Source organism: Cyprinodon tularosa, unplaced genomic scaffold (assembly GCF_016077235.1).
Source record: "Cyprinodon tularosa strain WSP-4 unplaced genomic scaffold, ASM1607723v1 ctg1192, whole genome shotgun sequence".
Lineage (NCBI taxonomy): Eukaryota > Metazoa > Chordata > Actinopteri > Cyprinodontiformes > Cyprinodontidae > Cyprinodon > Cyprinodon tularosa.
The window spans coordinates 52217-124305 of NW_024037995.1; the positions used below are offsets into that span (position 1 = coordinate 52217).

Genomic DNA, 72089 nt, shown 5'->3' on the forward strand with positions numbered 1-72089 from the left:
TGCTGGGTTATTGCATTGCGTGTCAGTTACAGCATGCATGCTGCAGCGTTTATTAGCAGTTAGCTGTATTGCAGTGTTTATTAGCAGTTAGCAGTGCTGCAGCGTTTATTAGCAGTTAGCTGTGTTGCAGTGTTTATTAGCAGTTAGCAGTGCTGCAGCATTTATTAGCAGTTAGCAGTGCTGCAGCGTTTATTAGCAGTTAGCTGTATTGCAGCGTTTATTAGCAGTTAGCTGTATTGCAGTGTTTATGTCTTTATAAATGTGAAACAGTGTGAGGTTTGGTTTTCCTAGAAAAGCTAGAGGATTCATATCTATGTCGTCTCTTCTGGTCTGATGGTTCTAATCATGTCTGCTGGTATCAGTTTATTGCCTTGTTTAAAAACCCACAGAACTTACTGGAAACAAATGTGGTTTTCTAAAATCTCAAACCTGCCCTCAGAGGAGTGAAACTGAGCTTCAACCAAGGACACAGTTACCCCCGCCCTCCACCGCCCGGGTAGTCCATGTTTTCATCGGTTTGGAGCGCACTTCCTCAGACCTACCGCCTTTCTGTTTCTACGGGAAACAATCTCATTCTCAATCCTTTGTAGACAATCTGGAGATTGTCCTTCAGACAGAAAGACTCAAAGCTTTAATGAATATTGGAGAAACAAGGATTGGATATTTCAAACTGTGATTGCATATTATCCCAAACATGACAAAAAAATTGAAAATGACAAGAAGGAGCATGAACACAGCATTTCCATAAACTCTGCAATGAAATTAGAGTCAAAGTCAATACATAAAGTATTTTTCCAAATTTGTAATCTTCATACCGGCTGAACATTGTCTGATTTGAGGTTGTAAATATTTTTCTCCGTCAGTTTCCATCAGCACTGAGGAGCCATTTCAAGATGCGGCTGACTGACAGACATTCTGTCTTCATTTCAGAGATAGATTTTCAGCTTTATTTTAAGTTACATGAAAAAAAATGGATGAGGGCTATATTTTTGGCAGATTTATTTGGAGCGATTTGCAACAGAAAAATATATGCCTCAGCCTCGAAAATGGTCTCCACTGGGAGCCAAACATCTGACAGAAGTAGTCCCCCAGCAGTAATTTACAGCTGGTGTAGAATAACTTTGAGTGTTCTTGACCAGGTAAAGTCCTGCCTGCCAAAGACAACCCGTGTTTGATGAGTGTACCAGGCCCGGTAATAGAGTTCAGGGAGAAACACGAGGCAGAGCAAACCCTCAGAATACACCATAATGTCTCGCACAGGTACGGAACAGAAACTGCACCCAGACAGACAAAGGGAGCTTAATGCTACCAACAATTGTTTAAACACATGCAGGGAGCCGGGTCCATCAGCCTGCATGTTACTGGAGAGCAGCCCCCCTGGGTGGGTGTTCAAAGAGAGAAAGAAGAGATGAAAATTAGAGAGAAGGAGAAACCAGAGAGGTTTCCCCATGTGCACCCATTTCCCTGACCCTCCAGCTCCCCCTCTGCCCAAAGGCAGCGAGCGATGGCAGGAATGAGGGCGAGCAGCCAGAAACAGCCCACTAAGCCCACTTCATCTCCATAGAAGAGCCCGGTCCACAGGGAGGCTGGACCATCTGACAGCCTCTGCTCCCCATCAGGAGAAACAAACAGGAAGCTAATGAGGACAGCTTCATTAAACAGAAGAATTATGCTCCGCTCAATGTTTCAACAACAGCGCATAAAAACACCAGTATTTTCAACTAAAGACAGAAAAAACTTTGTCATCCATCCTGTTCTTTGGACCTTTAGAGTCTCATTCTATTCAGTTTATTTCTATAGCTCCAATTCACATCATGTCATCTCAGGTCACTTTCCATCCTTAAATATGAACAAAAACCAGCAGGACATTGCTTCCCAGCAGCGTCGCTCTTTCATTTAGCAGCGCTTTGGGCAGAGAGGGAAGGATGTGACAGCAGCTGGTGGAAGAGCTTCAGGGCCGCTGCTCCTCCGTCTGCAGACTGAAGAAACTACAATTAGAAATGTTTCCAAATTACAAACGTTAACAGATAGAAATGTGACTGCATCACTATTAAAAACATATTCCAGTGAACCGCGGAGCCAAAACCTGCAGCGTTGGAGGATCATTTCTGAGAAAAACAGCATGTGAGCGCAGGTGCTCCGTGATGCATGTGTTTCCATACGTGTTGTCAGGAGAGCAGAACGGCGCCCTGCCAGTAAACAGAAACCTCCCCTGCTTGTTTTCTGCTCAGCCATGACTCCATCCGTGTTTCATTACGACCATCGTGCACATTCACACACACGTGCACGCACACTCAGGTCCTCTCCACTCCAGAGACACGTTTGAATTTCCTGCATATCAGTTTTTACTGTGAAGCAAAGATGAGCAGAAGAGCAGTAAAGCTGAGCGAGGAGAAGGAAGAAGGCGACAGGAAGCAGGCCTTCATGTGGAGAGAACCAGAGAGACGACAGGAAGCAGGCCTTCATGTGGAGCGGAACCAGAGAGACGACAGGAAGCAGGCCTTCATGTGGAGAGAACCAGAGAGACGACAGGAAGCAGGCCTTCATGTGGAGAGAACCAGAGAGACGACAGGAAGCAGGCCTTCATGTGGAGCGGAACCAGAGAGACGACAGGAAGCAGGCCTTCATGTGGAGCAGAACCAGAGAGACGACAGGAAGCAGAACCAGAGAGACGACAGGAAGCAGGCCTTCATGTGGAGCGGAACCAGAGAGACGACAGGAAGCAGGCCTTCATGTGGAGCAGAACCAGAGAGACGACAGGAAGCAGGCCTTCATGTGGAGCAGAACCAGAGAGACGACAGGAAGCAGGCCTTCATGTGGAGCAGAACCAGAGAGACGACAGGAAGCAGGCCTTCATGTGGAGCAGAACCAGAGAGACGACAGGAAGCAGGCCTTCATGTGGAGCGGAACCAGAGAGACGACAGGAAGCAGGCCTTCATGTGGAGCGGAACCAGAGAGACGACAGGAAGCAGGCCTTCATGTGGAGCAGAACCAGAGAGACGACAGGAAGCAGGCCTTCATGTGGAGCGGAACCAGAGAGACGACAGGAAGCAGGCCTTCATGTGGAGAGAACCAGAGAGACGACAGGAAGCAGGCCTTCATGTGGAGCGGAACCAGAGAGACGACAGGAAGCAGGCCTTCATGTGGAGCAGAACCAGAGAGACGACAGGAAGCAGAACCAGAGAGACGACAGGAAGCAGGCCTTCATGTGGAGCAGAACCAGAGAGACGACAGGAAGCAGGCCTTCATGTGGAGCAGAACCAGAGAGACGACAGGAAGCAGGCCTTCATGTGGAGAGAACCAGAGAGACGACAGGAAGCAGGCCTTCATGTGGAGCAGAACCAGAGAGACGACAGGAAGCAGGCCTTCATGTGGAGCAGAACCAGAGAGACGACAGGAAGCAGGCCTTCATGTGGAGCGGAACCAGAGAGACGACAGGAAGCAGGCCTTCATGTGGAGCGGAACCAGAGAGACGACAGGAAGCAGGCCTTCATGTGGAGCAGAACCAGAGAGACGACAGGAAGCAGAACCAGAGAGACGACAGGAAGCAGGCCTTCATGTGGAGCAGAACCAGAGAGACGACAGGAAGCAGGCCTTCATGTGGAGCAGAACCAGAGAGACGACAGGAAGCAGGCCTTCATGTGGAGCAGAACCAGAGAGACGACAGGAAGCAGGCCTTCATGTGGAGCAGAACCAGAGAGACGACAGGAAGCAGGCCTTCATGTGGAGCAGAAACCAGAGAGACGACAGGAAGCAGGCCTTCATGTGGAGAGAACCAGAGAGACGACAGGAAGCAGGCCTTCATGTGGAGCAGAACCAGAGAGACGACAGGAAGCAGGCCTTCATGTGGAGCGGAACCAGAGAGACGACAGGAAGCAGGCCTTCATGTGGAGCAGAACCAGAGAGACGACAGGAAGCAGAACCAGAGAGACGACAGGAAGCAGGCCTTCATGTGGAGCGGAACCAGAGAGACGACAGGAAGCAGGCCTTCATGTGGAGCAGAACCAGAGAGACGACAGGAAGCAGGCCTTCATGTGGAGCAGAACCAGAGAGACGACAGGAAGCAGGCCTTCATGTGGAGCAGAACCAGAGAGACGACAGGAAGCAGAACCAGAGAGACGACAGGAAGCAGGCCTTCATGTGGAGCGGAACCAGAGAGACGACAGGAAGCAGGCCTTCATGTGGAGCAGAACCAGAGAGACGACAGGAAGCAGGCCTTCATGTGGAGCAGAACCAGAGAGACGACAGGAAGCAGAACCAGAGAGACGACAGGAAGCAGGCCTTCATGTGGAGCGGAACCAGAGAGACGACAGGAAGCAGAACAAGAGAGACGACAGGAAGCAGGCCTTCATGTGGAGCAGAACCAGAGAGACGACAGGAAGCAGAACAAGAGAGACGACAGGAAGCAGGCCTTCATGTGGAGCAGAACCAGAGAGACAACAGGAAGCAGGCCTTCATGTGGAGCAGAACCAGAGAGACGACAGGAAGCAGGCCTTCATGTGGAGCAGAACCAGAGAGACGACAGGAAGCAGAACCAGAGAGACGACAGGAAGCAGGCCTTCATGTGGAGCGGAACCAGAGAGACGACAGGAAGCAGGCCTTCATGTGGAGCAGAACCAGAGAGACGACAGGAAGCAGAACCAGAGAGACGACAGGAAGCAGGCCTTCATGTGGAGCGGAACCAGAGAGACGACAGGAAGCAGGCCTTCATGTGGAGAGAACCAGAGAGACGACAGGAAGCAGGCCTTCATGTGGAGCGGAACCAGAGAGACGACAGGAAGCAGGCCTTCATGTGGAGCAGAACCAGAGAGACGACAGGAAGCAGGCCTTCATGTGGAGCAGAACCAGAGAGACGACAGGAAGCAGGCCTTCATGTGGAGCAGAACCAGAGAGACGACAGGAAGCAGGCCTTCATGTGGAGCGGAACCAGAGAGACGACAGGAAGCAGGCCTTCATGTGGAGCGGAACCAGAGAGACGACAGGAAGCAGGCCTTCATGTGGAGCAGAACCAGAGAGACGACAGGAAGCAGGCCTTCATGTGGAGCAGAACCAGAGAGACGACAGGAAGCAGGCCTTCATGTGGAGAGAACCAGAGAGACGACAGGAAGCAGGCCTTCATGTGGAGCAGAACCAGAGAGACGACAGGAAGCAGGCCTTCATGTGGAGCAGAACCAGAGAGACGACAGGAAGCAGAACCAGAGAGACGACAGGAAGCAGGCCTTCATGTGGAGCAGAACCAGAGAGACGACAGGAAGCAGGCCTTCATGTGGAGCAGAACCAGAGAGACGACAGGAAGCAGAACCAGAGAGACGACAGGAAGCAGGCCTTCATGTGGAGCGGAACCAGAGAGACGACAGGAAGCAGGCCTTCATGTGGAGCAGAACCAGAGAGACGACAGGAAGCAGGCCTTCATGTGGAGAGAACCAGAGAGACGACAGGAAGCAGGCCTTCATGTGGAGAGAACCAGAGAGACGACAGGAAGCAGGCCTTCATGTGGAGAGAACCAGAGAGACGACAGGAAGCAGGCCTTCATGTGGAGCAGAACCAGAGAGACGACAGGAAGCAGAACCAGAGAGACGACAGGAAGCAGGCCTTCATGTGGAGCGGAACCAGAGAGACGACAGGAAGCAGGCCTTCATGTGGAGCAGAACCAGAGAGACGACAGGAAGCAGGCCTTCATGTGGAGAGAACCAGAGAGACGACAGGAAGCAGGCCTTCATGTGGAGAGAACCAGAGAGACGACAGGAAGCAGGCCTTCATGTGGAGCAGAACCAGAGAGACGACAGGAAGCAGGCCTTCATGTGGAGAGAACCAGAGAGACGACAGGAAGCAGGCCTTCATGTGGAGCAGAACCAGAGAGACGACAGGAAGCAGGCCTTCATGTGGAGCAGAACCAGAGAGACGACAGGAAGCAGAACCAGAGAGACGACAGGAAGCAGGCCTTCATGTGGAGCAGAACCAGAGAGACGACAGGAAGCAGGCCTTCATGTGGAGCAGAACCAGAGAGACGACAGGAAGCAGGCCTTCATGTGGAGCAGAACCAGAGAGACGACAGGAAGCAGGCCTTCATGTGGAGCAGAACCAGAGAGACGACAGGAAGCAGGCCTTCATGTGGAGCAGAACCAGAGAGACGACAGGAAGCAGGCCTTCATGTGGAGCGGAACCAGAGAGACGACAGGAAGCAGGCCTTCATGTGGAGCAGAACCAGAGAGACGACAGGAAGCAGGCCTTCATGTGGAGCAGAACCAGAGAGACGACAGGAAGCAGGCCTTCATGTGGAGCAGAACCAGAGAGACGACAGGAAGCAGGCCTTCATGTGGAGAGAACCAGAGAGACGACAGGAAGCAGGCCTTCATGTGGAGCAGAACCAGAGAGACGACAGGAAGCAGGCCTTCATGTGGAGAGAACCAGAGAGACGACAGGAAGCAGGCCTTCATGTGGAGCAGAACCAGAGAGACGACAGGAAGCAGGCCTTCATGTGGAGAGAACCAGAGAGACGACAGGAAGCAGGCCTTCATGTGGAGCAGAACCAGAGAGACGACAGGAAGCAGGCCTTCATGTGGAGCAGAACCAGAGAGACGACAGGAAGCAGGCCTTCATGTGGAGCGGAACCAGAGAGACGACAGGAAGCAGGCCTTCATGTGGAGCGGAACCAGAGAGACGACAGGAAGCAGGCCTTCATGTGGAGCAGAACCAGAGAGACGACAGGAAGCAGGCCTTCATGTGGAGCAGAACCAGAGAGACGACAGGAAGCAGGCCTTCATGTGGAGCGGAACCAGAGAGACGACAGGAAGCAGGCCTTCATGTGGAGCAGAACCAGAGAGACGACAGGAAGCAGGCCTTCATGTGGAGCAGAACCAGAGAGACGACAGGAAGCAGGCCTTCATGTGGAGAGAACCAGAGAGACGACAGGAAGCAGGCCTTCATGTGGAGCAGAACCAGAGAGACGACAGGAAGCAGGCCTTCATGTGGAGCAGAACCAGAGAGACGACAGGAAGCAGGCCTTCATGTGGAGCAGAACCAGAGAGACGACAGGAAGCAGGCCTTCATGTGGAGCGGAACCAGAGAGACGACAGGAAGCAGAACCAGAGAGACGACAGGAAGCAGGCCTTCATGTGGAGCGGAACCAGAGAGACGACAGGAAGCAGGCCTTCATGTGGAGCAGAACCAGAGAGACGACAGGAAGCAGGCCTTCATGTGGAGCAGAACCAGAGAGACGACAGGAAGCAGGCCTTCATGTGGAGCAGAACCAGAGAGACGACAGGAAGCAGGCCTTCATGTGGAGCAGAACCAGAGAGACGACAGGAAGCAGGCCTTCATGTGGAGCAGAACCAGAGAGACGACAGGAAGCAGGCCTTCATGTAGAGAGAACACAATGCATACCGAGTGCAGGAGGCGCATTGATGCTTTCATTGCACGTTAGCCAGCGTGGTCAAAACCGGCTCTACAGACTGTTCAATTCTATTCAGTTTATTTCTATGGCGCAATTGACATCATAACAATATTCCATTTTAGTAAAGAAAAAAGAAGAAGATGCAGCATCCTCAGCTCTTTAAGAACCTGCAGCGAACGAGCAGACATGGCACCAAATTAGCGGAAGGTTGGAGAACTTAGCATTCGCTAAAAAGGTAAAACAGAGGAAAACTTTTATGGTCCAAAACTACAGAAGCCCAGAGTGGCCATACTCTACTTTTTTTTCTTTGCCTTCTGGTGATAACGACAGAACTTTCTCGTAATCAGGAGAAAACAGTGATTGATTTCTTGAGATAACGAGCTGATGAAGTAATGAATGAGGCTGGCCATCAGCCCTGGATTCCCAGTCCATCCATGCCTGCGGGGCCCCTAGTGGTTCAGTCGTGGTACCGCGTGTGTGCAAATAATCAGTTTTTTTGTTTCCTTTTTCTTTTCCCTCATTGTCAGGTGGTGGATGATTGGATTGCATGGAATAAACTAATCTGACTGTTTTCTAATGAAAGTCTTTAATCTGGACTCATTTTGGGGGTTAATGCATCTTCTAGCTGTTCCAGGCGTAACACCGGCGCTGTTCAGAAACACCTGGAGGCAAAGGGCTGATTGCTGATGGAGCAGAAGTGGAAGCAAATCATCAAACCAACGTCGCCTCGTTACCTAAAAGTTAAACAGGATTATTTACAGGATTACACACAGGCTGCCATGACTTACAAATCCTCTCCAGCTGCTGTGGGATTGAAGGAAGGAATCAGTTTAACACTAATCAATCAAACTGTCCTCCAAAGCTAAATAAGGACTTTAAGTCTGGATTTACTGACTCTATGGCTGCATTGCCTTAAAGGAATAGTACACCCAAAACATGATTAGCCTTCATTTTCTACTCACCTCCATGCTGAACAACACTCTGGAGTACTTTTTTGATATCTCAAATGCATCTGGAGATCTGGGAGGCTTCTTGCTGTCTGCTGACATTCAAATAATGGAGGTCCATGGCGCCCGAGACAGAAAGGTCCATAAAAGTCCACAAAAACGTGTCAATATTCCTCCATACTGCTCGTCCAATGTATTCCAAGTGTCCTGAGTGGGTAGCATCCAGAATTTACTCGAAACGAAGTCATTTAGAATGTTTTTAGAGCATAAACAGTAGTGTATAGGATTTCCTAATAGCGCCCCCATGCGCGCTCACGATTCTACGGAAGCCGGCAGACCAAACCGGAAGAAAGTGCGCATTCAGCGTCTGGTCTGCCGATAATGCAAGCGTAGAAGAAGAAATGTGCTGTTTACCTGTGCAAAGAAAGAAACAACGAAAGAAAAATGTCTGAGGACTTCAGTGTTGAGGAAGAGCATGAGTTCTTTGCCGAGCTGAATGCGCTGGTTTGGTCTGCCGGCTTCCGTAGAATCGTGAGCGCGCATGGGGGCGCTATTAGGAAATCCTATACACTACTGTTTAGGCTCTAAAAACATTCTAAATGACTTTGTTTCCAGTAAATTATGGACGCTACCCACTCAGGACACTTGGAATACATTGGACGAGCAGTATGGAGGAATATTGACACGTTTTTTGTGGACTTTTATGGACCTTTCTGTCTCGGGCGCCATGGACCTCCATTATTTGAATGTCAGCAGACAGCAAGAAGCCTCCCAGATCTCCAGATGCATTTGAGATATCAAAAAAGTACTCCAGAGTGTTGTTCAGCATGGAGGTGAGTAGAAAATGAAGGCTAATCATGTTTTGGGTGTACTATTCCTTTAAAATATCATTATCGTAGAAGATTTAATTATACATGTAGCTGCAAAGATAAACCATGTTGAAAGGACTTTCTACAACGGACGATTCTTTGAATTTTGTCCGAACTCATGATAGGAATCATCTGGACCTTCATCCCTCTCCTGGTTTCCTTTCAAATATGAATGAAGTTTGTCAGACAAGTATTTCTGATCACCTGTTTGGTTTTAGATTATTTCTCTGACCTAAGAGGTTAATATATGTAGAAGGTCTGAAGGTTCTCTTAGGATTGCCTGAACTAGTGCTGTTCACTGATTTTTTACCGCCTGATGTCGATGGTCTTACTGCTCCGTTTATGGCCTTGTGCATGAATCCTGAACTCCACAGCTCCTCTTAAAACCATGAAGAAGACGAACTCAGAGCCTCGTTTGAGGCAGCTGCCTTCAGGCCAGCCTGCAGGCGGACGGAGAGGCGCTGGAAAAATGGCTGATTGATGATCAGAATAATGGGAACTCAGTTTTTGCTTCGGACTGAAATGTATTAACCCTTCGAGTACTCCTGCCCTCTAGCTTCTGTTGATCCTCTTCATGTTTTTTTTTTAACTCTTTGCTGATTCATTTCAGCCCTTAGGGGCCCAGTCGGTTCCTTCAGGGACTGACTCAGTTCCTTGACTCAGCTGTTATTTAAAGATGTCTGCCACATTAGTCCATATATTCTAACCTCAATGGCTGTTTCTCTTCAGAATGGACATCCTGGCTGCCTTCTTCAAAAGCTGAACTTAGATCCCAGTGATCTATTTCTTTTACCCAAAGTCTTGGAGAAGATTGTTTTCATTTACCTTCAGTCTTATAAAACAACATATCTGAGAAGTTCCAGTCTGGTTTTAAAGGTGGGCGTCGCAGAGAAGCGACTTTGCTTAGAGTATTCAATGATATACGTCTAAAAGCTCCAAAACAGTTAAAATCAATCCATAGACTCTCCATTGCAGCTCTGTATCTTAGGTTGGTTTCTGTTCATCTGGATCAGCGCTGCTCTGTGGCAGCAGCCCTAAATGATGGAGTCCCTCAGGATGGTGGGCCTCATCAGAGACGACGACGACCTGGACTACAGAGAGGAGGTGGAGCAGCTGGTGGTGCAGAGATAACAGCCTGATCCTGAAGGTGGAGAAGACCAAGGAGATCATGGTGGACTTCAGGAAGAAGCGGCCTAACCACGCTCCACTGCTCATCAACAGCTCAGCTGTAGAGGTGGTCAGCAGCACCACATCTACCAGAACAGATATTTTCCTGTTAGATCTTCCTGGCTGTCAGTCATCTGGGATCAGATGATATCTCAACCATCTGGGGCCCTGACCCCTGCTGCAGCCCTGACCCCCGATAGAAAGTCCTGACCCCTGCTGCAGCCCTGACCCCTGCTGGGGCCCTGACCTCCGATGGGGCCTTGACACCCAATAGAAAGCCCTGACCCCTGCTGGGGCCCTGACCCCTGCTGCAGCCCTGACCCCCGATAGAAAGTCCTGACCCCTGCTGCAGCCCTGACCCCTGCTGGGGCCCTGACCTCCGATGGGGCCTTGACACCCAATAGAAAGCCCTGACCCCTGCTGGGGCCCTGACCCCTGCTGCAGCCCTGACCCCGGATAGAAAGCCCTGACCCCGCATAGAAAGCCCTGACCCCTGATAGGAAGCCCTGACCCCTGATAGGAAGCCCTGACCCCTGCTGCGGCCCTGACCCCCGATAGAAAGCCCTGATCCCTGCTGCGGCCCTGACCCCTGATAGGAAGCCCTGACCCCTGCTGGGGCCCTGACCCCTGATAGGAAGCCCTGACCCCTGCTGCGACCCTGACACCCAATAGAAAGCCCTGACCCCTGCTGGGGCCCTGACCCACGATAGGAAGCCCTGAACGCTGCTGCGGCCCTGACACCCAATAGAAAGCCCTGACCCCTGATAGAAAGCCCTGACCCCTGCTGCGGCCCTGACACCCAATAGAAAGCCCTGACCCCTGCTGGGGCCCTGACCCACGATAGGAAGCCCTGACCCCTGCTGCGGCCCTGACACCCAATAGAAAGCCCTGACCCCTGCTGGGGCCCTGACCCACGATAGGAAGCCCTGAACGCTGCTGCGGCCCTGACCCACGATAGGAAGCCCTGACCCCTGATAGAAAGCCCTGACCCCTGCTGCGGCCCTGACACCCAATAGAAAGCCCTGACCCCTGCTGGGGCCCTGACCCACGATAGGAAGCCCTGAACGCTGCTGCGGCCCTGACCCCCGATAGAAAGCCCTGATCCCTGCTGCAGCCCTGACCCCCGATAGGAAGCCCTGACCCCTGCTGCAGCCCTGACCCCTGATAGAAAGCCCTGACCCCTGCTGCGGCCCTGACCCTCGATAGGAAGCCCTGATCCCTGCTGCGGCCCTGACCCCCGATAGGAAGCCCTGACTGCTGCTGCGGCCCTGACCCCCGATAGGAAGCCCTGACCCCTGCTGCAGCCCTGACCCCTGATAGGAAGCCCTGACCCCTGCTGGGGCCCTGACCCCCGATAGAAAGCCCTGACCCCTGCTGGGGCCCTGACCCCCGATAGGAAGCCCTGATCCCTGCTGCGGCCCTGACCCCCGATAGGAAGCCCTGATCCCTGCTGCGGCCCTGACCCCCGATAGGAAGCCCTGACCGCTGCTGCGGCCCTGACCCCCGATAGAAAGCCCTGACCCCGGATAGAAAGCCCTGACCCCTGATAGGAAGCCCTGACCCCTGCTGCGACCCTGACACCCAATAGAAAGCCCTGACCGCTGCTGCGGCCCTGACCCCCAATAGAAAGCCCTGACCCCTTCTGGGGCCCTGACCCCTGCTGGGGCCCTGACCCCTGCTGCGGCCCTGACTCCCGATAGAAAGCGCTGACCCCTGCTGCGGCCCTAACACCCAATAGAAAGCCCTGACCCCTGCTGGGGCCCTGACCCCTGCTGGGGCCCTGACCCCTGCTGCGGCCCTGACCCCCGATAGAAAGCCCTGACCCCTGCTGCAGCCCTGACCCCTGCTGGGGCCCTGACCTCCGATGGGGCCTTGACACCCAATAGAAAGCCCTGACCCCTGCTGCAGCCCTGACACCCAATAGAAAGCCCTGACCCCTGCTGCGGCCCTGACACCCAATAGAAAGCCCTGACGCCTGCAGCAGCCCTGACCCCCGATAGAAAGCCCTGACCCCAGATAGGAAGCCCGGACCCCTGCTGCGGCCCTGACACCCAATAGAAAGCCCTGACCCCTGCTGGGGCCCTGACCCACGATATGAAGCCCTGATCCCTGCTGCGGCCCTGACCCCCGATAGAAAGCCCTGACCGCTGCTGCGGCCCTGACCCCCAATAGAAAGCCCTGACCCCTGCTGGGGCCCTGACCCACGATAGGAAGCCCTGACCGCTGCTGCGGCCCTGACCCCCAATAGAAAGCCCTGACCCCTGCTGCAGCCCTGACCCCCGATAGGAAGCCCTGACCCCTGCTGCAGCCCTGACCCCCGATAGAAAGCCCTGACGCCTGCAGCAGCCCTGACCCCCGATAGAAAGCCCTGACCCCTGCTGCGGCCCTGACACCCAATAGAAAGCCCTGACGCCTGCAGCAGCCCTGACACCCGATAGAAAGCCCTGACTCCTGCTGCGGCCCTGACCCCCAATAGGAAGCCCTGATCCCTGCTGCGGCCCTGACACCCAATAGAAAGCCCTGACGCCTGCAGCAGCCCTGACCCCCGATAGAAAGCCCTGACCCCTGCTGCAGCCCTGACACCCAATAGAAAGCCCTGACCCCTGCTGCGGCCCTGACACCCAATAGAAAGCCCTGACGCCTGCAGCAGCCCTGACCCCAGATAGGAAGCCCGGACCCCTGCTGCGGCCCTGACACCCAATAGAAAGCCCTGACCCCTGCTGGGGCCCTGACCCACGATATGAAGCCCTGATCCCTGCTGCGGCCCTGACCCCCGATAGAAAGCCCTGACCCCTGCTGGGGCCCTGACCCACGATAGGAAGCCCTGACCGCTGCTGCGGCCCTGACCCCCAATAGAAAGCCCTGACCCCTGCTGGGGCCCTGACCCACGATAGGAAGCCCTGACCGCTGCTGCGGCCCTGACCCCCAATAGAAAGCCCTGACCCCTGCTGGGGCCCTGACCCACGATAGGAAGCCCTGACCGCTGCTGCGGCCCTGACCCCCAATAGAAAGCCCTGACCCCTGCTGCAGCCCTGACCCCCGATAGGAAGCCCTGACCCCTGCTGCAGCCCTGACCCCCGATAGAAAGCCCTGACCCCTGCTGCGGCCCTGACACCCGATAGAAAGCCCTGACTCCTGCTGCGGCCCTGACCCCCAATAGGAAGCCCTGATCCCTGCTGCGGCCCTGACCCCCGATAGGAAGCCCTGACCGCTGCTGCGGCCCTGATCCCCGATAGAAAGCCCTGAACCCTGCTGGGGCCCTGACCCCAGATAGGAAACCCTGACCCCTGATGGGGCCCTGACCCCCGATAGCAAGCCCTGACCCCCGATAGAAAGCCCTGACCCCTGCTGCGGCCCTGACCCCAGATAGGAAACCCTGACCCCTGATGGGGCCCTGACCCCCGATAGCAAGCCCTGACCCCCGATAGAAAGCCCTGACCCCTGCTGCGGCCCTGAACCCAGATAGGAAACCCTGACCCCTGATGGGGCCCTGACAGGATAATCAACTCATGCTAGCACTTCTCGTCTGAGGATCCATTGAAATGTTTCACTAATGAACTGAAGCATGCAGCATCAGCGCCATGATGCAACACGCTGATGATGAAGCTGTTCAAACTCACCTTGGCTGTGAAGGTTCTGATCCTGCGTCGGGTTTAATGCTCAGATCTCTGCATTAGAGCTGGACGTCTGAAGTTTACAGGTGCTGGTCATAAAATTAGAATATCATGAAAAAGTAGATTGATTTCAGTAATTCCATTTAAAAAGTGAAACTTGTATATTATATTCATACATTACATACAAACTCATATATTTCAGATGTTTATTTTGTTTAATTTTGATGATTACAAATGACAACAAATGAAAATCTCAAATTCAGCATATCGGAAAATTAGAATATTGTGAAAAGGTTCAAAATTGATGGCCCCTGGTGCCACACTCTAATCAGCTAATTAACTCAAACCACCTGCAAAAGCCTTTAAATGGTCTTTCAGTCTAGTTCTATAGGCTACACAATCATGGGGAAGACTGCTGACTTGACAGTTGTCCAAAAGACGACCATCGACACCTTGCACAAGGAGGGCAAGACACAAAAGGTCATCGCTAAAGAGGCTGGCTGTTCACAGAGCTCAGTGTCCAAGCACATTAATAGAGAGGCGAAGGGAAGGAAAAGATGTGGTCGAAAAAAGTGTACAAGCAAGAGAGATAACCGCACCCTGGAGAGGATTGTGAAACAAAACCCCTTCAAAAATGTGGGGGAGATTCACAAAGAGTGGACTGCAGCTGGAGTGAGTGCTTCAAGAACCACCACACACAGACGTATGAAAGACATGGGTTTCTGCTGTCGCATTCCTTGTGTCAAGCCACTCTTGAACCACAGACAGCGTCAGAAGCGTCTTGCCTGGGCTAAAGAGAAACAGGACTGGACTGCTGGTGAGTGGTCCAAAGTCATGTTCTCTGATGAAAGTAAATTTTGCATTTCCTTTGGAAATCAAGGTCCCAGAGTCTGGAGGAAAAGAAGAGAGGCACTTCATCCACGTTGCTTGAAGTCCAGTGTAAAGTTTCCACAGTCAGTGATGGTTTGGGGTGCCATGTCATCTGCTGGTGTTGGTCCATTGTGTTTTCTGAGGTCCAGGGTCAACGCAGCCACATACCAGGAAGTTTTAGAGCACTTCATGCTTCCTGCAGCTGACCAACTTTTTGGAGATGCAGATTTCATTTTCCAACAGGACTTGGCACCTGCACACAGTGCCAAAGCTACCAGTACCTGGTTGAAGGACCATGGTATCCCTGTTCTTAATTGGCCAGCAAACTCTCCTGACCTTAACCCCATAGAAAATCTATGGGGTATTGTGAAGAAGAAGATGCAATACACCAGACCCAACAATTCAGAAGAGCTAAAAGCCACTATTAGAGCAACCTGGGCTATCATAACACCTGAGCAGTGCCACAGACTGATCGACTCCATGCCACGCCGCATTGCTGCAGTAATACAGGCCAAAGGAGGCCCAACTAAATACTGAGTGCTGTACATGCTCATACTTTTCATGTTCATACTTTTCAGTTGGCCAACATTTCTATAAATCCTTTGTTTTTATTGGTCTTCAGTAATATTCTAATTTTCTGATATGATGAATTTGAGATTTTCATTTGTTGTCATTTGTAATCATCAAAATTAAACAAAATAAACATCTGAAATATATGAGTTTGTATGTAATGTATGAATATAATATACAAGTTTCACTTTTTAAATGGAATTACTGAAATCACTCTACTTTTTCATGATATTCTAATTTTATGACCAGCACCTGTACTGCTGTGGTTTCAACTTAATCCTTTTTGATGCTTTGCTGTTTTTCATGGATTTCATTTCATTAAAGCTGTAATTATCTCCACATTTTAAATGGAGCAAAACATCTGCTCTGTCATATGATGCTCTCAGGTTTCAAAGATGACGGCGGCGCCTGCTGGGGGGGGGGGAGCTCCCACCACCACTGACCACATGGCTGTCCAACTGTTGGAAGGCGATGCGGACTGAGCGCAGCTGATAATACCCCGCTGATGTCATGTGCCGTTCCTGGGCGCCGGGTTCATACTGGTTGATTAGGCGGCGTGTGGCTCAGCCTCTGATCAGCTGGCTCCGGTTACGGCGGCCCCTCAAAACAGGAACGACCTGTGACTTCTCATCTATTTCCCACACACAGACAGAAACACGTCTGGCACCCCAGGAGCTGGTCGTCCATCTTCTCAGGGAGACTTTATGAAGCACTTAGAGGTGGCAGCCTCTTCAGACCTGCTGTGATTTGTAGACTTTTCCTCCGTGCTGCAGAGCCAGAGCTGCCCTGGCACGTCAGCGCAGGGTTTGGATCGGGACTGGAAGGTGTTCGCAGGGGGAGGAGGGCATCTGGCAGAGCCGGGGATATAGATTATATCACTTTAGTAATGTGAAAATGTCTGGCCAATGAAAAAGAACAGCCCACGTATTGGAGGCGCAGAGAAACACTCTGCTGTCAACCTTCCTAAAGTATTTACAACCGATTTCACCTTCAAACATTTCAAAAGGAGGATCTGATCAGAGAACAAAACTAAACTTTAAGGCAAACAAAACCAAACTCAATCATGCTGATGGTGAAGCACGGTGGAGGCGACTTCATGCTGTGCAAAGCTTTTCTTCAGAAGACACGGCCAAGCTGCTCAGACCTAAACAGACCAGAGGTTCAGGTTTGAGCAGAGCAGCAGGAGGGGAGCTGGGATCACAGGAGGGCTTCAGGTCTGCAGCTGAAGGTTCTGCTCTCCGTCTCACCTGGCGGAGCTGCTGGGAACCTTCAGGTGATGCAGAGGGAGGTGCTTCTACAGAGAACGCCGTCAGTTCCTTAAAGCCTCCTACTTTCCCTTTCCTGCAGCTGTTCCCATTCTCCCCCGCTGGGAACGCAGAAACAGGAAAAACATCTAGGTATCTGGTTTCTATCTGTGGTTTTTATTTTCTCCCCTGAAGCACAGATGTTCCAGCATAGAGTCTCAAACAACACAACAAACGTTTAATGTTCACATCTCAGCAGGATGAACCCAGAGCGCAGCTTTAGGTGGAGGCAGCAGGTCCAGGATCCCTGATGCTGGTGAAGCTGAGGACGTCCTTCAGCAGGTCCGAGTATTTGATGTTCTTCAGAGCAGATCCATCAGCTTCTGGCCTGAGGTTCAGCTCAAACTGGAGGAAACAAGAAAAACGACTGAAACAAACGACTGAAACAAACGACTGAAACAAACGACTGAAACAGCAGGATGTTTGTTCTGAGGAGCTTCATAGGGTCGCCCATCACACTCACTAGAACTATAGAAAGTAGATCAGACAGCTGATCCAGACGCTGCTGCCTGCGTCCTCACTAGAACTATAGAAAGTAGATCAGACAGCTGATCCAGACGCTGCTGCCTGCGTCCTCACTAGAACTATAGAAAGTAGATCAGACAGCTGATCCAGACGCTGCTGCCTGCGTCCTCACTAGAACTATAGAAAGTAGATCAGACAGCTGATCCAGACGCTGCTGCCTGCGTCCTCACTAGAACTATAGAAAGTAGATCAGACAGCTGATCCAGTTCTGGTTAGAACTCCTGATTGATCTACTTCCTGCTTTATTTTCCTTCTATTTAATTCATTAGTGAACTTTGGATCCTCTTTAGACTGAACTCTCCTTAAGAAATAATCATTTTAGGCTCCTTTGTGTTTGGATTTGATTATTTAGAGAGAAAGTTTATTTTCGATTGATTGATTGATTGATTGATTGATTGATTGATTGATTGATTGATTGATTGATTGATTGATTGATTGATTGATTGATTGATTGATTGACTTCATAGATTTTTAGCTCAGAGCCGCTATGATCTGCATGGCGGCTCTGGTTTGATGGTCGGCTGCTTGGAGCATCTAAAGCTTCCTCACAGGACTGCTCTGTTTTTAGCTCCATGGAGAGGAAAACCATCCCCACAGCATGAGGCTGCCACCACCATGCTTCATCATGAGATAGGCTGTTTACTATGACAGGAGACTGGAGACATGAAGGACAGAGGAGGACAGAGGGGAAAAGACTGGAGACATGGAGGACAGACTCCTGGTTCCTTCCAGACATGCAGGTCTTCCTTTGTTGTCCTTTTAAATTGTTTCTGCTAACATGTGATTCCTTCCTCTCCTCCTTCCTCCCCTTCCTCTCCTTCCTTCCTTCCTCTCTTCCTCTCCTTCCTTCCTTCCTCTCATCCTCCCTTCCTCTCCTCCTTCCTTCCTTCCTCTCCTTCCTTCCTTCCTCTCATCCTCCCTTCCTCTCCTCCTTCCTTCCTCTCCTTCCTCCTCTCCTGCTCTCTCCTCGTTCTCCTCCTCACTCAGTCGTCTCCTTGGTCTTTTGGCTCCTGATGCTGTGACTCATTCCAGGCTCGGATGAAGCTGATTGATTTCCATTTAGCTTTGTGAGGAGCTGCCTTAGACTCCTGGAGGAGTTTTACTCCTCATCTTTACCTTCAGCGTGTCCTCGGGCCTCACTGGAGGCGCTGGGTGCTTCAGCCAGTCGATCCCAGCAATCAAGGCGTGGTAGTCGATCCCGTCTCCATCTGTGAACCTGCAGAGAGCAGGAGTGCGAATATTAGGAGGAAGGTTCCAGCTTTCCAGCAGATCCAGGTGAAGTTTTCCCATAATTAGGAAACTGGCTGAGACTGGTTTCCTCTGGGCCAAAAACTCCGGGCAGAGGAACAGAGTTTAGATTTCAAAGCGTGAGGAGAAGCGGCTCTTACTTGATGAGGAGGCCTTCCCTCAGGCTCTCTGGGAGGGGAAGATGGACGGCCTTACAGATGGTCCTCACCTCCTTGGCGGACAGACGGCCTCCTCTACGTGAAAACAGACTCATCTGATCAGATCTGCAGAGATCCAGTAAGAATCTGGCATAATACAGGATGATTTGATGGAAGAACGCAGACTTCCTGTTTAGGAGAAGGCAGACAGGAAACGGGCAGAAAGAGAAAGGTCTGATGGTGCGCCCCGTAGATGGGAGTGTCCACCTGGCAGCGGCGTGAGGAATATTCTGGGAATGTCAGAACCTCTCATCCGGCCATGAGATGGAATCTGCTGGACCAGAACTACGGTCCAAGAGAACAAAGGCCACATCTGGAGCTGCGTGAACGTTTATATTGGTTCTGCATAAACACAGCGCATACAGAACGAAATAGAGCAACTTTCACACAGTAAAGGAACATTTCCATTCCTTCAAGTTCAGCAGCGATCAAATGTAAACAGAGAGGGAGAAAAAACCTGGAGGGAAAAAATCATTGATCTGGAAGTTTAGATCATTAATATCTGTGGTGCAGATCTGCTGTATGTTGGTTTGATGTCATCAGTGTGATGCAGAGTCACATGATCTACATTCATCAGTGTGATGCAGAGTCACATGATCAACATTCATCAGTGTGATGCAGAGTCACATGATCTACATTCATCAGTGTGATGCAGAGTCACATGATCAACATTCATCAGTGTGATGCAGAGTCACATGATCAACATTCATCAGTGTGATGCAGAGTCACATGATCTACATTCATCAGTGTGATGCAGAGTCACATGATCAACATTCATCAGTGTGATGCAGAGTCACATGATCAACATTCATCAGTGTGATGCAGAGTCACATGATCAACATTCATCAGTGTGATGCAGAGTCACATGATCAACATTCATCAGTGTGATGCAGAGTCACATGATCAACATTCATCAGTGTGATGCAGAGTCACATGATCTACATTCATCAGTGTGATGCAGAGTCACATGATCAACATTCATCAGTGTGATGCAGAGTCACATGATCACATTCATCAGTGTGATGCAGAGTCACATGATCAACATTCATCAGTGTGATGCAGAGTCACATGATCAACATTCATCAGTGTGATGCAGAGTCACATGATCTACATTCATCAGTGTGATGCAGAGTCACATGATCAACATTCATCAGTGTGATGCAGAGTCACATGATCAACATTCATCAGTGTGATGCAGAGTCACATGATCACATTCATCAGTGTGATGCAGAGTCACATGATCAGCGTTCATCAGTGTGATGCAGAGTCACATGATCTACATTCATCAGTGTGATGCAGAGTCAAATGATCAACATTCATCAGTGTGATGCAGAGTCACATGATCAACATTCATCAGTGTGATGCAGTCACATGATCAGCGTTCATCAGTGTGATGCAGAGTCACATGATCAGCGTTCATCAGTGTGATGCAGAGTCACATGATCAGCGTTCATCAGTGTGATGCAGAGTCACATGATCAGCATTCATCAGTGTGATGCAGAGTCACATGATCAACATTCATCATTGTGATGCAGTCACATGATCAGCGTTCATCAGTGTGATGCAGAGTCACATGATCAACATTCATCAGTGTGATGCAGAGTCACATGATCAACATGCATCAGTGTGATGCAGTCACATGATCAGCGTTCATCAGTGTGATGCAGAGTCACATGATCAACATTCATCAGTGTGATGCAGTCACATGATCAGCGTTCATCAGTGTGATGCAGTCACATGATCAGCATTCATCAGTGTGATGCAGAGTCACATGATCAACATTCATCAGTGTGATGCAGTCACATGATCAGCGTTCATCAGTGTGATGCAGAGTCACATGATCAACATTCATCAGTGTGATGCAGAGTCACATGATCAACATGCATCAGTGTGATGCAGTCACATGATCAGCGTTCATCAGTGTGATGCAGAGTCACATGATCAGCGTTCATCAGTGTGATGCAGTCACATGATCTACATTCATCAGTGTGATGCAGAGTCACATGATCAACATTCATCAGTGTGATGCAGAGTCACATGATCAGCGTTCATCAGTGTGATGCAGAGTCACATGATCAGCGTTCATCAGTGTGATGCAGAGTCACATGATCAGCGTTCATCAGTGTGATGCAGAGTCACATGATCAACATTCATCAGTGTGATGCAGAGTCACATGATCAACATTCATCAGTGTGATGCAGTCACATGATCAGCGTTCATCAGTGTGATGCAGAGTCACATGATCAACATTCATCAGTGTGATGCAGAGTCACATGATCAACATGCATCAGTGTGATGCAGTCACATGATCAGCGTTCATCAGTGTGATGCAGAGTCACATGATCAGCGTTCATCAGTGTGATGCAGTCACATGGTCTACATTCATCAGTGTGATGCAGAGTCACATGATCTACATTCATCAGCGTGATGCAGAGTCACATGATCAACATTCATCAGTGTGATACAGTCACATGATCAGCGTTCATCAGTGTGATGCAGAGTCACATGATCAACATTCATCAGTGTGATGCAGAGTCACATGATCTACATTCATTAGTGTGATGCAGAGTCACATGATCTACATTCATCAGTGTGATGCAGAGTCACATGATCTACATTCATCAGTGTGATGCAGAGTCACATGATCAACATTCATCAGTGTGATGCAGAGTCACATGATCAGCGTTCATCAGTGTGATGCAGAGTCACATGATCTACATTCATTAGTGTGATGCAGAGTCACATGATCTACATTCATCAGTGTGATGCAGAGTCACATGATCTACATTCATCAGTGTGATGCAGAGTCACATGATCAACATTCATCAGTGTGATGCAGAGTCACATGATCAGCGTTCATCAGTGTGATGCAGAGTCACATGATCTACATTCATCAGTGTGATGCAGAGTCACATGATCTACATTCATCAGTGTGATGCAGAGTCACATGATCAACATTCATCAGTGTGATGCAGAGTCACATGATCAACATTCATCAGTGTGATGCAGAGTCACATGATCTACATTCATCAGTGTGATGCAGAGTCACATGAACAACATTCATCAGTGTGATGCAGAGTCACATGATCTACATTCATCAGTGTGATGCAGAGTCACATGATCAACATTCATCAGTGTGATGCAGAGTCACATGATCAACATTCATCAGTGTGATGCAGAGTCACATGATCAACATTCATCAGTGTGATGCAGAGTCACATGATCAACATTCATCAGTGTGATGCAGAGTCACATGATCACATTCATCAGTGTGATGCAGAGTCACATGATCAACATTCATCAGTGTGATGCAGAGTCACATGATCACATTCATCAGTGTGATGCAGAGTCACATGATCAACATTCATCAGTGTGATGCAGAGTCACATGATCACATTCATCAGTGTGATGCAGAGTCACATGATCAACATTCATCAGTGTGATGCAGAGTCACATGATCAACATTCATCAGTGTGATGCAGAGTCACATGATCAACATTCATCAGTGTGATGCAGAGTCACATGATCAACATTCATCAGTGTGATGCAGAGTCACATGATCACATTCATCAGTGTGATGCAGAGTCACATGATCAACATTCATCAGTGTGATGCAGAGTCACATGATCTACATTCATCAGTGTGATGCAGAGTCACATGATCAACATTCATCAGTGTGATGCAGAGTCACATGATCAACATTCATCAGTGTGATGCAGAGTCACATGATCAACATTCATCAGTGTGATGCAGAGTCACATGATCAACATTCATCAGTGTGATGCAGAGTCACATGATCAACATTCATCAGTGTGATGCAGAGTCACATGATCAACATTCATCAGTGTGATGCAGAGTCACATGATCACATTCATCAGTGTGATGCAGAGTCACATGATCAACATTCATCAGTGTGATGCAGAGTCACATGATCAACATTCATCAGTGTGATGCAGAGTCACATGATCAACATTCATCAGTGTGATGCAGAGTCACATGATCAACATTCATCAGTGTGATGCAGAGTCACATGATCACATTCATCAGTGTGATGCAGAGTCACATGATCAACATTCATCAGTGTGATGCAGAGTCACATGATCAACATTCATCAGTGTGATGCAGAGTCACATGATCTACATTCATCAGTGTGATGCAGAGTCACATGATCAACATTCATCAGTGTGATGCAGAGTCACATGATCTACATTCATCAGTGTGATGCAGAGTCACATGATCAGCGTTCATCAGTGTGATGCAGAGTCACATGATCTACATTCATCAGTGTGATGCAGAGTCAAATGATCAACATTCATCAGTGTGATGCAGAGTCACATGATCAACATTCATCAGTGTGATGCAGTCACATGATCAGCGTTCATCAGTGTGATACAGAGTCACATGATCAGCGTTCATCAGTGTGATGCAGAGTCACATGATCAGCGTTCATCAGTGTGATGCAGAGTCACATGATCAGCGTTCATCAGTGTGATGCAGAGTCACATGATCAGCGTTCATCAGTGTGATGCAGAGTCACATGATCAGCGTTCATCAGTGTGATGCAGAGTCACATGATCAACATTCATCAGTGTGATGCAGAGTCACATGATCAACATTCATCAGTGTGATGCAGTCACATGATCAGCGTTCATCAGTGTGATGCAGAGTCACATGATCAACATTCATCAGTGTGATGCAGAGTCACATGATCAACATGCATCAGTGTGATGCAGTCACATGATCAGCGTTCATCAGTGTGATGCAGAGTCACATGATCAGCGTTCATCAGTGTGATGCAGTCACATGATCTACATTCATCAGTGTGATGCAGAGTCACATGATCAGCGTTCATCAGTGTGATGCAGAGTCACATGATCAGCGTTCATCAGTGTGATGCAGAGTCACATGATCAGCGTTCATCAGTGTGATGCAGAGTCACATGATCAGCGTTCATCAGTGTGATGCAGAGTCACATGATCAACATTCATCAGTGTGATGCAGAGTCACATGATCAACATTCATCAGTGTGATGCAGTCACATGATCAGCGTTCATCAGTGTGATGCAGAGTCACATGATCAACATTCATCAGTGTGATGCAGAGTCACATGATCAACATGCATCAGTGTGATGCAGTCACATGATCAGCGTTCATCAGTGTGATGCAGAGTCACATGATCAGCGTTCATCAGTGTGATGCAGTCACATGGTCTACATTCATCAGTGTGATGCAGAGTCACATGATCTACATTCATCAGTGTGATGCAGAGTCACATGATCAACATTCATCAGTGTGATGCAGAGTCACATGATCAACATTCATCAGTGTGATGCAGAGTCACATGATCAACATTCATCAGTGTGATGCAGAGTCACATGATCTACATTCATCAGTGTGATGCAGAGTCACATGATCAACATTCATCAGTGTGATGCAGAGTCACATGATCAGCGTTCATCAGTGTGATGCAGAGTCACATGATCAACATTCATCAGTGTGATGCAGAGTCACATGATCAACATTCATCAGTGTGATGCAGTCAAATGATCAACATTCATCAGTGTGATGCAGAGTCACATGATCAACATTCATCAGTGTGATGCAGAGTCACATGAACAACATTCATCAGTGTGATGCAGAGTCACATGATCTACATTCATCAGTGTGATGCAGAGTCACATGATCAACATTCATCAGTGTGATGCAGAGTCACATGATCAACATTCATCAATGTGATGCAGAGTCACATGATCAACATTCATCAGTGTGATGCAGAGTCACATGATCAACATTCATCAGTGTGATGCAGAGTCACATGATCACATTCATCAGTGTGATGCAGAGTCACATGATCAACATTCATCAGTGTGATGCAGAGTCACATGATCACATTCATCAGTGTGATGCAGAGTCACATGATCAACATTCATCAGTGTGATGCAGAGTCACATGATCACATTCATCAGTGTGATGCAGAGTCACATGATCAACATTCATCAGTGTGATGCAGAGTCACATGATCAACATTCATCAGTGTGATGCAGAGTCACATGATCAACATTCATCAGTGTGATGCAGAGTCACATGATCAACATTCATCAGTGTGATGCAGAGTCACATGATCAACATTCATCAGTGTGATGCAGAGTCACATGATCAACATTCATCAGTGTGATGCAGAGTCACATGATCACATTCATCAGTGTGATGCAGAGTCACATGATCAACATTCATCAGTGTGATGCAGAGTCACATGATCTACATTCATCAGTGTGATGCAGAGTCACATGATCAACATTCATCAGTGTGATGCAGAGTCACATGATCAACATTCATCAGTGTGATGCAGAGTCACATGATCAACATTCATCAGTGTGATCTACATTCATCAGTGTGATGCAGAGTCACATGATCTACATTCATCAGTGTGATGCAGAGTCACATGATCAACATTCATCAGTGTGATGCAGAGTCACATGATCAACATTCATCAGTGTGATGCAGAGTCACATGATCACATTCATCAGTGTGATGCAGAGTCACATGATCAACATTCATCAGTGTGATGCAGAGTCACATGATCAACATTCATCAGTGTGATGCAGAGTCACATGATCAACATTCATCAGTGTGATGCAGAGTCACATGATCAACATTCATCAGTGTGATGCAGAGTCACATGATCTACATTCATCAGTGTGATGCAGAGTCACATGATCAACATTCATCAGTGTGATGCAGAGTCACATGATCAACATTCATCAGTGTGATGCAGAGTCACATGATCAACATTCATCAGTGTGATGCAGAGTCACATGATCAACATTCATCAGTGTGATGCAGAGTCACATGATCAACATTCATCAGTGTGATGCAGAGTCACATGATCAACATTCATCAGTGTGATGCAGAGTCACATGATCAACATTCATCAGTGTGATGCAGAGTCACATGATCACATTCATCAGTGTGATGCAGAGTCACATGATCAACATTCATCAGTGTGATGCAGAGTCACATGATCAACATTCATCAGTGTGATGCAGAGTCACATGATCACATTCATCAGTGTGATGCAGAGTCACATGATCAACATTCATCAGTGTGATGCAGAGTCACATGATCAACATTCATCAGTGTGATGCAGAGTCACATGATCTACATTCATCAGTGTGATGCAGAGTCACATGATCACATTCATCAGTGTGATGCAGAGTCACATGATCAACATTCATCAGTGTGATGCAGAGTCACATGATCAACATTCATCAGTGTGATGCAGAGTCACATGAACAACATTCATCAGTGTGATGCAGAGTCACATGATCTACATTCATCAGTGTGATGCAGAGTCACATGATCTACATTCATCAGTGTGATGCAGAGTCACATGATCAACATTCATCAGTGTGATGCAGAGTCACATGATCAACATTCATCAGTGTGATGCAGAGTCACATGATCAACATTCATCAGTGTGATGCAGAGTCACATGATCAACATTCATCAGTGTGATGCAGAGTCACATGATCTACATTCATCAGTGTGATGCAGAGTCACATGATCAACATTCATCAGTGTGATGCAGAGTCACATGATCAACATTCATCAGTGTGATGCAGAGTCACATGATCACATTCATCAGTGTGATGCAGAGTCACATGATCAACATTCATCAGTGTGATGCAGAGTCACATGATCAACATTCATCAGTGTGATGCAGAGTCACATGATCAACATTCATCAGTGTGATGCAGAGTCACATGATCACATTCATCAGTGTGATGCAGAGTCACATGATCAACATTCATCAGTGTGATGCAGAGTCACATGATCAACATTCATCAGTGTGATGCAGAGTCACATGATCACATTCATCAGTGTGATGCAGAGTCACATGATCAACATTCATCAGTGTGATGCAGAGTCACATGATCAACATTCATCAGTGTGATGCAGAGTCACATGATCAACATTCATCAGTGTGATGCAGAGTCACATGATCTACATTCATCAGTGTGATGCAGAGTCACATGATCACATTCATCAGTGTGATGCAGAGTCACATGATCAACATTCATCAGTGTGATGCAGAGTCACATGATCAACATTCATCAGTGTGATGCAGAGTCACATGAACAACATTCATCAGTGTGATGCAGAGTCACATGATCTACATTCATCAGTGTGATGCAGAGTCACATGATCTACATTCATCAGTGTGATGCAGAGTCACATGATCTACATTCATCAGTGTGATGCAGAGTCACATGATCACATTCATCAGTGTGATGCAGAGTCACATGATCAGCGTTCATCAGTGTGATGCAGAGTCACATGATCACATTCATCAGTGTGATGCAGAGTCACATGATCTACATTCATCATTGTGATGCAGAGTCACATGATCTACATTCATCAGTGTGATGCAGAGTCACATGATCAGCGTTCATCAGTGTGATGCAGAGTCACATGATCAGCGTTCATCAGTGTGATGCAGTCACATGATCAACATTCATCAGTGTGATGCAGAGTCACATGATCAGCGTTCATCAGTGTGATGCAGAGTCACATGATCAGCGTTCATCAGTGTGATGCAGTCACATGATCAACATTCATCAGTGTGATGCAGAGTCACATGATCAACATTCATCAGTGTGATGCAGAGTCACATGATCAGCGTTCATCAGTGTGATGCAGTCACATGATCAACATTCATCAGTGTGATGCAGAGTCACATGATCAGCGTTCATCAGTGTGATGCAGAGTCACATGATCACATTCATCAGTGTGATGCAGAGTCACATGATCTACATTCATCATTGTGATGCAGAGTCACATGATCTACATTCATCAGTGTGATGCAGAGTCACATGATCTACATTCATCAGTGTGATGCAGAGTCACATGATCAACATTCATCAGTGTGATGCAGAGTCACATGATCTACATTCATCAGTGTGATGCAGAGTCACATGATCTACATTCATCAGTGTGATGCAGAGTCACATGATCAACATTCATCAGTGTGATGCAGAGTCACATGATCAACATTCATCAGTGTGATGCAGAGTCACATGATCAACATTCATCAGTGTGATGGCGGTGGGGAAGAAGCTGCTGCAGAACCTGCTTGTCCTGCATTGAATGCTGTGAGCTGAATGCATGTAGAAATAGATGATTCTAGATAAACAATCATGAAACATAAAGATTTATCACAACTCAATACTATCAGCTTTTTAATATTATCAGCGTTCTGATGGAATTTTAGCCAAATGATTTTTATCAAAAACATAATTAATGTGAACAAATAAGGAATAGTTGCATTAACCATACATGGAAACTAGTTCTATGGGGCCCCCAGGAACTTGGGGCCCTAGGCAGCTGCCTGGTATTTCCTGATGGTAAATCCCCCTCTGCTCAGAAGAATTTACAGACATCGACTGATGCTGTGAATAAAACAGAGCTGATCAAACTTAAAGCTCCTGTAGGTAATTAGCCAGAGGAAAACAGGAATGCTGCCCTGGAAGGAATCCACTCCTAAAGTGTGACTTCCATCTGGAGCGCCACTGGAGCTGATGGCGGCTTCAGCTTTTCTACCTGGTGTGAATCTTACTTCTGCCTGTCGTGGTACATGAAGAGGTCCGCCAGCAGAGGGAAGTCCTGGAACGGTTTCACCCTCAGGAAGTGCTGCGCCGCAGCCAGCATGAAGCCCACGTCCGCCTCAGGCTCCTGGCGCTCAGAGAAGCGCCGCGCCAGGACCAGAACCTCGTGCTCCGACAGCCCGCAGTCCATCATCAAGCCTCTGTGACGACACAAAAACAGAGAAGAAGCAGGCGTGACTAGATAAGAAGCAGTCCTCCATCTTTATCAGCTGCTCTTCAGACTGGGAGCTTTAATAGAAACAGCCGTGGTTTCAGGTTACGATCCGTGCATCCGGCCAGGCTTCATGGACCTGGCCTCGCGTGACACGGTGGAACAGGAAGCATGGCGTGCAGCATCATTAGGAGCGCCTCTAACTGGAACCAAAGAGGCGAGCCAGATTACTGAAAACATCTACAAAGCACCCAACACCCAGCAGAATGGAGGCGGCCTGCTCTCTGCCAGCGGCTGGTCCCCAAAGGGGGGCCAGACTATACCATGAAATAAATAGACCTACAGGTTAGTATTTAATATCATTAAATATAATTCATTCAATTAAATGTTACTTAAACAATAAATCCAACTTATTGACTTTCTGTGTATAAATGAGTATTTCTATGTGTTTTAGGAGGAACGCTAAAATCTCCACTTCTGTTGGATTTAAAGACTGAACTTAACTCATTCACCCCCCACCCCCTACATGAGGAGGTGAATGGATGAATGTCAGCCACACCTCCCTATTTAGGGAGGCGGTCAGGAAGCTGCCAACAGGCTGTCAGGAAGCTACCAAAAGGCGGACAGGAAGCTGCTATTAGGTGGTCAGGAAGCTGCCAACAGGTGGTCAGGAAGCTGCAAAGAGGTGGACAGGAAGCTGCCAAAAGGCTGTCAGGAAGCTTCCAGCAGGTGGTCAGGAAGCTGCCAACAGGTGGTCAGGAAGCTGCCAACAGGTGGTCAGGAAGCTGCAAAGAGGTGGTCAGGAAGCTGCAAAGAGGTGGTCAGGAAGCTGCAAAGAGGTGGTCAGGAAGCTGCAAAGAGGCGGACAGGAAGCTGCCAACAGGTGGTCAGGAAGCTGCAAAGAGGTGGACAGGAAGCTGCCAACAGGTGGTCAGGAAGCTGCCAACAGGTGGTCAGGAAGCTGCCAACAGGTGGTCAGGAAGCTGCAAAGAGGGGGACAGGAAGCTGCAAAGAGGCGGACAGGAAGCTGCCAACAGGTGGTCAGGAAGCTGCAAAGAGGTGGACAGGAAGCTGCCAACAGGTGGTCAGGAAGCTGCCAACAGGTGGTCAGGAAGCTGCCAACAGGTGGTCAGGAAGCTGCCAACAGGTGGTCAGGAAGCTGCCAACAGGTGGTCAGGAAGCTGCAAAGAGGGGGACAGGAAGCTGCAAAGAGGTGGTCAGGAAGCTGCCGACAGGCTGTCAGAAAGCTGCCAACAGGTGGTCAGGAAGCTGCCAACAGGTGGTCAGGAAGCTGCAAAGAGGTGGTCAGGAAGCTGCCAACAGGTGGTCAGGAAGCTGCAAAGAGGTGGACAGGAAGCTGCCAACAGGCGGTCAGGAAGCTGCCAACAGGTGGTCAGGAAGCTGCAAAGAGGTGGTCAGGAAGCTGCCAACAGGTGGTCAGGAAGCTGCAAAGAGGTGGACAGGAAGCTGCCAACAGGCTGTCAGAAAGCTGCCAACAGGTGGTCAGGAAGCTGCCAACAGGTGGTCAGGAAGCTGCAAAGAGGTGGTCAGGAAGCTGCCAACAGGTGGTCAGGAAGCTGCAAAGAGGTGGACAGGAAGCTGCCAACAGGTGGACAGGAAGCTGCCGACAGGTGGTCAGGAAGCTGCAAAGAGGTGGTCAGGAAGCTGCCAACAGGTGGTCAGGAAGCTGCAAAGAGGTGGACAGGAAGCTGCCAACAGGTGGACAGGAAGCCGCCAGCAGGCAGAGGAGTCATTATTCTCGTCTAGATTAAGCTGAAAGGGTTAAACAGCGCTGGAGGAGACGTCCCAGGTGTTGCTGTACCTGAAGGACTCATAGGGGACGAGGCCGGTGTTGGTGGGGTCGCTGAGGGCCAGAAACTCCCTGATCCGGCTGTGTTTGTCCTCTGGAAAGGAGCGCACTTTGCTGAGGATGATGTCTGCATTGGCTCTGGGAAACTGTGGATAAACACCAAGATGGCAGCATTTAGCGGCTGTGCAGCAAAGGGAGGCCTCCTGGGTGGGACGCACCGTGCCTACCTGCTGCTCATGCTGCTCCATGTAGCTGAGGGTGTGTTCGTCAGCATCCAGAAGCTGGAAGGTCACCCCTTTCAGGCAGACGGAGGCTCCGACGTACAGATCCTGGGCTGTGAGGTACTGGAAGGGCTCGCTCTTAAACAGCTCCTGGCCCGGTTTCAGAACCCGCCGACGCTCCAGAAACTTTCCTCCCAGTACACCTAGAGGACGACCAACGACATTTCAGAACGCTGTTCCATGGATTATTAGCCTGCCGCTAACGTTTCAATCCTGTCTGATATGAACGGAACCTCTTTCTAAAGCCCTAGCATTCATCAACACACACTTTATTTATTTCTATAGACCCAATTCACTTCATGTCACCTAAGGTTACTACATAGATCCAGATCAATCAGATCAGCAATCCTTTAAACTGAGCATGTGGCGACAGTGGAGAAGAAAAACAGGAGGAAACATGCATAGAGGCGGAGGTGGAGCCAACAATCATTTCCATGACAGGTTTCTGTTCTGTTCTGCTGAGGCCCACTGGAGGCTCAGAACGGAAGGAACAAACATCCATGTTTCAGGAAACATCCACCATCGATTGTGTTGAAAGGAAACGAACAATAAAACGATGAAAGATGCTCAGAGTTTCAGTCCTGAAACCAGCATTTCTACCTGAGTTCTTCTGTGGCTTTTCAAACACGCTGATGGAGTCATCAGAGAGGTAGAAGGTGATGATGAACCTCCTCTCCGTGTCCACAGGGTCCGTGGTCACCATCTTGGCAAGGAAATTCAGCAGGTATCTGCTCAGGCCACATCTATGGTGACACAGAAACAGCTGAGCTAACAGGGGGGTTGGGGGAAGCGTGGAGCGTGGAAGGAAACAAACTAAATCTGAAAAGTGCAGCGTGCCTTTTATTTCAAAGCCTTTAACTCCGACTCTCCTGAAATTAAAATTTTGGAAACGTCCAGCTGGTTAAAAAAAAACCACAAACATGGAATCAGATCACGGCTTTCAACGGCCTAGTCAAAGTCCAGGCTTAGAATAACAGGACATTTAGGGTGAAGCTCATCCTGAGACACGGCAGTGGCAGCATTACGCTCTCAGGGCTTCATTAATGTGAGCAGAAGCTGATAGTTGGATGAAGATCCTGGAGGAGTCGGATAAATCCAGAAAGGCGACAGTTAAAACCGAGCAGGAGACTTTCTGTTCCAGAAACATCTCCGTCGGCGGAGGAAGACCTTTAGCTTTCCACACTTTTCAGATTTCAGTTGGAAATAGAAATATTTGTCTGTCTGCCATTAGGAAGCCGTTAAGCTGTGGTGATCGGGGGTGTGAATACGTTCACTCTAACCGTCTCGTTTCTCTGCTGCTTGGTGAACCATTCTAACCTTTCTTCTTCCATGAACTTCTTCTTCCGGGGCCGTTGGGGCAGCAGGCCCTGGCAGGAGTTCAGGGAATCCTCCTCGGAGCCGAACCCATTGTAGGGGGGCACCGTCTGGGCTGGTTTGGGGGGCGGAGGGTCCTTGTACTGGAGGGGGGAGAAATCCTCTGAGAGAGAAAAGAGAAAACACTTGAAAGAAGGAAGGAAGGAACCCTGGAGGAGCGCTGAAACGACCCAGAGGGAATCAGGTAATCCGTCCCTGATCTGACCTCTGACCTCTTTCAGTCAGACAGGGCCCTCAATCACTGGGGGGGGGGGCTGCGATTATTTAACTGCTGTGACTAAAGGAGCCGCAGAGACGTCCAGGGAAGGAAACCTCTCCTGGACGGCGCTGGACAGAAGAGCCTGAGGATCCAGTTTCTGGAGGACAGAGGTGCTGAACTCTGGTTCCAACATGTTCTGACCCTCGAACAACAGACACACAACACAAAACATATGGTCCCCCCCCCCCCCCCCCCCCCAGACATGGCGTGAGAGGCTGCTCTCAGGAAACAGACAGATGTGGACCGCAGCAGCTCCTGCAGAACCTGGGACTGACTGCCCCCAGGTGGTGAGGAGCAGTACTGCAGCAGGAAGCAGCAGGCTGTAGTTCTGACCTACCTATGCCATATTTGGAGCGGTAGTAGTCCTTGGTGAATTCATCACAGTCAGTAATCACCACTCGTCTCCCCCAGATGTTCACTTCTGCTCCTATAGTCAGGTCCGAGTCTCTGTAGAACTCCCCGCTGACTAATGCTGCCTGCAGGGGAGGAGACAGAGGAGATGGGCAGGAAGGATGGAGATCATCGATGTTTCAGAGGCGCCTCCTCAGGTTCTCTACAGCTTCTATTCTGACTGAACACTGATCTGCTCTAAGACCAGCTGACCCTCAGAGAGTCATCCTACAGTCAGCCCCCCCCCCCACATTAGGAGTTTGGTTTGGACCTGGAGTCAGGGGCGGATGTAGGAAATGTGGGGCCCTAGGCAAAGACAGGCAGGGGGCCCTCTGAACAGCCCCATTCTCCAGATGTAGAAATGTTAATAGAATAGACATCCATTATCTGTTCTAGGTTGTGTCCCTCTCTTCTTGTCCCTTTTCTTCTTGTTTTCCTCTCTATGTTTTGTACTCAGCTGACTTTTCATGCTGTCTCTAAAGGAATGAAAGATTTTTTCCAAGCACTAAGCTCACTTAGCTGATTGCTCCTTCCTGTGTTTCCAAAAAGGCCAAAGTAAATAACCCAGTCCTTCTTTTCACTGTAGACAAGCCATGATCTGCTTATCTGTTCTCCATTTTTCATTCGGATGAAATAATAGCTGCATGAATCATGACAGCAGACAAGAGAGGGGTTACCAATCTACTCGCTCTGGAGAGCAGAGTTCGCTGCTTTTAGATGTTGTCTCCAAAGTCTCCAGTAGCAGATTTGGTGCTAGGAGCTTTTTAGAAAGGGGGGTGAACGCAGTCTATGCTGCATTTCTCTGATAGGTGTCTACAGCTGGTACAGCTCTCATGTTACTGCAGGTGTCTGGTTCCCCTGTGCTCAGACTGGACCTACATGATGGCCGCCCAGCATGAAGCGCTCTACCTGTGTCATGGGGGCCAACGGGTTGAGCACAGAGGGATCAGTGGCTTCTCCTGGGAGCTTCATTCGAACCGGAGGGCGCTGTGGAGAAAACAGAGCAACGTTTTAGACACAACAGAGGAAGGAGAAGGAAGCAGATTCCCCATTGACCCGCTAAGACCGACCCTGGCTCAAAGGCACTGAGGCAGCCCAGACCCACACATACGGCTGCCAGTCTCCAGGTGCTCTAGATAGAACCTGTCCAGCTCTAAACGCAGGATAAACACGCATTGGGTCTGGGAAGGATAAAGAAGCTGTAGGGAAGGAGGAGCAGCTGAGGGACGAAGGGCAGAGCAAAGGAGGTGACCAACTTCTTCTGGACGCTCCATCATGGTCCTGCTGTCTCCTGCTGTCATTTGGCTTCAACATCACAACCTGTTCAATCTAGTTTCATCCATCTATCATTTTGAAACCTATTTGGTATCTAGAGAACAGGAAAGGTTAGTCTGTTAGAGACTCCTCACCTTTGGCAGTTTGCTGCGACTTAAGAATTTGGGGACATGTTGTCTTCCTGAGTTTGGAACCACCTGGAAGACCTCTATGGTGTCATCAGCCAGGTAGTAGAGAAGGATCAGCTCCTGTTGGTCTCCAAACACTGTGTCGTCCCAGAAGCAGCGGAAGCGAAGGATTTTCCCGTCGTTCTTGAGGAACTTCTGGAACTGGTCCCGGTTTTGCCTGAGAGGCTTCATGCTGTCCTCAGACTTAAAGAGGGACACAAATAAGACATCAGAGCAGGAAGTGAAATGTTCCTGAAATCCACTTTATTTCCTCAGAGTGTGAGACAGGAAGTGGGGCCTGAATGTTCGTCTCCTGTTAGATCTGCCCTGATGGGGTCTGAATGAACCTCGGCTGAGAGATTAAAAACTTTTCTACATATTTACCGCCTTAAATAACCCGGTTTAATGACCGTACTCGTACAGTCCTGTAAAAACATTTCAGCCATTTAAAAAATGAAGTTCTTTCAAAGTAAAATATAGTTTGTTTTTACTGGTGGAAGAGAAAAGGATTGAACATTTAATGGATGTTAAAATTAGTTTAACTTAGAAATAAAAACACCAGCAGGGCTGAAAGAGTTTCCCAAAAATCTAATTTTTGACTCACTTTAAGCAATATGGCGAAGTCACGGGGCCTCTTAAAGTCGTAGGAAATTGTAGGGAATCGGCTGCTCCATTTCCGAATTCTCCCAGTGATGCCCGACTTTACACGAGTGAATAAAGTGAATGTGATTGGTCGATTATTATTATTGTTGTGGAAGAAGGTTTGCAAGCTTTTTGGTTGTGGCCGGTTTATGGGAAGCATCTTGCTAACCAGTTAGCATCTTAGTGCTAGCAGGTTCCCAATGGGAAATTCCATTGGGACCAAGTAGCACTAAATTGGTGACCTAGGCTACGTTCACACTGCAGGCCTTAATGCTCAATTCCGATTTTTTTGTGAAACTTCCAAGTATATGCGACTTGTATGTGATCTACTGTGTGAACTGAAAGCGTTCAACCGAAGTGTCCCGCATGCGCACTCGAGGACGCGATGACGTCACATGTAGCAAGCGTCCTCAGTGTTTGCGGAAGTAAACATGACTCGTAATACCGCAGCGTATATTGCGTTCTTTAAGTTCTTCTCCAACAGGAGCAGGCACATTACGAACGAAATCTTTTTAAGAAGATCAAAAAGAAAGACCCTCCCCCGGTTCCGGTAAGACCCTTCGAGTTTGGTCTGAATCGAGCTATCTTCCAAATATGAATTAAGTCAGCAACCTCACTTTCTCTCCATTGACTGCTCTCTGTGTTATCTTCCGCCATGGTTGTTAGTTTTTCCCGCCTCCGCTTAGTAGGACGCAGATTAGTAACGTTTAGTAACATTTGTCAAGTATCAATGACGTGTAGGTCGGATGAATGCGACCTGGCCGTACAGACACAGGTCGCATTTGAAAAGATCAGATACGTATCGGATTCAGGACCACATATCCAAGTGGCCGGGGTCGCATTTGAAAAAATTGGATCTGTGTCGTTCAGACTGTCATAAAAAGATCAGATACAGGTCACATATGGGCAAAAAAATCGGAATTGGGTCACTTCAGGCTGCAGTGTGAACGTAGCCTTAGAAACGACACGGTCAAGGAACGCTATGGACAGCGGAAGCAATTATGGGCGGCTCTTCCTCTGCGACCTACCTTCTGACGCAGCGTCCTGAAAGGGTGCTCCGGCGCTGCGGTCGGCTCGTTCAGCAGCACTCCAAGGTTGGTCAGGAAGTTCTTGGTGAACGAGTCGCAGTCGGTTATTTTGAAGGTGCGAGCGTAAAACACCACCTCCTGGTTGATGTTGAAGTGGAAGACGTTGTAGAACTGGTGCTGGTCCGGCAGAGGAATGCGGTGGCGGCGGATCACAGTTCCTGCACCAGGATTCAGCAGCTTTAGAAACAGCTTCATCATCACAGCGGGAACTTTTCACAGGGATCAGTGAAACCTTGAGGAACGCAGCCGTTCTTGCTTTTTGGCTCCACCACCTGGATGGTCCCGTCCTCCAAGTAGAAGTAGATCTTACACCTTCGGATGTTTTGCATCTCCAGCTCTGCATCGGGGACAGTTTCCTGATAGAACGCCTCAAAGCAGAGAACCTGGAGGGACATTATGGAACGCTTAGGCCACATTAAACACATCAGAGTTCTGCTGTTTAGCTAAAGAACATTCAGTGATAAAACGCCTTGCTTTCAAACCCCTGAGCTTTATTCACAGAGTCAGCCGGAAACTGAGGAGGAGCTGCAGACATTCACAGCTCAGGTGGAACAGTGTGACCACAGAACAACTAGTAGATTTCCTCTATTCTAACCTGGAGGAGTGGCTGGAAGAAAGAAACCTGCCGGTTTAGCAGATGTAAAGTCATGTGAGGGACAAAGGAGTCATGAGGAGCAGGTGAGAATAAACCTGTCTGAAGGTGTTAGAGGCTGCAGGAGACAGAGGAGAAGGTTGAGCTTCCCAAAGCAGAAGGACATGGAACAGTTCAATCTAAGCCAACGAAGGTGCCAAGGTGGACACGTCAAAGTCCAGACCAAGATCCCACTGAGGGGAACTGGAACGTTCATGTTCACAACTTACCAAAGAATAGGAAACATGACAGACTATGAATGTCCAAGATTGGCAAAGACCCTGTTACCCCCCCACCTTCAACCAACAGCGCTCACAGACTGCCCACACGGTTAGGGCTTCATCATCTTCCCTAGGAATGGGGATGAGTAAACGACAGCGTCTTTACGTACGAACATACATCAGATACGTCCCCTCATAGAGACGAGACAAAGCTGGTTAGAAAAACAACCTTTGAACCTGAAATTGTAGAAAGGGGATAAAGTTTAGATAGTTAAGTCTCCTTTTTCCTTGGTAAGGTATGATTAGCCTTTGGCCCTCAGTAGGACAGCGGTACTGGGGAGAGGCCTGCCAGGGAGACAGAGCCAGGAGAGGCTGGACAGAGCGAGCCTCTAGGCTAAAGCCGGACATACATGGCGGGACGTTTTCAATCATTGCTCACAGGTACAGCTCACACTGTACCACCAAACCACAGGGTTTGGAAGTTCCAGCTCACAATGTTTGTTCGATGCTTTGATGCAATCTACCTGCTCACACTGTACGTCTAAAAAGCCCACGTTGGATCCAGCGCCAAGAGGTGGCGCTACTCTGACTCATGATGGATTATTTATCCAGAAAGATTCTCTTCCCTTCAGGTGGTGAAAGAAAAGGCTGCAGGATAAATCAGGTCCTGTTTACTTTCATTTTAAAATACAGACAGAAAATCTGACGAGTAAAAGACAATGAGAAAGGAAAGCACACATGAATCTTATACCAGACATGGGCAATGTGGAGTCAACGAGTCATCTCCATGTCATGTATTTAATCTACCCAGCCAATTAACCAGGTGAGTCCAATCTGCACAGGTTAATTCACGGTGAAGATTGGACTCACCTGCTTCAGTGGCTGGGTAGAACAAACACATGACATGGAGATGACTTGTTGACTCCACATTGCCCATGTCTGCCTTATAGAAATGTTAAAGACGTGCTGAGGTCCAGGAAATAACAGGAAATACTGGTCATCTGTACTGGGTACAGCCTGCAGGCCCCAGTTTGGACACTGGGAGCCACAGCTGATCCCAGGGTGGAAACGGGAACCGCAGACGGGAACGTCTCATGGGAATGAGAGTTTAAAGAACATGAAAATCTAAACATGGTGTGAAAACGTTTCAACGTTAGCATAACTGATCAGCAGTTGATCACAGAGGAGCTCCTTCAAACCCAACCAGCTTTACCTGTTGGTCAAAGGCTAACCATGGTGGTCGATCACTGCCCTCTCCTCTGGGAAAGCCGGGATACTTGGACGGGATCTTCTGGCCGACTAAAGGATCTCCTCCAATCCCAGCCTTCTCCATCCCCATCAGCATGGGAATTCCTCCGGAAAAGTCGAAATGGTGGGATTTGTGAAATCTCTCCTTCCCTAGCTGAGGCCCAGAAGAGTCAGAGTGTTGGTTATCAAACAAGCGGCTTCATCTACAGATCAAATCCTGTCCGCTCAGAGGAGCTTCAATCAGTCTCCGACTGAAAGGCATGGACAGCTCTACCAGCATAGATCAGCAAAATAAGATTCTTCCTCATCACACTCCTACACTGAACTGTAAGAATATATTTTCTAAATTACATTTTTGTAGCAGAAATTGAATTTTGGAAAGTAAAAAAACAAATTATACCAATAAGAATAAAGTTTCATATATCTACAAATGTTTACACATTTTAAAAGGCGTTCTGACATTTATCAGCTGGACTGAACAGGTATTTATGATACCTGAAAAACATTTAAATTAATTAAAATAATGCAAATGCTGACCAGTAATATTAGGAATATGTAGATCTGAATATATTTTATAGACATCCAGAATGTTTATTCTAGATGTGAATAATTTGTTTTTCAGATATCAGGAATATATATTCAGTTAAACTAGTAAATATCAAAACGTCTTGCCATAGCCTGATAACATTATGGATTATTTCTTGAATGCTCGTAGATCAGTGGATCTATTTAGGTGAAATCTCCTGTCAGCAGGTGAAGATGAGGAATAAAAACTTTATTCTAATAAATAGAACCTGTTCATCATCTCATGGGTTCCTCCTCAGGTTGATTCAGTCGACCTGAGGACATTAAATTAATCTATTTAGACAGATTTTATTTGTCTTTTTGTTTACACAAGTGTAAAACAAAAATAAATTTTGTTTAGAACTGCTCTCTGAGAAATTTCATTTTTTTAAAGTGCAGCCGTGAAAAATAGTAAAAATTACTGTAAATGTACCATTCTAACATTTTTTTTTATATAATGATAAAATATAATAAATACAATACATGAACCTATTACATACAACATTCCTCAGTGTGATGGCGGTGGGGAAGAAGCTGCTGCAGAACCTGCTGGTCCTGCATTGAATGCTGGGAAGCCTCTTCCCAGAGGGCAGCAGGGAGAACAGTCCATGGTGGGGGGGTGAGGGGTCATTGATGATGTCACGGGACACGCAGCGCTGGGATGAAATGTCTTTAATGGAGGGAAGAGGAGCCCCCATGATCCTCTCTGCTGTTCTCACCTTCTTCCAGTCTGAGACGCTGCAGCCTCCACACCACACAGTGAGACAGCTGCTCAGAACGCTCTCTATGGTGCTTCTGGAGAAGGTGGGGAGGATGGGGGGGCAGGAAGTCCAAGCGCTTCTGGGCCCTTTGGACCAGTGAGGTGGTGTTTCCAGTCCAGGTGAGGGTGTCTGTGATGAATGTGGTGCTGCTGACCACCTCTACAGCTGAGCTGTTGATGAGCAGTGGAGCGTGGTTAGGCCGCTTCTTCCTGAAGTCCACCATCATCTCCTTGGTCTTCTCCACCTTCAGGATCAGGCTGTTATCTCTGCTCCACCAGCTGCTCCACCTCCTCCCTGTAGTCCTGCTGGAGAGCAGCAGAGATGGTGTCCTCAGTGGAGCGGTTCCGTCGGTTGGCGGCAGACTGGAGACGATGTGTTCTTTAACCATTAGCAACAATCTGACGGAGTCATGGCTGCATCCAGCGATACCGGACAATGCTATTAGCCTGGAGGGGCTAACGCTATGCCAGGCCGATAGAAACAATGAACTAAGCGGTAAGACTCGGGGCGGCGGGCTCTGTGTTTACATCAACAACAGCTGGTGTAAAATGCTGGATCAGTCTCCAGCTTCTGCTCTCCAGACATGGAGTTTCTGACTGTTAACTGCAGGCCGTTCTATCTGCCCAGAGAGTTCAGTGTGGTTAGCATCACTGCTTTATATGTGCCCCCCCCCCAGCGCTAACACTAAAGAGGCCATGAAGGCTCTATACCAGAATATCTCTGAGCTCCAATCTGCACACAGAGGCTGTTTCCATCATTGCTGGGGATTTTAACCCCCCGCCCCTACCTCAGGTCATTATCCCTGCATATAAGCCCCAGCTGATCAGGGCTAAACCAACAGTTAAAGAGGTCAGAGTGTGGTCTGAGGGCGCCATGGAAACACTCCAAGACTGTTTTGAATGCTCTGACTGGAACATCTTCAAGGCTGCAGCAACATATGGCAACTTATTAAATATTGATGAGTCTGCCATGACTGTGTCAGCCTACATCAACAAATGCATGGAGGATCACAGACTACAACACCCCCTCCCCCCCGGTAGAAGCAGCAAACTCTGACTTCCTAAATGAAGTGAACAACTTCTTTGGAAGGTTTGAGGCACTAAACAGCCTCCAGCAGTGAAAGCTGTTCCACACCAGGGGGAGGAGCCACTAAACCTGGACGTAGCTGAAGGGAGGAAAACTCTGAGGAGAGTCAACCCAAGGAAGGCCCCAGGGCCTGGTAACACACCTGGGCAGGTGTATAAGGAGTGGTCAGATCAGCGAGAGTTGGAGATTATCCATTTTGTTTTCCAATGAGCGGATGCTGGAGAGCAGGATTGATGGAAGCGGAGGTCTGTGAGGATTTCTCTTTAGCTTCACAGCTAAACCCCCCCACCCCGCATCCTCGTTTTCTCCGTCTCTTCCTTCAGCAGTTACGTTCCGCTGTTGTGTTGTTGGGATCCATCCGTAGAACTCTGCAGCTTTTTAAACGGTCAAAAATGTCTGGATTTAGAACATTTTGTGACCGTAGCTCCAGCAGGCGTTGGCCATCATAGATGCAGGTTTGAAGTCTGGTTTGTAAAGTTTTAAGCGGAGGAGCAGTTCTTGGCTGTGCTTTGGAGCGCCGCCATGGTAACCAGAAAAGTTTTTTTATTTTCATTTTGTGTAATCTGAAAATGATTTCAGTAGTTCTTCATGTACTGTAAATGTAACATAAAAAATCAAAATGATCCACATCTGGCTCATATTAAACCAGTAATCTCCTCTCCTGTCACTGAGCTCTAGAATCCTCTCCCTATAAATATTTCATTCTCTGTGAATTAATGCCGATCATTATTTAATTAGATCCTCGTCAATCAGACATGCAGTGTTGGTCTTTAAGACCTAATGTTTCTAACGGACCTTATTTCTATGCACAAAACTAGAGAAAGATTTCAGAGGACACTGATGGAAACCAGGTGAACTCTGTTACCATGGCAACAGAAACAGGTAGAGGAAACTCCAGGTCAGATGGGTCTGATGGGAACCATGGAGATGGATCCTGGTTCTGGGTCTCCTCAAACGGTCGTTGTATTAAAGTAAAAATGGATGATCAGTTTTTATGGGTTTTATTAGATCACCATGGAAACGTCTAGAATCTGTTTGAAACCTTAAAGTCCCAAAACTACATCTAACCAAGTGGGATTATAACACCATCACCTCTCTGACATGAAAATAAAGATTTCACATTGATAAATATCATGATCCACCGATTACAGGTTCATCATCACCTTTATCTCACTGCCTAAAAGCAGCTTAGCTCAGAGGCTAGCCTGTTAGTTTAGCTCAGAGGCTAGCCTGTTAGCTTAGCTCAGAGGCTAGCCTGTTAGTTTAGCTCAGAGGCTAGCCTGTAAGTTTAGCTCAGAGGCTAGCCTGTTAGCTTAGCTCAGAGGCTAGCCTGTAAGTTTAGCTCAGAGGCTAGCCTGTTAGTTTAGCTCAGAGGCTAGCCTGTTAGTTTAGCTCAGAGGCTAGCCTGTTAGTTTAGCTCAGAGGCTAGCCTGTTAGTTTAGCTCAGAGGCTCAGCTGTTAGTTTAGCTCAGAGGCTAGCCTGTTAGTTTAGCTCAGAGGCTAGCCTGTTAGTTTAGCTCAGAGGCTAGCCTGTTAGTTTAGCTCAGAGGCTAGCCTGCAAGTTTAGCTCAGAGGCTAGCATGTTAGCTTAACTCAGAGGCTAGCCTGTAAGTTTAGCTCAGAGGCTAGCCTGTTAGCTTAGCTCAGAGGCTAGCCTGTAAGTTTAGCTCAGAGGCTCGGCTGTTAGCTTAGCTCAGAGGCTAGCCTGTTAGCTTAGCGCTGATCTTACCTGAACGTTGGCTGAGTTTCCTGCTAGAGTCGGCAGAGCCATGATAACAACTTCTAACTCTTTAACTTCTTCTTCAACTGCTTAGCGGAGAGGTTGCGATGGTGGGTTACCATGGAAACGTTTTTGTTTGACGCGTCTCCTAGCAACACACGGAAGAAACTTTGAGCTACTGGCGCATAGATAGATAGATAGATAGATAGATAGATAGATAGATAGATAGATAGATAGATAGATAGATAGATAGATAGATAGATAGATAGATAGATAGATAGATAGATAGATAGATAGATCACTGTCCCCCATACATCTGCAGTTATTTTTTTTATATTTATATCTTTTAAAAACAAAGCTGGGGGACGGTGATTGGCCTACATGTTATGAACTGGGACCAACTGGAAAACCACACATCAATAACTGATGAACCTTCCATAAAGGAGTTACATAGATCTTAATGTTTAAGTGCTATTTATATTAAGAAACATAACCTCTGTAACTCAACGGTTACAGAGTTCGGGTTTCTGAGAGTTCATCGTAGGGTCGACACGCCGCTGAGGATATAATTGTTTATTTTTGAACACCACTAAAGTGCAGGAGGTGGGAAGCAGATGGATCCTAACTAAAGTCTCTAATGTCCCCCCCCCCCCCCCCCCCCCCATGCTGGTTCAGCTGGTGCTGAACTGGACAGCTCCTTCAGTGACAGACTGCTGCACCTTAAATGCACCAGGGAGCGTTATCACAGATCCTTCCTCCCAGCAGCTGGAAGACTCTAGAACCACCACTGTTCCCAGTAACCTCAACCAGTTCTTCCATTCAGGCTGATTCTGCTCAGTTTCTACCTCAGTCAGTTAAATAACCTGCTGCTGTCATTCTGCACATCTCTGATGTTGCTGCTATTTTCAAATTACTGGAAAAATGTCCATAGCTGCATATTGGTTATTTATTGTTCATCTACAGAGTATTTATATGGTAAAAACACTTTACAGGATTTATTGTTAATCTTTTAACTCTTCACTGTTATTCTTATACATTTTTCTAAGGTCCACATTTGTGTGACCATTTTTTTTCTATTATCTTTTGCTGCTGTAACACCAGAATTTCCCCATTGTGGGACAATAAAGGGATTTTCTATTCTATTCTGTTCTATTCTATTGTTATGAAAGAGGAATAGGGCCACTAAAATAATAATGGTTAACAGATTTTTAAATTTTATTTCAGTATGAGAAAAAAGTCAGAATTCTGACAGCTAACAACCATGTTAGCATCCAGCCGTAGCCATGTCTGTTTTAGAGTCTAGTTCTCTTGTTTTAATCTCCTTCTGTTCTTCCATTAATCAAATATCATCAGCAGGGACGGAAAAAGTCGCCTAATTCCATAATTTTCCACCAATGTGTTCCTGTTCCTCTCAAACATCTCACATCTCTGTCAGTGAAGCTGAGTGATCCTCATCTCTGCCTTCATGGAGCCCATCTACTTTAAGATCCACAATTCTGAGATTCAAGTCAGAATTCTGAGATTTAAGTCGGAATTCTGTCTTTTTTCCCATATTAAAATTGAAATAATATTTAAAAATCAGTTAACTTCTTTTTTTCAGTGGCCCTTACTCTCTTCCGTAGCTTATATTCTAAAGATTGAACTGTAAATAATGGTCCCTCCTAGAGAGGTGAGAAAAAGAACAAAAGACTGATTTGAGAAGTTTTTATTGGATGAAGTTAGCGATCCACAGTCTTCCAGCATCCACAGCATGATTAACTAAACACACACATATAAAAAGGAGACGTCAGTGTTTCAGATGAACCATCAGAGGACCATCTGAAACCATGGCAACCATTGATTGAAACCTCTGGCAGGTCAAAGTTGATCTAGATGCTGGAAAAATAGTGCAGGAGTTTTCCTTCCGGAACAATTTCAGTTTGGATCAAATAAATAGAAAACAGGATTAAGGAAGCTGTTAAGTTCTCCATCTTTCTGCTGCAGCATCATCAGACCACTGCAGCCTACAGAGCTTTAACTGACAGTTTAACAGGAGAACGATGTGCAGCTTCAGAGGACCCCCCCCCCCCCCCGTGATCAGCAGGGACACTGACTCTGCTCCTCTGCTCGTCCTAAGACGCCAGGCCCAGCAGGAATCCTCCCACGAAGCCGCTGGTCACTACTACGTTTTTCTTCACAAACTCTGTGGACTGAAGAGAGACAGAAAAAAAACCACATGATTAAATTCTATTCAGTTTATTTCTATAGCTCCAATTCACATCATGTCATCTCAGGTCACTTTCCAGTTCACCAGATCATCCAGTCAGATTGATTCAAAGTTTTCTATCTAAGGAAAACCAGCTGATTGCATCGACTCATTGACTCTTCAGCAATCCCTCACACTAAGCATGCTTGTAGCGACAGTGGAGAGGAAAAACTCCCTTTGAACAGGAAGAAACCTCCAGCAGAACCAGGCTCAGTGTGAGCGGCCATCTGCTGAGGCCCACTGGGGTTCAAGGAGACAGAAGCAGACATAGAAAAAGAAGCATAGATACAAAAGGCAACTGTCAACCAGCTCCACAGGCGGCCCCGTCCAGGAAACACACAGCCAGGCAGACGAGCTCCGAGCCAGCTCCCATGTCAGAGGATGAAGAGAGCACATCCAGTTAGTCACAGTCAGAGAAACAGGACTACACTGGAAAACAGGCCAAGCTCCAACATCTAGAAACAAAGGTGTTGATGGCAGCAGCACAGCTGATATTTGTACTTCATATAGGGCCCACCCAGATAATGTTGCTTACGGGCCTACTGTTGTGTCGTTACGCCATTGTGTCAAAGAACACTACTGCCACCTACTGGTTAGTGACGTCAAGGTGCGGTATCGGCTGTTGATCAAGTCCCAGTGCTGTATCTGGTGTTTGTCACAACGCGCTATTATCCAAGTCATCTTGAAAACCTTCTTCTTCCAAATGTTGGCTACATATTACGGGTTTTTTCTCTGGCCAGAAGTTCGATGGCAAATCCTCCCTCTTCAAGTTGGCGATCCAACGACCAACCCGTCCGTGGAGGATCAGGAATCAGAAAGGTGGAATAACTCTTTCTTTCACTTTTACCCGATGTATTCCAGCATCCAGCTGCCATGCACGTGGGCATTGTCAGTTTCACTATAGCTCTGGTGAATTTCAATGGTGAAGTCCTCTGGAAATCTTCAATAATTGTTGTTGATTGCAGATGTGTCTAGTAGTTCCCATTGATTTAGCTTGGAAAGCGGGGAGAATGGCGCTAGGCTTACCGCACCGTGACGTCACTGCTGGAAGATGGCAGGAGGGAGGGGCTACTATATTTGGGGTAAAATGGCCGCTCACAGACTCAATGATTGTTATGAAAATTTTTATTTTTATTTTCTTACTGATTAACGCTAAATTTATTAAATCACAGCAAATGTTTTAGTTTTAGGTATAAATAATGATCCATTGATTATTCCTGCTGACCAGACTTTTCCTTAACAGCCCCCACCGCCCCCGCCCAGTCTCCCGGAGCTCCACAGGGACAGGTCTGAATGACCTCCGACCCACAGCTCTGACATCATCAACCAACAGCATCACTGTGAACCCACATCGCTACGTCCCCCCCAGTTCCAGCCTCCCACTCAGGCGGGCGTCAGTTTCTAACCTGCTGTAACACAGCTCCATTCATCTCTTTCCAATTTATCATTTTTAAATGTCTCATAGTGGTACCAAAACCTGAGCTAATAAACAGATGAGCCGGTCCGGTCTTTGGGACCCATCACCATGGCAACCATGCTCCCACCTATGGCCGTCAAAGCAGAGCATAGCTACATTCTTTTACTGGAAAACAACGTCAGAGAGCTGCTAAGTTTGCAGCATGGCTGCCCCCTAATGGTGAGACAGAGATTTAAGAAAACTATATATTGAAAATACTTTACACAATTTATAAATGTATATAAATTATTAATATTATGAATATTTGGGAAATGATTCAGACTTTTTCATTTTACTATTGGATTTTAATTTCATTATTTTGAGGCCAAAGAAACACAAGTTGCTGGGAGTTATGTAGTCATGGCAACAGATCCTGCTTGCTGTAAATGTACACAGGAGGAGGAAATACATCTCGGATTCGTCTCCTCATCTTATCTCCTCGACCTCAGAGCGCACCGGAACGTTCGGACACCTGTAACCATGGCAACCTGCCTGTAGCTCAGAGTCAGATGAGATGGTGCCGCTGCGCACTTTCACATTTATTTATGCAGTTTAATGTAACCATGGTATTTTAGAGTGTGATCCTGGGTTCTTCCTGTAATGGAAGAACTGTTCAATAACATTTAAATAGTATAATTATAGAATTATTTTCTTTGCATAAAAGGATTCTGGAGGTAATAGAGTCCCGTGTGACATCATCACCAGGTTCCTGCCAGCTGATCTAATCTACGCTGTTATTACTGTGAAGTTTAATTAACAGCTCAGATATTCACCTGAGAACTGATGATGTTCCAGACCCTGCTTGGTGCCCTGAAGGCTATATGACAATAAAGTAGTGAATCTCAATCTATTTACTTATTGTTTTATTGGATTTTAAATATGCCTATAGGCTCATAGGTCTTTAGTCCACAAAATAAAAAATATTCACAGCACCTCCTGATCTAAATGCCTTCCAGAGGCGCTGAGCTTTGGAACCGCCACGGATCGTTACCATGGCGACGCTCCAAAGCAGCGGCCAAAAATTTGTAAAAATTAATGCTAGAACTGTAAATATACAGTCATATGTTTATATTACTATTTTTTTATGTATTTATTGGTTTTAAAGGCTGCACTTTAAAAAAATGTAATTATCTAGAGCTGTTTTAAATGAAATTTCTTTTTGCTTATATTCATGTATCCAGAATAAACCTGTTTAAGGATTCAGGTAAACAGACGCTTCTCTCTGAGCTCCTGCATCACAGGAGCTTCGCTCTCTACCAAAGTCACCAAAACCTGCATCCCATCCAACATGGAGGAAGCAGCTTCTTCTTCTCTTGTTTTTACTCAGTGAGACGGACCTGGAACATGTCCAAACGATCACAGCAGGGAGTTGTGATCTGAAGACAGGATGAAGGTTGCTTTGGACGGTTGGATCCCGGTGAACCTACCCGCTCCATGAAGGTGTTCAGCTCGGGGACAGCCTGGTCCGTTCCCTTCTTCAGCTGCTTCTTAGCCTTGTTCACGTCCTTCTCCACTCGCTTCCAGTCCACCTGGATGTAGCCGCTGTTATTGGCGATCTGAAAGCAGACATCAGTGAAACGGAGGAGAGAGCAGCAGGAGAACAGCACCAACAGAGGAGGAGTAATACCTGCAGCAGCAGAAGACCTCCACCTACGGCTGTGGCAGCCACCTTTCCCACCTTCTGGAAGAGATAACCTGCACACCTGGAAGGGAAACAGGTGGGGGAGGGGGGTCAGTGAGAAGAGAAACAGCTCAACAGCAGGAACCTTCAGATGACCATTACTGCCCCGCCCCTTACCCTGCTGCCCTTAGATCTGTTTAACCATGGTACGGCAGGCAGCGCAGGTGAATAATGTGACAGATGAGCTCACAGCAGAACATCACACAGCTTTCATGCTCTGTCCTGTCTGGATTCAAAGCTCTACACGACCCAATAAAAACTGCAGATTAAAATATTTCACCCCGTCAGCAGCCTATGATCTGACGCCATTTCAAAGCCGTAGACCAGTAACTCTGGGAATGGAGGAGGGGGGGGCCTGCAGCAGCCAGCGATGGCCGCTAGACGAAACAGGAACATTAGTTGGTGAGAAAAGCTGAAGAAGCTGTTAGATCAACCAGAGGGTGATCATCCAGTCCTGGAGCTCTGCTGCCCCCTACCTGTCAGAGGCGTCTCTGCTGGTCAGCACATAGATATCCATAATAAAGACTAGATGTCTTACGGCGGAGTCTCAAACGTCATAACCGGCGGCCATCTTACCTCAGGCAGGCTTTCTGTTGTGCTCTGTGGTACCTAATGTAAGGTGAGTGATCAGCACGAACACAAATACTCTTACCTCACTGAATTCTTGACGGATTTACAAACAGTTTGGTTTCTTACAAACATTATGAACGTGGCTATAATTCTAGATGCTTGAACATGACGAAATTGCAGATTTTCTTGTCGAAAAATGACTTAATCGCGCAGCATAGTTGTGCATCACGGCTACTTGCGCAAGTTATCAAGGCTGAGACTATTAGTCAATTATATAGGTTTTACTGACACCAATAACGATTGTATGACAATTAATCTTTGGTGTAAATTACAATCTTTGTGGATGTGGTTGTAGTTATTAGTTGGCTAATAACAATAATCTGAGTGTTGTTGTATTTTCATTATTAGCCTAACGTTAGCTGGCTAATAACAAGAAGCTGCGAAGTGAGACCTAACGTTAGTAAGTTAGCAGCTAACGTTACAGTTTAGCTAGCTGCTAACGTTAACCAGCAACTTTACATCAGTGGAAGAGGCAGAATTTAACATGATTTCCAATCGATTTGGTCTGTCAACACATCTTACATTATGTTACAGGAATTTGCTGGGTTTATTAAAAGGAAGATGCCAGACTTTTGCTATGACATAATAGTATTACAAGACTGTTGTTGACTCAAAGCTTTTATAAGCTTGTATTAGTTTCATTTGGACAACTTAAAGATGGTGTTGTGCCAAACATTTTCAACTTTCCAGCTCATCTTCAAAGGGCATGTGTATCATTGAAATTTAATCACATATTGATATACCAATCTTATACACTGTGAATTGTTGTTGGTCACTTTTGTTTTTGTTTCTGCAGGTTATATAATGTGTAAGCAGGAGGAGAAGATCTTCCATCCCCGTTTGCTGACATTCCTGCACTAGTACATGACCACAGCTACCTTCCTGTCCGCTTTGATGGCCTTGTGGACAACGCTCTCTTGTACATTACACAGAAGCTCAATAAAACCGTCCTTTTCAAAGGGCATTAGCCAAGCTATGTTTTTTGGGTCATTTTTTAAATCTCTGTCTTCCATGTGTATACCATCACAGTAGTGTAGGTGGGGATTTCAACATGCTTCATCTATATATACTTGTGAAGGGGACTATTGTACCAATTTTAATAGCAAATAAATGTCACTTTTATAATGGTTTAAAAATAGGAACTTTTGTGTAATTACCCCTGATATATAATCCGAATAGTCTACATGAAACTTCAAAGTGTTACCTTTAATTTGAAACCTGGATTATGCTTCTACACCAAGAGGTTGCCACACAATAAGCCTTTTTTGTCAGTATTTCATATTTTATTATAACAATAATATTCATATTATAAAAGTATGTATGTAAATATAAATAAATTAGGACTGTGAAATAATTAATCACACCCAAATAAAAGTGTTTATTTATATATATATATATATATATATACACACATATTAAAATATATATATAAATATGTATATATACATATTTATATATATATACATAATTTTATTTATATATATACATATTTTTATATATATACACATATTTATATATATAGGTATCTATATCTATATAGATATCTATATATCATGTTGCCATTCAGTACACTGAGTTTTATTAGCATATATTGATTTAACATAAATACCTTGTGCATGTGTATATTTATTGCACCTGTATGTTCTATTCAATGTTCTTTTCATATGAAATACCATGGTTATAATTATTCATAAGTGTGCAGTATCATAACTACATGTCTGACTTTTGTTTAACAAACCAAACAATTAGACAATTCAGGAAGTTATGGTTATTTCAGTACATGCGCCTTTAAAACACAATGTTACGAATGAGCGAGCTGCCTGTAGCAAGATGGCCGCCACGTGCGGACGTCGACCCCCATTGGCCAGCAGCGCGGACGAGACATCTAGCCTTTATTATGGATGTCTATGGGTCAGCAGGACTCTCTTTCAGTTCCTCCAGTTCTCCTGCCAGCTGGTCTGCAGGAGGTCCAGGAGGTCTGCTTTAGTCTGATGAAAGGTTTCTGATCTGCTCCTCTGACCAAACCAGTTCACATTATCGCCTCCATTCCTACTGGAAGAGCACTGGGGGCGCCTCCGTCCTCCATTCCCACTGCCACTAACCATCTAATAACTGAAGTCAGAGGCCCCTGGGTTTGGCCCCTCCCAGTCCAGCACCTACACATAATCTGGAGCCCTACTGCACGAAATAATGAAGAAAAGAAAAGGAACATTTGCTTTTAGCAAAGAGAAAATCTGATCAGACCTGAAAACCTTTCAAACTGCTGCATAGTTTCCTTTTTACAGGAACCAGGTCCCTCACTGGGGCCCCTCTGACCTGCAGGAGGTCTTCAGACTCCTCCTGCTCCTTCCAGCTGGAGGAGAACTGCTCCTCCTGTTAATGTTTTCACTGCTGATCTAGAATCAAATATCTCGCTGGATGGAAACATGACTTCAGATTATTGTCCCACTATTGGCTGAAGGCAGGAGGGACAGCATGGGGGGGGGGGGCAGTTCTTACCATCCACTCACTCCTCCTATGGCGATCTGCGTGGCCACGGAGCGTTTGGCCCCCAGGGGCCCGGAGTCCTTCCCGAACAGGCGGCTCCACCATCGCTGCCGTTTAGCGTATTCCGTCAGATCCACGACCTTGTCGTAAATTTCCTCTTCGACATCTTGATGAGGAAAAAACAGACAGATTAGCAGGAGGCAGAGTCCAGTTCTACTGGACCGGAACCAGGACCAGAACCAGCACCGAGACCGGAACCAGGACCAGAACCAGCACCGAGACCAGGACCGAGGAAAACAGCGTTAGCTCGGAGCTAGCAGGCGGCTAACGGTTAGCACAGAGACAGAAAGGCTTCATCAGTGGAGAGCTGCTTTGCTCATGGGCCACGGAAGGAGTTCAGCTACGGACAGAAAAAGAGCAGAGCTCACCTTTGCTGCGGCTCGCCATCTTGGAGTGTGGTGGGATGTCCCTCTGCGGGACCCGTCATTTGCATAAAGTGGACAGAAACAGGAAAGAGAAAGTGATCTCTGCAGAGACACTTCCTCTGTCCCACAGAGACATTTCCACTGTCCCACAGAGACACTTCCACTGTCCCACAGAGACATTTCCACTGTCCCACAGAGACACTTCCATTGTCCCACAGAGACACTTCCATTGTCCCACACAGAGACACTTCCACTGTCCCACAGAGACACTTCCTCTGTCCCACAGAGACACTTCCATTGTCCCACACAGAGACACTTCCACTGTCCCACAGAGACACTTCCACTGTCCCACAGAGACACTTCCATTGTCCCACACAGAGACACTTCCTCTGTCCCACAGAGACACTTCCACTGTCCCACAGAGACACTTCCATTGTCCCACACAGAGACACTTCCACTGTCCCACAGAGACACTTCCTCTGTCCCACAGGTTTATTTATTCATTCCTTAATTCAGATGTTTTTAAAAGCTACTCTAATTAAAGCGCCCCCTGTTGATCCACAGCAGCGGCTCCAGGTTGCTGAGTTTGACCTGCAGCTTCCAGAGAAACATTTTCCTATAAAATAAATTCTTCCTGTTTTACTGTGAATAAAATAATAAAATAATAATGTGCTGCATTTGGACAGTTATTAGAAACCATCTGATGATGCTGAGCTTAAAATGAACAGATCCAGTCAGGTGACTGATTTATATTAGATTTATTGGCTTCAGAGGAATAATCTGAACATGAGCAGCTGAGGGCAGCACTGCTTAAAGCACCGAGGTTCTCGGTTTGAATCCCTGCATCAGGTGCTGCCCATGGAGCCACAGTCTGAGGGACGGCAGCCCTGATCATTCAGCCTCTGTGACGCTGTGTTTTTCCCCATGATGGACAGGCTGTTTTTCCCTTCATCAGTCACCTTTAGAATCACTAAAAACTGGATAATCCAGTCTGCTAATCCCAAACTATCTATGCTGCTACTGATTGGAATCATTTATTAGACTGGATGTTAAAACAAGACAAAAATCATCAACCATTTATCACCAAGAATGAAATTCAGTTGGTTTTTATTTTTCCTACAGTTCTTAACCCAGTTTTATTCATAGCTTTATGCCAATAAGTTAACCAAAGAATTTTCACCATGATGTCGTTAAAGCAATAACTGCATCAGTCGGGGTTAAATCATTTATCGTCAGCTGAAGCATGATTTAAAATAAAACTGTCGTTCATTGGGAGGGTCTCTGGACCAGGAATGTAAATAAAGCTCAAGATTAGATTCGACGGCCCTCTGGATAAACAAACACCCAATAAATGGGATTTCTTTCCCTGAAATACGAAATGTAAAATTGCACTAAATCGGCTTATTTGATTTTGTCTCCGACATATCTTAGGATCTAGTGCTGGGATTCCAACACACAGCGAAACAAGAGGAAATGCTAACAAAGCAAGTCCAAACATTTTAATAAGATAAAAATCCACGTTTAGTTTTTCATTTTGGTGTTATTAAAATTTAGCTATCTGAAATTTAACTGGTCATATATCTATAGTTGATATCTATAATGGCAATTTGATGTCAATAATTGGATTTATGGATATTAAGAGTGCCATATAAATTGATATCTGAAATATTAACTGGATTATGGAGATCTGGAATTAAAAAAATCCTAGATAGGAGAAATGTTATTTTAGATATCTGACAGTAAAAGCCGAATACACACGAATGGGAAACCCCACATTATTTATACTAGTGAAAATTTGAATTTAACATGTTTAAAATTATCATTTTAGATAGGAAGAATGATATTTTAGATGTCTGAAATGTTCATTTTGTCTTGGAAGAAATGCATTTTCGACATCTGAAACACACATTCTGTCAGGCTAATAAATGACAAAATATTTATTCTTAATAGTACAGTAATATTTTGTGCAATCTGAAATGTAGTTTTTGCTGAAAAAATGTACTTTGGGATATCTATATTTATAGTTCTGACTAGGATTGTAGTTTTGAGCAGGAAGAATGTAATTTTAGAGATCTACAGAAGGAACAATAGAGGTTCTAATAAATGCTAAAATGGCCTGCCATACCCTTGAACAAACTGACAGGCTGCCTGACCAATAGGATTCAGGGAAAATTCGCTTACGTACTACCAATACAATGAAGCGAGCCAATCGCGTGGCATGAGAACGGTGAACGTTTGTGTTGGACGCGGAAAAATTCAAAGCAGAAACATCACTTTTGAAAAGGCGGATTTGGCATAAACTGGTATGTGAATGGTTCGGATGGAAATTGAGATAGGAAATGAGGAAGACGAGGATTTTGAAGGGTGGACGCCTGCGGGAAGAGGGAGAGGTCATGGAAGAAATAAAACTGATGAAGGAAGGGGAAAAGGTGACAGTTGGAAGGAAGTAGCTCAGAAGAAGAAAGGGTGGTTAGGAGGAAAGTTGTGAGGGAGGAATTTAAAGTAATATTAAAACTTAAAAATGAGGGAGAAAAGGATAAAATCAGTCCCATTGTGGTATCAAGAGAAATAAAAAAGAAAATTGGAGATGTTGAAATGGTAAAGATTTTGAGAGACGGAAACCTATTGGTAATATGTAAAGATATAGAACAAAAGAATAAGGCTTTAAATGTGGAGAGTATCTGCAAAAGAACTGTTCTGGAGAAAAAAATCATGGGAGAAAATAAAAAAATTAGAGGAGTGATTTAATGGATCCCTCTTGATGAAGATCTTGATAAAATCAAGAGAAGTGTTGTGGGTGCAAAGGTGAACAACTTGAAAAGATTATCAAAAACAGTGAATGGAGAAAGAGTAGGAAGCTTGTCAATCCTCATTGAATTTGAAGATGAAGAGCTGCCAAAAAACATCAAAATAGGATACCTCAATTTTCAGGTCAGACCGTATGTACCTCCAACACTTCGGTGTTTCAAATGCCAAAGATATGGACACATAGCAGCAGTCTGCAAAGGGAGGCAAAGATGCCCAAAATGTGGAGAAAATCACAAATTAGAAGAGTGTAAAGAAGAACAAGAAAAATGTTGTAACTGTGGAGGGAGCCATAGAGTCACGTTTGGAGGATGTGAAGTAAGGAAAAGGGCAAAAGAAATCGTACAGATTAAAACAACTAAAAACATAAGCTATGCAGAAGCAGTTAAGAATGTGAAGGAACAGGAAACAAGAGAGATTAAACAAACAGTGAGACAAACTACACAACAAAGCAAAGTACAGACAGAAGAAAGAGCCACAATTCCAGTGGAAAAACTAATATTATTCATAGCTTATGTTATCAACTGCACTGACCAAGCCAAACACAAAACTGAGAAGATTAAAATAATAGTGAGAGGAGCTGAAAAGTTTTTGGGATTTAAAGAGGGGTCATGGGAGAACATAAATAAAGAGTTGGAGGAAGATGGGAGACCAGGACCTTCGGGTGAAAACGGTTCATATTAATACTACAATGGAACGCTAGAAGTTTAATCGCTAATGGACAGGAACTTAAAGGTTATATTAATGAGCTGGAAGAACAACCGGAAATTGTTTGTGTTCAGGAAACATGGTTAAAAACAACATTAGATTTTGTGATTAAAGGATATGATAGTGTAAGAAGAGATCGAGCAGAGGGAAGTGGAGGAGGATGTGCAATATTTATCAAAAAAGGAATACAATATCAGATATTGGGGAAAGGGAAAGAACTAGAATATGTGGTAATTGAGATATGGGAAAAGAAGGTAAATTAAAAATAATAAACTTTTATAATCCATGTAAAACATTATCGATTGAAATAATGGAGGAGTTAACTGAATATTTGGAAGGGAAGGTAATTTGGTGTGGAGATTTTAATGCTAATAGTACAGTGTGGGGTAAATGTAATGACAAAAACGGACAAGTTATAGAAGAAATAATGGAAATGAAAAATCTAGTATGTATTAATGATGGAAAGGGAACAAGAATCAATATAAGAACAGGGATGGAATCAGTTATTGATTTAACAATTGTCTCAAATGTTTTAGCTGGTATTTGTGATTGGTTCATTGATAAAAAATCAACAATAGGTAGCGATCATTTCCCCATAACAGTAAGAGTAGGGCTAAATTTAAATAATAGGAATATTAAAATTGGGAAAAAGTATAATTTTAATAAGGCTGACTGGACTAAATTTAGATATTTGAGTCAAATAAACTTAGAAAAAGTAGACATGAGTATGGATATAAATGATTTAAATTTAATAATTGGTCATATAATAATGGAAGCAGCAGATAATTCTATAAAGAAATCAGGGAGTAAGAATGATAAGAAAATGGTTCCATGGTGGACAAATGAGTGTAAAGAAGCAATTAAGTTAAGAAATAAAGCATTTAAGACACTCAAATATAACCCAATTTATAAAAATGTAATTGATTATAAAAGAAAACAAGCAATAGTAAGGACAACTATAAAGAATGCAAAAAGAGAATATTGGAAAAAATTCTGTAATACGATAGGGAAAGAAACAAAAATAGAGAAAATTTGAAAGGTAATCAAAATAATGAATGGTATAAAAAGAGAGTTTGACTGTCCTGTTCTAAAAATAGATGATACAAACATAATAAGAGATGAAGATAAAGTTGAAATATTGGCAAGAATGTTTAGTAAATTTCATAGTTCAAATAATATTAGTGAAAATGGAAGAAAAGGTAGAGAAAATAGAAAAATTAAATATAAAGATTTTATACAGAGCGTTGAAGAAACAAATAATTTGTTAAATGTTGAGTTTACAAAAACGGAATTGAACAATGCACTTAAAAAGACAAAAAACACAGCACCAGGTAAAGACCAAATCTGGTATAGAATGATAGGGCAACTTAGTGAAAAATCTAAACATATAATATTACAACTATATAATAAAATTTGGGAGGAGGGAAAATTACCGTTGAACTGGAAGGAATCAATTATAATACCGATAGCCAAACCAGGAAAAGATCATTCAAACCCAGAAAACTACAGATCAATAGCCTTAACATCTAATTTATGTAAAATAATGGAAAAAATTATTAATAATAGACTAGTATATTATCTAAATAGTAAAGGATATATATCAAAATATCAAAGTGGTTTTCGAAAAGGGAGGAGCACTAACGATCCAACGCTCTGTTTAGAGCACGAAATTAGAAGAGCACAAGTAAATAAAGAAAGTGTAGTGGCTGTATTCTTTGATATATGACATGATGTGGGTGGATGGATTATTAATTCAATTATACAAGTTTGGTATTAAAGGGAGAATATTTAAATGGATTAAAGACTTTTTAACAGGTAGGAAAATACAAGTTAGAATAGGAGAAACTACCTCCGGAAAATATATATAAGTCCACTATTGTGATAATAAATGATGTATTTAAAGATATTGAAAAAGACATGGGGTGTTCACTATTTGCAGATGATGGAGCTGTTTGGAAACGAGGGAAAAATGTTGATTTTATTGTTAAAAAATGACAAAAGGTTATTATTGAAATAGAGAAATGGGCGTTGCAATGGGGATTTAAATTCTCAGTTGATAAAACGAAAGTAATGTTATTTACTCAGAAAAAAATAAACAAGGAAATAAAATTAAAATTATATAAACAAGAGTTAGAGCAGGTAAAGTGTATACAATTTTTACGATTATGGTTTGATGAAATTTTAAAATGGCATATACATATACAAAAAGTTGTTGATAAATGTAAGAAAATCTTGAATATTTTGAGATGTTTGGCTGGCAGTGACTGGGAAGCAGATAGGAAATCACTAAAACAGATTTACTCAGGAATGATAAGATCCAACATAGACTTTGGTTGTTTAGTGTTCGGTTCAGCAGCTAAAACACATCTAACCAAATTAGACATTATCCAACATCAGGCACTAAGATTATGTACTGGAGCATTTAAAACCACACCAACAGCAGCATTAGAAATAGAAATGGGAGAAATGCCATTAGATTGAAGAAGAACAAAATTAGAAATCAATTACTGGTTAAATTTACAAGGAAATAATGGGGATCACCCAACTTTGGACATTTTAAATCCATGCTGGGAAAAAGAAAAGAAAGAAATGAGGAGTTTTGGATGGACAATTGAAAATAAAATAAAATTTTTTTAAATGAATAGTTTAGAAATGAGTCAAACAACACCAATATCAATGATACCTCCCTGGATTCTACCAGAAGCAACAGTAGATATGTCACTAATGGAAAAGAAACAAGATAAATCGTACACGGTAGATATTAATTTAGTACAGTTACATTTAGACAGTTATTATCAATATATTCAAATTCATACTGATGCATCAAAAATAACTGAGAAACTAGGAATAGCATTTGTAGTACCAGAATTCAATATAAACGAATTACAGATGGATTATCAGTATACACAGGAGAAATGTTGGCAATATTATTAGCTTTACAATGGGTAGAAGACATAAAACCATTAAAAACAATAATATTTTCAGATTCAAGCTCTGCATTGTTAAATTTAAAAAATAACCAAACAGATAGTAGGATGGACATTTTATTAGAAATATATCATACACTGTTCAGAATACGAAACATGGGGCTGATAGTTACATTTGTGTGGGTTCCAGCACATATTGGGGTAGAAGGAAACGAGAGGGCAGATAAAATGGCAAAAAGGGCAATTAAACATTCTATTAGTTTTATAGTTAAAATAAGTAAATCAGAAGGAAAACGTATTATTAAAGAGAAACTTATGGAAATTTGGCAAAAAAGGTGGGATGAAGATAAAACAGGAAGATGGTTTTATAAAATTCAGAAGATGGTAGGAGAAAGAAGAAATGGAAGAAGAAATAGAAAGGATAGAGTGATAACAAGGTTAAGATTTGGTCATACAGGACTTAATTATACACTTTTTAAAATACAAAAAACATAAAACGGGCAAATGTGATTTCTGTGATAAATATGAAACCATAGAACATGTTATATTAGAATTTCATAAATATGAAAAAGAGAGAAGATATATGAGAAGAGAGTTTGAAGACATTAAGGAGAAGGTTAATTTATTAGATATACTGAGGAAAAATTTAGGGAGTAAACACATACAAATAATTATTCGATTTCTAAAGAAAACGAAATTATTCCATAGAATTTAATTATAGTAAGTGTGTTTGTGAGTGAAGGAATGATATACAAAGCTGTGCACAAATATATATATATATTTTTAAGTGTGAATGTATGTTTAAAAGAAGTTAGGGTAGAATGTATCAGGATAGATATTTAAACCGTCACGAACCACACTCCATACCAGTAAGTGGCGGTAATGCTACTAACAGTTTGTTGCCAACCCCCATAAAACTCGACAAGAAGAAGAAGAAGAAGAAGCGAGCCAATCGCGTGGCATAGGCGCGTGTTTGTGTCACCGCATATGAGCGCCGCTGATTGGCCAGTCGGAGCGGAGGGCGTGACACGGCGGCAGCGTGCATTCGCCTGTGTGACACAATTACAACAACTTAGAGCCGCTGCTTGGGGAAGTTTGAGAGCGTCTGAAAGTAGCCTGTCCCTCCGAGCCGACTTCACATCAGCGCCATGCTGGAACCGGAGCTGTGCCGCGCGCCCGCCTCTCTCCCACAATGAAGGCCGCGGAGGAGAAGGTGAAAGGAGCGTTTCCTTGAGGAATCGGAAGAATCGCGCTACGCCCCGTTTTAATCCTGGATCGGTGCGCGGTGGTTCCGCCCGGAGCCGCTCGGCCCCCCTCCCGGACTCTCCCCATGAAGTCTAGCGGGGTGTCGCCGGCGGCCGCTGCCCGGAGCCTCTGCGCTGCTGACGAGGAGAAAATGGCGTCTGGAAAAGCGACTGAAATCGAGGAGGACTTTCCGAAGCTAACGGCGCAGGAGGAGCAGAGCCTGGTCGGAGCTGACAGGTGAGGAGGAGAACCAGCGGCGCAGCCATGCCTCCTCCTCCTCCTCTGAATAACCGTGTCTGCTCTCCTCTGCTTGCAGTTCACTGTTTGGATTTCACGGGCTTCAAGAAGATGGCGCCAGAACGAAGGCCTTGCTGATGAAGGTATGCCGCTGTTCCTGCTCCCCCTCCTGGAAGCGGAGCTCAGACCTGCTCCTCATGGAGGGAGGGAGGGAGGGAGGGAGGGAGGGAGGGGAGCTGGCCTCCTCCTCCATCCAGCAGAGGGGGGGTGCATGCATGGCTCCAGCATGGAGCAGCGGTGGAGGCTCCAATATGTCCCCCATGGCTCCATCCCTCCGCCGGGAAATGATCCTCTGTTTACCGGCTGCTCCGCTCCGCCTCTGGGAGGGAGGTTCGGTTCCAGGTCCGCCGGGCAGTTCGGTCCGGAACCCACCGCCGGGCTGTGCGTCAGCTCCCTGGGTTAGCATGTAGCCGCTAACCGTCCAGCGGTTCGCGCCCGTTTGAACCGCAGCTTTGACACTTTGGCCATGATTTTAAAGTTCTTCACTTCCGGCTGCTGAGGAGCGCCTAGATAGCGAACAGGAAGAGATAGATTTAGAATCCAGAAATTCTGTGGATATAGAGCGGTATAGTTCTTCGTTGGGAGGGAGAGGAACCACGCGCTGAGTGGAACACAGCATCCTCAACGCTGGGCGCGTGCCCATCTGAAACTTTAACACACGTCATGCGCTCGTTCGATCCCTGCTTGCAGGTGGGGAGTACGGGGTCCAAAGGCACCACCCACGGCTCTCAGTCCCCACTGTGCTGACTCTTCTCTGGCATCAAAAATCCTCACAATAAAATGGTGGTTTAACAACTAGATGGGTTTTAAAACCCTATCCTACTGGCTGCTGGACTGAATGAAATTGTTTTAAATTGAGCTTAACAGAACAGAGCAAATAAACTCTTATCAATTCTTTATCCATTAAGCAATGGATCCCATTTTCCGTGGAGCGAAATCAATCATGATGATGCTTTCGTACCTGATTTAAATTAAATTGCTGTGAAATACAACAGAACCTCCTAAATGGAAATAAGGAATTGCCTTCTTCCTTCCAAAATATTATTCTGATATTGTTGACCATTATTGAATCTGAATTCCCCCATTTTTGTTAACAGAAATGAAATCCATACAATAGCGTCGGTGTGACAGTGAGAACCAATGCTTTTACTGACTTATTCAAAAACAGCATTTATGTTTGTACCATAAATTTAGCTGCAGCTGTGTGCAATGATTGTTTAAAACAATAAAAACACGCAGTTTTTGCCCGGCTTTGAATGGAGAATTTGCGTCAGTGCAGACTGGCTGTAAATTGTGGTGTAACGGTGAACTAGCAGTGGAGGAAACGCGTGCGTTCAAATCTCAGTTCCACCGGTTTATTGCAGCTTTGAGGAAAAACGTAACTAATTCCCAAAAGTTAGTCTTTGAAATACTTTAATCTGATCGCGTACATTTGAAAGGGGCAAGTGTTTGATTTAGTTACCCTGCACCACGGAGCTACAGCCTGGGGAATCAGTGTTACCATAGCAACAACTACTGGTGACCCAGAACTTTCCATGGGGTTCTGTCGGTGGAACGCTGGTGACCCAGAACTTGCTTTTAATCTTGGAACTAAACAGTTTATTGTTCTGTAGCTGAGAGGAAGCGGCTGGATCAGCTGATCAGGAAGGCCAGCTGTGATTGGATGCCCTCTGGACGGATCCTGAATGAACATCTCTGGTGGATATATGGAGCGATATTTGTGTCTTCGGTTTGAGGTGCAGGAACCAATCTGAGCGCGCAGTGAGACAACACATGCACGCTCAAAACCGGTCTGGCGCGCGCTCAACTGAAAAACTTCTCAACACACTGTCATGGCGCTCAGTTCCATCTCTGTTGCAGGTGGAGCGTGTACAGGACGGATCCAAGCACGCGCTCCACGTGCTCTCTGCAGTCAACACCAGCTGTGCGCTCGACTCTGTCTCTGCGCTTGCTAATTCCTAAATGTATGTAAACATGGTGGTTGGCAAACAACTGGATTGGGATTGAAACCGATGCATCCTACTGTCTGCTGACTGAATGATTGTTTTAATGAATATAAGCTGAACTAGAATCAGAGCAAATTAAACTTCTTAATGGAACAATTTCTTCAATCCATTTTAAGGCCAATATGATCACCAACATTTCTCCTTTGGAGGCTGAATTCCATCACTGATTCTTTTACCTGATTTAAAATTAAATTCTGTAAATAAAACGAAGCACCATTCCTAATATTGGAATATTTTGAAGCATGCCTAAAAATCTTACCATATCTAAAATATTTTTATCTAAATATTGTTGAACCATATTTGAATCTGAAATATCCTCCTAATTTGTCTGTCTAAACAGCAAAATGAAATCCATATCAATAGCAGGCAAAAGGAGATGGATGAGGTGATGATCTAATTGTTTTACTGACTTTTATTCAAGATAAATCAAGATATTTTATAGTACTATCTGCTGTCCATTAAATTGAATGCTGACCACAGAACTAAAAGAGTTGTTTGATTTCCTGATTGTGTTTATTTTTTTTCATTTAGCCTGATGTAGTATTTGGAACTAATACTTTGATTGGATGAAAAAAAGCGGGGCGTGATTGGCTGATTGGTTTATTTACATACTTTATGAATTCGCGAGCGCAGAGACGGAGTCAAGCACACAGCTGGTGTTGAGGGTGGAGAGAGCAGGTGAAGCGCGTGCAGGACGGATCCGAGCATGCGCAGAGATGGAACTGAGCGTGACCACAGTGTGTTGAGAAGAGTTTTTCGGTTTTGAGCGTGCAGGTGTTGTCTCACTGCGCGCTCACATTGGTTCCTGCGGTCAAACCGAAGAGACAAATATCGCTCCATATGGATAATGTCCCCCCCCCCCCCCATGCTGGTTCAGCAGGTGCTGAACTGGAGAGCTCCTTCAGTGACAGACTGCTGCACCTTAAATGCACCAGGGAGCGTTATCACAGATCCTTCCTCCCAGAAGCTGGAAGAATCTAGATCAGGGATCTGCAACCCAAACTGCGCAGAGCAATATTGGACCAAAAACACAAAAAATAAATCTGTCTGGAGCTGCAAAAATATAAAAGTGTTCTATGAGCCACGTCTGGCAACACAGGCTTTGTGTTTTATCCCACTATAGAGAAGGACTATATGGGCTTAAATATATAATAAGCATTAATGATTAAATGTTTATCCTGGTGCAAATGTCACAAAGCAGCTTCAGGTGAGGGAGGAGCAGTGAACGCTCTCACCGCATGCCGATTCACCACCATTCACAGAGCGGTTTAGTTTTTTTTTACATTGATGAAATTATAGAAACACAATAAAAAATTCTCTCTATGGTGGACGTGTTTCTGTTGGGAGGAGCTGATGGAGTCATGAGGAACCAAGCAGGAACTGACATCCATCAGAGCAGAGCTCTCTAACCCCTTGCTCACACTGGCTCCGGTGTGGTTACCGAGCCGACGGAGACCGCAACTCCCGCACACCCCCTCTCACACCGCCCTTTTGACTACGGTGCGGCTCTGCGGCTCCGGCAACAGGTCCGGAGATTTAACAAAAGTTCACTTGAGTTCACGTAACTTCATGCGATAACACGGCCCAAATAAGGATATTTGCGAGAGCTTGTTGCGGAGGGCTCCGGCACGCCGCAAGGATAGCTTTCTTGCGGAATTTTCTGCAGCGCCGGAGTGTCTCGGTAACCGCAGCCGGACAGCTCAGCAGCCGGTGAGAGAGGTTTACGTCTTTTTAATGACTTGGAATCACTGCGCCGCCGCACCCACCGCACTGCAACGGTAAGACCGGAGTCGGTGTGAGCCGGGGGTGACCCTGAAATCCCACATCCTCCGCCGTCAGCGCTTCTTGGTCTTTATTTTTAGGATTTGGGGAAAAAATGGAGGAAAGTTCCCATCAGAGCGCTACCTGTTTGATTTATGAACGGTTTTCCATTCTTGCATCAAAACTAGCAGCAGTATTAACTATTGTATTAACCACCGCTTTGTTAGCCTGGCGCCGCGCCGAGTTGGCTGCAAGTTATGACCACTGAGCTCTATGGCTATGGCGCACATTATTTTTAAAATTTATTTATTATACAAATGTTTACAGCATTGGAAAACATATTTAATTTTTGTTTGACCTCCTGCACACCATCTAAAAAAAAAAAAAAAAAATCGATTTTCATAAATTTTTGATAAAGCTCCAGGGGGACGCTAAGGAGCGGTGGGTTGCCGACCCCCGCTCTAGAACCACCACTGTTCCCAACAACCTCAACCAGTTCTACCATTCATGCTGATTCTGCTCAGTTTCTACCTCAGTCAGTTAAATAAACTGCTGCTGTCATTCTGCCCGTCTCTGATGTTGCTGCTATTTTCAAATATCCATTTGAAGTAAATCGACCCCCATTAAATTGACCCCCACCAAGGGAGGAGGAGAGACAGCCTCGATGAAGTCCCCCAGCCACCGCAATGCCGGAGCTGCGGGGACGAGTCCGCAGGCTCTGTCGGCAGCCACCCCGGCTCTGCCGGCGCCCCACCTCCCCGGCAGGAGCCCCAGCCGCACCCTGGCCGGGCCCCGCGGAGAAGCCGCCAGGAATGCCCTGTAGCCGCCCGGGCATCCACCCCCAAACCCCGAGCTCGAGCAGTGCACAGGCGCGAGCCCAGGGGGCAGCCAGCACAGGGAGAGCAGGACGGAGGAATGGGCTCCGCACTTGGAGACTTGAGATGTGCTTGGGAGAGGGGGCAGTTCAGACCCCACCCTGGGGGAGAGAGAAACAAAAAACAGTCTCAATCACGCCTTCCTATGGAAGCCCCCACTCACACCACACAGGGGGAAAAAATGTGGACGCACATTGACACATAACACTCACATCCAATAATCCCAGGACCAAAGACCCGGCTGCACCGGTGGTCGGTCCCGGGATTATCGATCCGGAATGGGGGGTGACACCACCACATCAACCCATCTTGTTCCTGCTTCAAGCCCGGCCCCTCCACCCCATTCCCGGACCAGACTACATCCAGCAAAAGCTCCCCCAGGACCAGGGCCCACATGCCCCGTGCAGGCCACCCAACCAGAGCCCCCCCCTAACTAATTCACTAACTATTTTGCGCCAAGCTTTACGGCAACTGCCCTAGAGTACCTGCTAGTTAGGATTGATGGTAGCTGACCTATTCAAACCTCCGAAGCGGTGCAAAGACAGCATGTCAGAAGTGTGTAAATATTTTACTCTAGAGAGCTAAGGCTGTCCTAAAGCTACATGCTATGTCTGCATCGTGAATTTATAGAGGAGGTAGCATTTAACACCACAAACTTCATTCTTCATCTGAGCTTCTCTTGACAACCAGCCCATCTCAGTAGTTGAGAATGTCAGAGTTACTCGTCTTCTGGAAGTTTTGGACCTGTGCTATGCTCTGCCATCGTGAGACACTATTTGTTAATCACATGACTTTTAAGATGAGCGAGGGCATTTTAAATTGGCTCAGTGGTCAGTGCACTTTGTATTGACTTTATGGCATCCTATTGTGGAGTAAACAATGTTGAGGTTTGTCTGTTCTTAGCCTACCAGGCTCCAAACGAAGGTTAATGAGAGATCAGGAAGAGTCCCAGCCTCCTTCATGGCAGGAAGGGAGGACTGCTGTTATTAGACCCATCTGACCAGAGAGAGATAGATTAACCTCACAGGGAACGGCCTTCATCAATTCAAGCCGTTTGTCCTCCAAATGTTCGAGTGTGAGAAAGTTCTTTATGCAGGAGGTGGGTTGGTTCCCCTGGGGGGAGGATTTCTGTAAGGTATAAATGTATGTACGGAGCCTTCCTATCTGTCTGAGGACTCTAAATAAGTTTGAACCTTTTTTTCTTGTAAGAAATGCTTCAGCTTCCTAACTCCACACTATGTTAAGCACTTATAAGCTAACGGTGGATCTTGGATAGGATTTTCTCAGTCAGTGATTTATTTATTTTTACTTTTGTCTAAAATATTAAATTGAAGCTGACCTTTAATTCCCAGTAAGATTTTGATTTCATGGGATTTACGATAATAATCATAATGCTTAATGATGAAATATTAGTCTTCTTAAAAGTTGAGTTACTTGCTCAAAATATATTTGAGTTTTATAGATATCAATACTAAAGGCAGAATATCGGATCGGGACTCGAAATCGGATCGGCTTTGAGCTTAAAGGGGTCATAGGATGCAGAGTTTCCATTGTCATAGATGAATAACGATAGTTCAGTTGGTGAAATGGACGTTCAGAGAAGTTCAAACCCCATCAACTCCTCCTTTCTCTGCAGATCTCACTATTCTAAACTTCCACCATAAACGAGGGAATCCAAACGAAGCACCAAGTTGACGTAAAATCGGGGATGTTGCCTTATTTTGTTTGGCCTGTACTTTTGTCATGCCCCAAAACTGACATCCAGATCAGCCCACTGTTTCCCGGCCCAGGAACATGAATGGAGGAAGATGGAAGACAGCAGTTTAGCTGTTTAGCATACAGCTGGGTTTACTGCTACAAGAATTACAAAGCAGAAAGTTTCTCTATTGACGATGAACCAGAACCACGGGTGGAAATGCAGCGTTCCAGGCTGACCGTCTCCCACCGCCTCCCTGCTCTCCATCCGCTGGAGTTCCTGGACGATTTTAAAAATTCCCCCCGGACATTTTTTAAGTCTGAAAAGTAGGACATGTCCAGGAAAAAGAAGACGTCTGGTCCCCCTACCATATCAGCAATCTGATGTTTCAGTGAGTGAGTGCTTGTTGCTATGATGCGTCTTTGCTCAGCAGCTTGGCTCGTTGTAAACCAACCAATCAGAGCACAGCTCATCTAAATATTCATGATCAAACCATAAAAGGAAGAAAACCTGTGGTTTAATTCTAGGGTTTTTAACCAGGCTGCATTAGGGCTCATAGAACAGCTAATATGCCATTTTTAGTCCAACCAATGTTAAACACCCTATTAGAGACCTGAAGGACCAGATACCCTATAGAATCATTCCATCACCCTATTAGAGACCTGAAGGACCAGATACCCTATAGAATCACTCTATCACCCTATTAGAGACCTGAAGGACCAGATACCCTATAGAATCATTCTATCACCCTATTAGAGACCTGAAGGACCAGATACCCTATAGAATCATTCTATCACCCTATTAGAGACCTGAAGGACCAGATACCCTATAGAATCATTCTATCACCCTATTAGAGACCTGAAGGACCAGATACCCTATAGAATCATTCTATCACCCTATTAGAGACCTGAAGGACCAGATACCCTATAGAATCATTCTATCACCCTATTAGAGACCTGAAGGACCAGATACCCGATAGAATCATTCTATCACCCTATTAGAGACCTGAAGGACCAGATACCCGATAGAATCATTCTATCACCCTATTAGAGACCTGAAGGACCAGATACCCTATAGAATCATTCTATCGCCCTATTAGAGACCTGAAGGACCAGATACCCTATAGAATCATTCTATCGCCCTATTAGAGACCTGAAGGACCAGATACCCTATAGAATCATTCTATCGCCCTATTAGAGACCTGAAGGACCAGATACCCTATAGAATCATTCTATCGCCCTATTAGAGACCTGAAGGACCAGATACCCTATAGAATCATTCTATCACCCTATTAGAGACCTGAAGGACCAGATACCCTATAGAATCATTCTATCACCCTATTAGAGACCTGAAGGACCAGATACCCTATAGAATCATTCTATCACCCTATTAGAGACCTGAAGGACCAGATACCCTATAGAATCATTCTATCACCCTATTAGAGACCTGAAGGACCAGATACCCGATAGAATCATTCTATCGCTCTATTAGAGACCTGAAGGACCAGATACCCTATAGAATCATTCTATCGCCCTATTAGAGACCTGAAGGACCAGATACCCTATAGAATCATTCTATCGCCCTATTAGAGACCTGAAGGACCAGATACCCTATAGAATCATTCTATCGCCCTATTAGAGACCTGAAGGACCAGATACCCTATAGAATCATTCTATCGCCCTATTAGAGACCTGAAGGACCAGATACCCTATAGAATCATTCTATCACCCTATTAGAGACCTGAAGGACCAGATACCCTATAGAATCATTCTATCACCCTATTAGAGACCTGAAGGACCAGATACCCGATAGAATCATTCTATCACCCTATTAGAGACCTGAAGGACCAGATACCCTATAGAGGGATTATTTGTTTATCAACACGGCGGATGCGCGTGCATCTTGACTGCAAAAAGTGCCGGGTCCTTTAAAGCGTCTGGTCGAATGTTGTGATTATACGCGGTTATTTAGCAGTTGCGATCTGCTAACTAGCGATGTTGTCAGCGTTCTACAACAGTTTATCACCTAGTGATAAAATAAGTTATGCTGCTAAATTAACACTAGTTAATGGAATACGTCTTAATGACCCATACGCGTTACATGCCGGTGAGTGGATAAATGACGAGAAAAAATTGCCCAAAAATTCAGTGGCCGGACATTCATTCCCACCTGTGCAAAGTGCAATAGGCATTTCCATTACGAATGTGCAAAAGTAAAAAGAAAGGCTAAAGAATGGTATTGTGATCAGTGCAAAAAACAGAAAAACTAGAAAAAATGCACTCTGAAAAATAGAGTTGTAACTGTACCTGTGCTTACCATTCAAAGTATGCACTAAGCTTCTCAGTGTGCATCTTATGACAAGATTGTTTAATATTATTTTTATTATTGGTTACATGCACAAGAATAAATATATTTCAATGTTTCCTTGACTCTTGAATACTTTATTAATATTTACACAGGGTGTACACAGGTATCAGCTGATTGAATTGTATTCTTTTCAATGGCAAAACACAAAGCAAAATATCTGCATATTTCATTTAAGATTTTGAAATATATCATACAACAGAGGAATGAGGAAAAATCTCAATATTCAAAAGCAAACTGGATACAACACACATTTTGAACCAAAACTGCTGCAAAATGTTTTAAACCACAGCTTTTGAATGTTCAATGAGCTTATGCAGTGAAAATACTTAGGCAATCATTTTTTTCAAAAAAAATAATATTCAATGACATTTAAACCTCAATTCATAGATGTTAACAACATTAAGGCCTTAATTTTGGCACAATTCAATTAAGGGCTTTTAATTTATTTTCTAGGGACTATGCATTTGCAAATGTTTGTCAATGCTGCACAAACAATTACAATGTCATCTAACAGGTCCGCCTGTGATAAAGGAATAACAGTAGTAAGAATTCGGAAAGTTTTCCATCTCCCTATTATTCTTCCAATGTGTATTCTAACATTGGACAAACGCCTCAATGTTTCCACCTCTTGAGCAGACAACTGCTTTTTACCTTTGGTAAAGTGAGGGATCCTCAGGGTAGCACCACGCAAGGCAAGCTCATCTCTAATGGTAAAACCACGATCTGCTAGTATCTCATCATTTACTTGTAGAAGGTCATAAAATCCAGACTCGGCTGAAAGTTGTTTATCAGAAACACGCCCACCCCAACCTGCAGACAGAAATGTAATTGCTCCTGCAGGTGACATGCCAACCAAATACTTAACCGTGTTATGGCTCTTATAATTTGAATATGTTTGGGCTCTGGCTGTTAAATTTGTTGGTCTGTTAATAAAAAATTTCTGTGCAGTTAATAATGCACCTGCAACGCTGGTATTTAGGTTTGAAACATTTTTGCATATTCTTTAAAATAGCATGCTTACTTGGCCACTTGATTAAAGGTTTCAAAATCTGAGACATAATAGGCAGCCAACTTCTTTAGATTTTAGAGATGTCACATTCGTTAACATTAAATCTGAATGCAATATCCTTGTTGGTGAGTCCTAATCTGAGTTTCATGAGTACAGCCAAAAGATGATCCTCTAGGGTCAGAGAGCCACGGATGACCTCAACACTGTCCTTAATCGTCTGCAGGACCCAATTAAAGAGGGCACTGGTTAGACCTGTGAAAAACAGCACCTGTGCTGCTTTACACTGCAGTGACGCAAAAGAGAACTGTGCAGTCCCGAGCATTTCTTTTAATTGTTCATTCTCTGTTTTCAGTTTGTTGATGTCCTCACGCAGGTTATCACACTCTGTATGAAGTTGGCTGTACTTCAGCTGGAGGTCATCATGGACAGTCTTTGGGACCATACCTTCTGAAAAATAAATACAAATTTTACATTCTTATCTTTACAAAAAACAAATGGTTACATTCTGGGTGATAAGTCACACTGTGGGCAAATACCTGTTCGCAACAGATATGAACATTACTAACTGATTAATCCCACTAGTACGGAAGAGGATAAGGGCCACTGGAAAAAAAAAAAAAGTTAACTGTTTTTGTTTATTTTATTTCAGTATAGTATGGGAAAAAAGTCAGAATTCTGACTTTGTTCCCATGTTAAACTGAAATAAAATTTTAAAATCAGTTTACTTTTTTTTTTTTTTTCAGTGGCCCTAAACCTCTTCCGTACACTAGTGACCTTTCTATTCTGCAATAATTAATATGTTAACATTTAGGAACACACAGATCTACGTCCCTTTATAAAAATCCAAATGAGTTTGCAGGCCGTCTTGGTCAGGTTAGTAATAAGGTTTCATACCATTATATAGATCAGCACCAGCCTCTATTCCACACTCAGTTGGAGAGATGGAAGAGGGTGTACACTGATGTCCATCTTCTGGACACCTGCTGGGGGTTGCATCCCTTCTTCTTTTTCTCTTATATCTGAAACACACAGGAGAGAACAATCTCCTGAATTCAAGTCCATACAAATCACATGCTCAGTCATCCCAACTCTCCATATGAGATGTCTAATAAAAACTACATGCTCTGACCTTTAACCCGGGTAACCTATATAGCTACAATATATCAATATTTTTTCTTTGCACTTCCAGTCATACTATGTGGAGTCATGCTTGTAATCAGACAACAATCAAGCACACAGATGTGATACTTACCGCTCCAGTTTTGCAACACCGTCTTTGCCGGGCTGGATTGAGTATGGAAAGCTAGACGGAACAAAGTCTGGGATGTCGTCTGATGCCTCTCCTGTACAAATAATGAATTGAAGCAATCATCATCATCATCAACCTTTATTACAGACACTAGTCAATCAATTGAAAAGACAGCACACACAGAGAAGTTTAGACCAGACAACCTGATGATGTTAATGATAAAACTTATGGCTGACCCGATGAGTTGCAACTTGATAAGACTGAATCAAGGTACATTAGCTTGTATGCTAGTTATGCTCCAATGTGTTTTGTACGATTCATTAATCCCGTTTATATATGTAATACTTAATAATTGTATGTAAAACCATTGTTTGTAAAACCAGCGATGCCGTTTAGCTTTTTTATAGATAAGACTTACCTGATATAAAGTGATCGCTGCAGATTGATGCATTTTTAATCATCTGCTCGTTCCAATCGCTTCTTCTGATGGCTTGCAACCAAAGACGTCTCTTGTTTGCCTTGAAAGGGGTGCGAGTTGATGGGATTCGGTAAAACTTGCGCGTTTTATTGTTTTTATCAAAACGGTTCGTGCAACCGACAGCACAACAAGACATGTTAGCGGCTCTTTCTGCAGGCGACATGCGCATTGGTGCCGGAAGTGACGTAGAGTGACGTTGCCTGATAATCCCTCTATAGAATCATTCTATCACCCTATTAGAGACCTGAAGGACCAGATACCCTATAGAATCATTCTATCACCCTATTAGAGACCTGAAGGACCAGATACCCGATAGAATCATTCTATCACCCTATTAGAGACCTAAAGGACCAGATACCCTATAGAATCATTCTATCACCCTATTAGAGCCCTGAAGGACCAGATACCCTATAGAATCATTCTATCACCCTATTAGAGGCCTGAAGGACCAGATACCCTATAGAATCATTCTATCGCCCTATTAGAGACCTGAAGGACAAGATACCCTATAGAATCATTCTATCGCCCTATTAGAGACCTGAAGGACCAGATACTCTATAGAATCATTCTATCGCCCTATTAGAGACCTGAAGGACCAGATACCCTATAGAATCATTCTATCACCCTATTAGAGGCCTGAAGGACCAGATACTCTATAGAATCATTCTATCACCCTATTAGAGACCAGAAGGACCAGATACCCTATAGAATCATTCTATCACCCTATTAGAGACCTGAAGGACCAGATACCCTATAGAATCATTCTATCACCCTATTAGAGACCTGAAGGACCAGATACCCTATAGAATCATTCTATCACCCTATTAGAGACCTGAAGGACCAGATACCCTATAGAATCATTCTATCGCCCTATTAGAGACCTGAAGGACCAGATACCCTATAGAATCATTCTATCACCCTATTAGAGACCTGAAGGACCAGATACCCTATAGAATCATTCTATCACCCTATTAGAGACCTGAAGGACCAGATACCCTATAGAATCATTCTATCACCATATTAGAGACCTGAAGGACCAGATACCCTATAGAATCATTCTATCGCCCTATTAGAGACCTGAAGGACCAGATACCCTATAGAATCATTCTATCGCCCTATTAGAGACCTGAAGGACCAGATACCCGATAGAATCATTCTATCACCCTATTAGAGACCTGAAGGACCAGATACCCTATAGAATCATTCTATCACCCTATTAGAGGCCTGAAGGACCAGATACCCTATAGAATCATTCTATCACCCTATTAGAGACCTGAAGGACCAGATACCCTATAGAATCATTCTATCACCCTATTAGAGACCTGAAGGACCAGATACCCTATAGAATCATTCTATCGCCCTATTAGAGACCTGAAGGACCAGATACCCTATAGAATCATTCTATCACCCTATTAGAGACCTGAAGGACCAGATACCCTATAGAATCCTTCTGTTACTCCTTTTAGAGATCAGATCGGGATTAGAGACCTAAAATTCCAATGGGGACATCTCTCTTTCCTGCGCTGCTTAATATATTCTTTCCTCAGATCAGTTCATACATGTGCAACATTTAGCCGTGGCCATTTTGTTTTCTGTAACAAACTAAGCAGTTTTAGGAAAACCATTTATTTCATCTTCCCTCTACATGTGCGCATCATGGCGAGCTTTGGCCATCATGGCAGCTTAGCTGAATAAGCCTCATGTT

At 45.4% G+C, this 72089-nt stretch overlaps 3 protein-coding genes across 6 annotated transcripts in view; 1 reads left to right on the forward strand and 2 right to left on the reverse strand.

Annotated features, from left to right (window-relative positions):
* Positions 1 to 16830: 16830 nt before the first annotated feature.
* Positions 16831 to 42230, reverse strand: efhc2 (EF-hand domain (C-terminal) containing 2). Of its 2 annotated transcripts, none has more exons than XM_038269185.1 (15): positions 42047 to 42230; positions 37872 to 38060; positions 36039 to 36189; positions 35747 to 35964; positions 34044 to 34280; positions 33544 to 33621; positions 32582 to 32720; positions 31929 to 32088; positions 31212 to 31354; positions 30558 to 30754; positions 30343 to 30476; positions 28321 to 28509; positions 18648 to 18770; positions 18376 to 18475; positions 16831 to 17079 (listed from the first exon to the last, which is right to left on the reverse strand). In XM_038269185.1, exons 1-15 carry the CDS (start codon positions 42086 to 42088, stop codon positions 16954 to 16956), a joined length of 2226 nt encoding a protein of 741 aa, XP_038125113.1. In that variant the 5' UTR covers positions 42089 to 42230; the 3' UTR covers positions 16831 to 16953. The 2 variants fall into 2 exon arrangements, with proteins under 2 accessions (XP_038125113.1, XP_038125122.1); XM_038269194.1 differs by having other exon boundaries at positions 18648 to 18740; positions 42047 to 42228.
* Positions 42231 to 43726: 1496 nt separating this feature from the next.
* On the reverse strand, positions 43727 to 51123 carry LOC119772671 (FUN14 domain-containing protein 1-like). Its single transcript, XM_038269206.1, has 5 exons — positions 50965 to 51123; positions 50549 to 50702; positions 47366 to 47441; positions 47166 to 47294; positions 43727 to 44226 (listed from the first exon to the last, which is right to left on the reverse strand). Exons 1-5 carry the CDS (start codon positions 50981 to 50983, stop codon positions 44149 to 44151), a joined length of 456 nt encoding a protein of 151 aa, XP_038125134.1. The 5' UTR covers positions 50984 to 51123; the 3' UTR covers positions 43727 to 44148.
* Positions 51124 to 58393: 7270 nt separating this feature from the next.
* The window catches only part of LOC119772681 (lysine-specific demethylase 6A-like), a 42773-nt gene continuing 29077 nt past the window's right edge, over positions 58394 to 72089 (forward strand). Inside the window, exons 1-2 of one of the 3 annotated variants that reach the window (XM_038269235.1) lie at positions 58394 to 58883; positions 58963 to 59026. In XM_038269235.1, coding sequence (XP_038125163.1) covers positions 58732 to 58883; positions 58963 to 59026 — 216 coding nt within the window. In that variant the 5' untranslated portion in view covers positions 58394 to 58731. The remainder of the gene's footprint in view (positions 58884 to 58962; positions 59027 to 72089) is intronic. The other 2 variants (XM_038269219.1, XM_038269227.1) reach the window with 2 other exon arrangements.

Bases quoted from the DNA above. Each gene is read 5' to 3' on its own strand.
- efhc2 (XM_038269185.1), bottom strand. From the start codon at position 42,088: ATGGCTCTGCCGACTCTAGCAGGAAACTCAGCCAACGTTCAG. The intron at 33,622-34,043 runs GTGAGGAGTCTC...TTTTCTCCACAG, and splicing joins GTCGCAGCAAACTGCCAAAG to CGCCCTCCGGTTCGAATGAA. The intron at 17,080-18,375 runs GTAAAGATGAGG...TGTTTCCTCCAG, and splicing joins GGCCCGAGGACACGCTGAAG to TTTGAGCTGAACCTCAGGCC.
- LOC119772671 (XM_038269206.1), bottom strand. The intron at 47,442-50,548 runs GTAAGAACTGCC...TTTCCCTTCCAG, and splicing joins ATAGGAGGAGTGAGTGGATG to GTGTGCAGGTTATCTCTTCC. The intron at 47,295-47,365 runs GTATTACTCCTC...GTCTGCTTTCAG, and splicing joins GAGGTCTTCTGCTGCTGCAG to ATCGCCAATAACAGCGGCTA.